Source organism: Tauraco erythrolophus, chromosome 10 (assembly GCF_009769465.1).
Source record: "Tauraco erythrolophus isolate bTauEry1 chromosome 10, bTauEry1.pri, whole genome shotgun sequence".
Lineage (NCBI taxonomy): Eukaryota > Metazoa > Chordata > Aves > Musophagiformes > Musophagidae > Tauraco > Tauraco erythrolophus.
Genome location: NC_141474.1, coordinates 16,321,078 through 16,376,263, shown reverse-complemented (window position 1 = coordinate 16,376,263; position 55,186 = coordinate 16,321,078). Strand labels below are relative to the sequence as shown.

Sequence of the window (55,186 nt, the reverse complement as noted above, 5' to 3'; positions counted from 1 at the left end):
TAACCAAGTAGATCTGCACACCGAATGTATTAAAATCCCTGTTCTGTTCTACTAGGGTCCTTTCTACATTACCAATGTTAAAAACAAATTACACTTTGTTTAAAGAACACATCATCATAATACATACTTGTGGCCATAGCTCCTAAAAACCAAAGATGGGTCTGATTAAGTTGTTATAGTTTAAACCTAATGTCTGATACCTCTTGACCAAATGATTCCTTTTGAGCAGGTGTAACAATTCAAGCTTCATTACCAGGAATAAGAAGGAACCATAGCATAAACAGTGATGATGCCGCAGTTTTTCAAAAGTTATGTATCTCTCGTACAAGCTAGTCTCTGCCAAATTTGAGTTTGCACTGCAAAGCATGATGATAAAACACAATGACCAAAAACTTGTTACATTTCCTTAATATACTGAAAGTAATTTATTTTTCCATTGCTTCATTCTCAGAAATAATTGGACCACATCTTTTATTAAAGAAATTAATATCCAAGCTGAGTCAGAAAATTTCTGCCAACTTTGTTTGCATCATTATAAACCAGCAAAGATATAAACAGCTGAAAAGCACTACTTGTAAGGGAATTGTGGAGCCATCTCAGTCAAAGAATTACAGCTCTACCTAGAAAACATTTTAAATGCCTTTGCTTAAATTACTGAATTCAGATACCAATCTTGACACCTTTACTTTTCCAAGATCCATTATACTGTGCATGAATGCCTTTTCAGTAAAACATTCCTTAAAAACTTCCTTCAGCACTTTTTGATGAAAAAGGGAATGTTTTTTTAACCAAGCATTATTCTAAGTATGATAGGAAGTTAACATTGATGACTTCTTGTCTTCTATTTTGTGTATCTAATAAAACATAAACCAATACAACATTTGAGATAAGCTAGAAATGAATGTTGGGCAGTGAAATACCTTGGCTTTCAGATGACCAAAAGGTGTCAAGATCAAACTGAGCTGTGATTCACTTCAGGAAAAAAGCGAAAAAGCTAAACAGGAATGTTTAGTTTCAGTTATCATTTTTCTACCCACTCACCTAGTCCAAACAAGGCAGGAAAGTGAATCACAAAATGGTAACTGACACTGACTGTTAAGAAATGCAGAGTACAGCGTTTTGGAGGAAAAATCTAACTCTGTACTTATTTCACACAGATTGGCCAATGCTATTGACTCAAGAAAGGAATATCAGCATTCTAAGCATCAATATGGACAGCTCAGTGAAGACATCTTTCTGTAAAACAGTCAAAAACAGAAACCAACTAACAGGAAAAGCAAATGAAAACAGTAAGTAAAGTAAAATGGAATTCTTACCACAAATCAGTGGTTTGCTCTCATCTGAAATACTAGGTGTGTTTTCTGGACCAACAGAATATAAGTAATTATAATACTTGATGACAACAAAAATTAGAATGGATGTCAAACACTGTATATAGAACTAAATCAGCATGTAAATGTTTGAGATCAGAGTAAGATCCACTACGAAAGCAGATGTGTGGAGTCTATATTGCCTTTTAGAGCATCTGATGCTACTCCTCTACAGACAGGAGACCGGATAATTTCTGAGTCTGCTCTAATAACGGTAATTCCTATGTATTTCCACATTTTCACCTGGACTTTTAAATTTGAGCTGTGCTTATAGAAAATGATCTGTCGTCTTGTATTTTGGTAAGGCTTATAGAGCAAAAAATATGGTCAGAAAGCAAGGAAATGCACAAAGTAGACTTGTGTGTAGCAGTTAAGCTTTTGTGGGTTATGGTGTCAATTAATAAAGCTTAGGACAAGTATTCCTATCCCCATACAGTGAGGAAGGCAGGCAGTAATGGCACAGAAAGTTTGCAAACATCAATATATTTAAAAGCCAATGCTCTGTACATCCTAAGCTCTCTAAGCATTTTTTTTCATACACCCCTTATCTTCTTCCCATATTATTCTCAAATTTTACTTTCTGCTCAGGAAGAGTACCTTCCCACATCTTAAATTCCTGTAACATTCCAGTCATCTGAGGGGCATGCAGGAGGTGGGTAAGAAAAGGGCAAGAACAAGAAGAGAAAATAGGACGTACAAAGAAATGGAAGCACATCTTCTCTCTCTGTTCTGCAGATCAAAGAAAGTTTATGCTCATTTCAATTTCAATCCGTAGGCCCCACTCTGAAGATCAAACCTGTGTTACAATCAGCATATGTTTCATGGAAGTGGAGGCTTATGGGTTTTGAGTGGCTGATACCATATTCACGTTACTTCACCCACACTGGAGTTTCAAGTTACATGAAGTGACCTAACATACAATAATTCTGTTTGGTTGATATTAGCTGTATTGATGACGCTGTCATTGAGAATAGTCCGTATCATTATTCGTATACGTACACACGCATATACGAACTGATACATAAGTAAATGTTGCCCAACTTCAGATGTATAATTTCCTTCTGTTAGAAACTAATACTCCAGTATAGCACTTCAGTAGAATGACAAAACCTTATCAGCTAACGCTGATGATTGCATTAATAGAGCAGTTCATTAATTTCACAGCAAACCATGCCAAATTCTACAACTAAGAGATATACCCAAGAGATAACACAGCTTTCACAAAAGAGACCACATCAATCCCTGGAACTGTCCTTCCTTCTCCACTAGTTACTACGTTTTCAAATTCATAGTACTTTACTTAACAGTAAACAAGTGAACGATCTTACTGAATTTATATGGACTTAAACATTAAGCAAGTGCAAGTCTACAGAAAGCAGACCAGCACTATACAAATTACCTTCAAACTTAACTAACATGGTACAGTTTGCATCTTACAGTTTACCTCAACGTACATAAATTAATCTCATTCTTCTGCCACCTTTCACAACATTTGTAAAATGCTCTCCCCGATATTAATACATGTTTCATTAGACCTACTATAAACAACACGATTTTTCATTTAATTATTAGATGATACGTTGTTCTCAGAATATAGCTGGCTGTTGCATGCCAAATGCCAACAGCAAATAATACAGGTTCTTCCTGTTCTGAGAGAAACCAAATCAGAGAATCTTCTTATTTGTTAACCTAGACTCCATTTAAAGAAAAGTATTCTCATAGCTATTAGTGGGACAAAATATTCACTCCATAGCAATTTCTTATATTCCTGATTTTTATTCACTCCTTAAAACTCAACTGGTTAAAATCAAGATTGACTGAGGACAGGATCCGAGAATCTGAATGGCTTAGTAATTGTATTACTGCTTTTTATTAAGCAGACTTCATTTATACTTCATTTATTTTTAATCATGAAATTGAAGAACAGCTTAGGCAGATACTGCTGCTTAACACTTCCGACACTGGACCATAGCCTAATGTTTGCTATTATGAGGTGTCCTGATGTCCGTTACAGGGTTTTAAGGCTTTAATAGTAAATATGCATTTTTCTTCCTACAGGTTTCAGTCTTCCAGAGTGCTCCTTCTAGCTTAATAGCCTGCTTTCTATGGATGTTCATACATAGGTAGTAAGAAGTTTGAACTGTACCATGGACCGTATTTAAAAGCACAGCTGTCAATTTGATCTTGCTTTGTCACAGAAACTACACACACTATTATTAATACAGGTGACAGGCGTGGTACTCTGCTTTGTTTTCTTCCAAGCTACCTTTCCACCTCTAGCTTTAACATTTGAATTAATGTTGCTGTTATTTGCTACCTTGGAAAACTCTCACAGTTGACTTGTACCAAGAACACCAAGAAAACAAAATGGCTGCAATGTATAAAGTACTGAAATGCAGCAGATCTCAAATTGCAGAACTAAGAAGGAACTTTTGTCACAAAAGCATTTGATCAGAGCAGGTGATTTTATCAAGGATATGCTTAGCCACAAGTGTTGTTGGAAACTGATGCAATAATGGATCACTAAAAACCTCATGTTTTGAACTAAGTGCCCATTTATTTAATCATGCTAACAAAGTTATTCTGAAAAAAAGCAACTCCATTCAGGAGTGGAGGCAGTAGAAGAAACAGCGGAGGACTGGATGCATGAGACAAATTTCTCAGATGATGATAGGTGTATGTGAAATTATTTAAGGACAAGTTAGAAGAGAAATCAAATATGCAATAGGACATGGTATTGGCTAGCTTCAAAAAGTGGCATGAGGACACTGCCGGAGACAAACACAGCAGAACACAAGTCATGCAGCCTCGCAAATAACAAAGGTCAGCACGACCCAAACAGATGGACATTGTATGTAAACAAAGTCAGGCTATATTAGATAGCTAGTTCTGTGGAAGGGTATAACCAACCTAAGCTTGTGAGAAAAGAGGACTTGTAAAGAAATGCATAGCAACATCATAGCACTCTTGATCTCTGCACAGATATTGAGATTAAAAGTAGTAGCAAAACTGCACTTTAAAGATTCAGTAAACCTGAAAACTTGTAGAAATTTTAATTTTTGTAATGATTTCAATATAAGAAATTTACTTTCATGAAGAAACTACCTCTTTTTAGGTTCTCACATTTACCTAATGCCAAAGTATCTAAACTTTAAAAAAACAACCTATTTTTACAAACATTCATCTTATAAATCAAGATGAATTTATTAATGCTGTGCGATTCTGCTGTACATTTCCCTGAGGATCAGAAACACTTTAAATAGTTTAGAATTTTTTTTCCCCAAAACACCAATGCACAGCAGATATTTTAAAGCAGAGAGATTACTGATTTGTCCAAGGTCACAGAAGCGCCAGAGAACTAGATTCAGTAGTCCCGACTCTAGTGCTCTAGACAGTGTGAACAATTCGATGTTTTGAGACTCCAGCTTTTACATCAAAACATAAACTTGCTGCAAAATGCCTGATAGCGAGGATGGGAGAGAGAGGAAGAATGAAAAGTGTATGTGGTGATTCATAATGAAGAAACAGAGATTACTTCTCATCAAACTACAGCTTCAACCCTGCTACTCCAGACAGACGTATTTGAAAGAAATGGGAATACTCAATGAATGGACTGACCTATATGCACACTCTTATACTACAATAACAAAAGCACAACATTCAAAGGTATTAAAATGTTTCTAAAAGCCTGTATGGAAACCTTTTTTAGACTAAAAATATATACATTGATTCTAACCGCACTTTGATCTGCATTTAAGTTTGACCAGAAATTGTTTTGTCATTTCAGTGTTAACCATTGCACCAATATAGGCTTCAAATATACAACTGATCAGCTCCTGTAGAAAGTACAGCCACTTCATATACAGTACCAGGTCTCTTTCTGAGGGATATGACCACAGGGGAAGATACAGTGTAAATACAGTTATGCTGGCATGGGTGTTTTTGCTGGTATAGCTCCAACTGGCAAACTATTATTAACTCTGCTGGAAAAAGCACCTGTGCGAGTACAACTGGTTTTGTAGGAGCAGGCTGGCTGGTATCTCCCGCTGTACCTGGTGTGGCTCTGCCCATGATGGGGATTGTTTTCCTGGACTTACACAGCCGACAACTCATTCCACCCTCGGTCTCAAAGTTCATCATGGCAGCTCCTCTCACGACCCTAAAAAAAAAGAAGACAATGAGGCAAAACTTACATCAAAGTCTCTCTTAAAAGTTTATTTCGTATCGCCTCCATATTTATAAGACGTTCATAATTCACACGTGGAAATCACGCTGTACACCCGCACAAAGACCCGGACGAAAGCGAACGGCTGGAGCCCGCACGCCGGGAGGTGCCGAGCGGAGGGTAACAGCAATTAAAAGCCAGGCTGGGGCCGAGGCGCCGCGGGCCTCCTCAGCCCGACCTCCAGGCGAGGACAGCCGGCGGCAGACCCGGCCCCTTTCCCTTCACCCGCTCCCCACCGCCCGGCGCGGGGGGGCGCGCCCGCTGGAGTGGGAGACGGGACGGAGCGGTAATTACCGCCGCCCCCGCTGCACAGCCGGCCCGCGCCGCCGCGCTTCGCCACCCCCTGCGGGCCGCCCCGCCCCCTTCCCGGCATCCCCCGCGCCTGCTCGGCTGGCCTCGGCTGCGCTCGGCTCGGCTGGGCACCGCGGCTGCACTCGCGCTATGGCCGCCTACAGCAAGTACCTCACCGTGCGCCACTCCGCCATCGCCGGGGCCACCGCCGCCGCCTGCGCGCTCCTCTGCCTGCTCAACAAGCGGCGGGCGGCGGCCCAGCACGGGTGAGCGGGGGAGGCGAGCGGCGGGGCTGGGGGCCAGGCCTGGGGTGCGCGGGGCGGGAGGGGCGCCGGGGCCGAGCCGCGGGGCGAGCGCTGGAAGGCCGGGGCAAGCGAGAGCTGTGGTCGCCCTCATCGGCTCTCGGCCTGGCGAGGGGCAGCCCGCGTCCCTGCAGGTGCGGGGCGCTGCTGCCGGCACTCCTCCCGGGGAGGCGGCTCCGGTGGAGAGGGGTCCGGGCGGTTTCCCTCTCCGCCGCCCCTGAGGGGCAGTCGATGCCGCTCTTGCGTGTATGCAGCCACCGCCGCCTTGTTACTCAGATTATGTTAGTTTCCTGCGTTTTCCTGGCGGTGAATGTATTAACGTTAAGAACATATTAACCAGCAGTCGGCTTCTAGGCATGTCGGAGGACGCCCTGTCTGTACAGGCAAATAATGGACCCCAGCTGTTGTTTTAATGCTGCCGTGGGGCAGTAAGGTACACGGGTAACAATTTCAAAGCGGTAGTGTCTGGTTGTGTTGTGTTGTCTGTGAGGATGCCTTACTGGTGTACGTGTGCTAGGGTGTGTATTTGTTAATCTCCTATGAAGTGCTTGGGTACCATAAAGCGTGGCAGGTGAAGAATACACCTCAGACTCAATCCTTTCATGATATTAGTGTATTTGTGGCTGTAGATTATTGACGGTATGCTAAAGACTCAGTATGTTACAGTAGTACAGTTAGATATTGTGTATTTGCTACAGACTTATCCTGGTGCTAGATCTTGATGGTGAAATGGACTTACTCAACAGACTTAAGTAAGAACATACCTGTGATTAAGCAATAGCCCAGTTTTATTTTACCTAATTCCTTTTTGTTGTGGTTTAACCTGGCAAGCAGCTAAACATCACACAGCTGTTCGCTCACTCTCCACCCTCCAGTGGGATGGGGGAGAGAATTGGGGGTGGGAGGGAAGTAAAATTCGTGGGTCAAGATAAAGGCAGTTTAACAGGACAGAAAAGGAAGGGAAAATGATGATGATGATAATAAAAGAATATACAAACCAAGTGATACACAATGCAGTTGCTCACCACCCACTGACGGATACCTAGCCAGTTCCTGAGCAGTGGCCCCCTGGCTAACTTTTTCCCTGTTTATATACTGAGCATGATGTCATATGGTATGGAATACCTTTCTGGCCAGTTTGGGTCAGTTGTCCAGGCCATGCTCCCTCCCAGCTTCTTGTGCACTTCCTGACTAGTAGAGCATGGGAGGTTGGAAAGTCCTTGATTTAGTATAAGTGCTACTTATCAACTGCTAAAACATCAGTGTGTTATCCACGTTATTCTCATACTAAATCCAAAACACAACGCTATACCAACTACTAGGAAGAAAATAAACTTTGTCCCAGCCGAAACCAGGACACAGTTATACACATGATACCTTGAAGAGCTTTATGAAGTTTGGTAACTTTGTTGTATAACATGTCAGAAATTGATATGCTGCTGACAGTTCATGCGTTTGCCACCTTACGTTGTTTGCGTGAGAGTAGAAGCAACAAGATCCCAAACTATTGCTGAGAGTTACTCTTTTATCAAACTCCTAGGGAGGGATGATGTTTTTCAGGTATCTCTGCTTAATTTAGTGAAATACTGTTGTAAAAAAGGAGAAAAGCTGTATAAAAAGGCATAAAAATGGTGAGCTGAGAGAGTTACTGACACTGTAGTACAAGATTTTCACACTTGATGTATTATAATGGTGTTTGTAAGAAAGATGAGGTCATACAGATATTCTAGGAGCATCTGTGTTTTAATTCAGGTCGAGTATTCTTGAATCTCCAGGTTTTTTCCATTCCAGTAAGTGAATCTCCAGTTGTCCATGTTCACCTTGCTCTGGCTTTATTGTGGAGTGATCTTGGAGCACACAAACTAGGTTACATTCAGATCAGAGCACGTCTTCAAATGTAGATGCAAGTCTGGTATAGTTTTGAGGTGCGTTTAGTGTATTCCCACTACTAGTAGCATTCAGTTGACAGGAGCAGGCTAGAACTTGTCCAGAGTAATCTCCCTATGCCTGAAATAAATATAATGTGGGTCCTGGGTTGTCCCCAGAAACTGTTGTGCTTGCAAACCTTCTGATGTTGCTCTTCAGGCCTTGACAATGGTAATGCATCTGTTAGCTTGAGAATCGGTATACGGAAAGCGAGTGTTAGCCTTAATGCTGAAAACCGTATTTGGAATGTGTCCTTCCCATATGAATCTTTGATTTTGCTAGGTAAAACATAAAAAACCTGAGGCATTCATATGTATTAGGTGGACCAAACGCTATTACAAGATTAGTGAGAGTTGGAAAGTGGAGTTAATTTATGAATTACATTCCAGCTAATTCAACAGTTTAATGAAGTCAAGGTAGTCTGGCCTGATCTGTTCCTTTTCCTCTGTCAGTTCTGTGGTCTTTCTGATACCTCCTCCTTTGCTGCTTTAATCATCCTCTCTCAAGCCATGTTACATTCTCAAATTTTTTAGAAATGCAGTTGCCGTGCAATAAGTACCATGCTTGCAGACTTGATTGTTCCACTTGTGCATGTGTGTTTCTTTAGGCTTTTGAGTCCCTCCACAGCTTAGGTCTTAATTACTACTATGGCCATTAAGTATTGTGGCCGTAGATTCTAAACTCTTAACATCCAACATTCATTTGTTTCAGTAATAGCTGTGCTGCTGCTTGAACGCTATTTTTGAAGGTGGTTTTTGCCCACTGGTCTTCGTTCTTGTCCCACTGTTTCCTAGTGAGGCAAACCTTGCCAGGAGCCTTACAGAATGCTACCTATCAAGACTAGGCAGTAGGTAAGCTACATTGCCTATACCACTAGCCTAGGCAAAAGCATCCAGTTATTACCATTGCTTCATCCTCCTTTAGTCTCATTAGTTCATGTATCATTCATTTCTTAATGCTTTGCTGCTAACGTAAATTATAGCATGCTTTTGGAAAGGATTGTCATTGTGCCAAATCTTTCCATATTCCACCATAGTTGCAGTGGTGTATGATGCTGACATATAATAACAAGGGATAAACCTTTGTGCAGTAATGATAAAAATCTCCAGGGCCTAGTGTACCCTCTAATTCCTGTGGTGTTATTTCTCTCTGCCTCTTTGGAAAGAGAAAGAAGTTGGGAGAGTATGACTCTCCTAAATTTATTTACTTATTCCTATGGAGAAGAATTTCTCTTGCAATCTGTAGTCTGGAAGAGGACTGGTAGTGTGTCTGCTGCTTGAGGTTAACTGAGTTGAGTAAAGTGTGTGAGAAACAGTGGTGATTTAGTTTCATGTGTGTGAATTCCTTTGTTCACCTTGGTATATAATGCCTGAAAATATTGTCTCATGTTAGAGTGAGATGACTTTCAGCATCTTGGATTCTGGAAGGTGAAATTCTGGTTCTTATACATACTTAATGTTCAAAATAAGTTATGCTATTGTAAAATGTTTTCCTGCAATAACTGTTTTCTCTTTTATTTTATGTGCTTTTTTTACATTTTGCTGGAATGTCAGCAATAGTTCAGTGTCACTGCTGGCCAAAGTTGAAAAGTAAAATAAGGACAAATAAAAAAAAAAAGAAAACAAACCAAAACCTCTTCTTCTAGTGAATCAAATGTGTTTGAATATGTAACAAAAAAGTTTTCTTTCATAGACTTTTCATATTGTATATGTTAATTCTGATGTAGAATAATCAGAGAAGTGATAGGAAGGAAAGGAGACAACTTTCACCTACTTTTCTGCTGTCAGACAATAAGAGCAAGGTTCAGTACAACTCATATCAAGTAGTGATGTATGAATAATCAAGCTATGTTATGCTAATCTACTTTAGTAGGTCAAAGATCACTTAATTAATGCTAGCCGGATTAGTCACAGATGTGCTTCTGTAGAGTTATTACATTGCTCATCAGTTTTGCAGAACTGAGAGGTGATGTCACTTGCAGTTTGCAATATATTTTAACTACAACTTTCTAAAATCCTCAGAAGTAGGACAACATGGAACTCTTCGCTTATAGTAACTTGTTAGTATTCCACATTACTTCCTTGGAGTAAAGTGCGAAAAGAAAAATGCACTCTTTCTCTGAGTTGCTTTCCTGAAAAAGTCTGTTTCCTTGAAAAAAATTCATCCCTTCTTGGGAGGAGGGAAGCTGTTGTATGTAAATGCAATTATGACTTCAGTTGTAGTAGTTGGGTTTTTTAGAATCGTGAGAAGTTGTCTTGTTTGAGAGACTACATCGTCCTGGGCATATGATATATGAAAAAGCAATCATGACTTTAATCCGTCATGAGCTGTTTCTGCCACTCCAGGACTGATGATCAGTGTCTTGACCGTTGAAAACGTTGCTTCCATTTAGGGAAATGATTCGTGAAATCAGTTTTAAAGACCAGTGGTTCTATTTTTTTCCAATATTGAGTATTGGAAAAAGATTTATAGAGTCGAAGAATGAAGTAAACCAGCAGAAGTCAGATCAGTAATCTTCGTACTTTGTCCCGTCAGTTAAAATAAAATAAAAAAAAAGTTTAGTGCCCAAGACTGTCACTGAGCAAGGTCTGAAAAGACTGATTTTTTTAAATGGATTTTTTTTTTGCAAGTAATAAAAAGTTTTGAAATAAAAGTTTGAACTCATCTTTACTATTTTCCTAAATGATGTTTTGTGCTGTAATACGAGTACTGTGTGGTTGTGTGCACAACCACAAATTGTTTCCCTTTTAACGGCTGCTGTTACTAGGGCATAGCAGTTTGTTGCTATGAATTACTATTTTAATTGAACACAAATGCTCTCAACCTTACTGACAATGCATCAGCAGTGATTGTAGTTCATATTTGTGCCACATTAAACAAAAAAATGGCCCAAACTGTTGAAATGCTGAGCCCCTCTTCACCCCTCTGCTCCCCAACCTTTACATTTCTGCTTCTTCAGTTTGGTTCATCTAAACATTGTAGTTCTTTCAACAAAGAAGCTAAGCCCATGTAAAATATAAACACTCAAAAGGATGGTAAATGCTGGAATAGGATTATACAGTATAGGATTGTCAAAGGAGAAAAAAAACCCATAATTTTATTTTTCATATGTTGTACATTAAGTTATACGTTACCTTTCATCTACAAAAATCTAATCCCATGTCTGTTTTATGAGCTTTGTCTTGAATATTAGACATTACTGCCTCAAACAAGAAGCAGCAGAACATTTGCTTAAGATTTTATATCTTTGGAAATAAAACCTTGAGGGGTTATATAAGGGACCTGGATATTGTCTGTTATTGCTCTGGTGAGAAGAAGGAAGAAGGGACTGAAAGGAGTGATAAAAGGTAATTAGAGTCAAGAGTTTGGAACTATAAGATTAGGGAAAGGGAAGAAACAGAATGTAGTTGATAGGAAGGAATTTGTAATATATAGAATGGTGACAAAATAAAAGGTTTTAGAATCTGCTCCTAGACATGCTGGCCTTTCCTATCATATAGCCATGTTCATTAGCATCCAAGAGGATGCTAGGGTATGGACATTTAATTTTGTATCAATTGAACTTCTGAAGTCCACGTGTTTGGCATCCCTCCTGTGGAGAAAAAAAAAACCCATAAGGGAAGAACAATGTATGCTTGGGGCTTTAGAGGTTAGACATGGCTAAAGCAAGGGGAAAGGCTCATTTGAGTTGAGAGTGGTCAACAGTGTTGTTGACACAGTGTATATCAAATAGAGTTTTACACGGTTCATCTTAGGTGACACATGACCTGTGCACTTGTCTGCCATTGGACTTCTCAGCTTTTGTCTTCTGACAGAGTAGAAGTAGATATTCTACTTATGACATCGTCTGGTCTGCGTCTGAAGATGTTTGGGTCAGCCTTGCTAGTGTACTTTGCATGAAGGGAACCTGTTCTAGTTTATCCCTCCTGACTGTTTGACAAAAAGGTGAAATTACATTGCTGCAGATTAATAGACTGCTTCCATGTATGTAGAAGCTTTAAAAGGGAACCAGTGCTGCTTTGTGAGAAGGTGTCAAAAAACCCCTACCAAAATCTATACAATTATGTTAAAGTAAATTTATCCAGAATGTGAACATGACTCTTCAGTCCACTACTTGCTATATGTGCACTAGCATTTAAATTAAAAAAAAAAAAAAAAGACAAAGCATACAGACAGGATTACTAGAAAATGCATCTTAAATCCAGTCTTGTGGAAAAACCTGCCTGGGGCTCAGAAAATGTGTCTTCAGCTGGAGGGTATGGAGGCAGGAGAAACCAGATGACTCAGTCCTACTCCTAGTATTCAGACTGCCTTTGTTTTGGGCCTGGATAGTTAATTAGTGGTTTCTTTGTTATTAAGTTGCATAAAATGATTGTTGTCTAAGCCAAGATCTAGCATAAGTGTGTGTAACATTGTGAAACTATTTTCTTTTTCGCCTTGCAGGGAACTAGCTGGAAGTCTTTTTCCACTGTTATCCATGAGGGTGAGCTATAGCCACAGCTCAGGCCAGACAGAGCACAAGTTTACAGAAAAACTAATAGTTCTGAGGTTTCTCCTTACATGTTACTTTGTTATCAAGATGCAAACTTCTGCTGAAACTTAGAATTTCCTCTATGACAGTTCTGCTTTGTTGTCACCTTCCTGAATGGGCGTAGAAGCTTTTTGAGCTTTAGCAATGCAGAGGAGTCCAGAGCCCCCAGTTGCAGTGACGTAGCTGTCTGTGACCACCTTGGTTGCCTGAATGCATTTCCCTCGCATTATTTTTGGTTATGCTGCAGCTGGCCACCAACCTGGAGCCAAGAAATCTGTGCTCTTGATTTCTGTGTGTGCTCAGGGTGTACTGTGTAAATGGGCATGCTTTTGGGCTGTGCCCAGGTTTCTGAGTAAGATTGCTGCCCTTGACCTGAAATAACTGTAGTGTTGCTCTCTGTTCCTCTCTGTGAGGTATGCAGTATGAAGCCGTGTCTACCAGTAAGTGTGCTATGAGTGACACTGTACTTTTCTCGTTGTAGCTGTTACTTCTTCACACTGCAACAAGGTACGCTGCTGCATTCTATCTTTAGTCATTTGAATTGTATTCCGTCTTTACAATGTCACAGTAGTATCTTGACTGCAAAACTAAGCTGAAAACTGCACAAATAATTGTGAACTATTATGAAGTCATTTATTACGTGTGGGTTTTTTTAAGCTATGAAAATTTCTCTGTGCCGTTCTAGAAAGTAAGGACTGCAAAGTACAAATACAAAGGTTGCTTAGAGGTAACAACCCTTTGAAAAGCTGCACTTATCCCAACAACAGATATTCTTCCTTTGCAGTGTGTTGGGCAGAAGCTAGTCATCCTACTTTACAGAAGGAAGGTAGCATGACCTGAAATTTGTAGCTTTTTTTTTTTTTTTCAATTAAGCACAATGTAACATTTTCAAACCCTCATTTCCTCGTCACCTGTCATTAAACTGGAAGTCTTGCTTATCTCTCTCTTCATCTGCAGTTGCCTGTTATGCTTAGCTTGGTGTAGATTGCTTCCACTGAACTTTGTTCTGGAATGAGATAAGTATTTCTAGAGACAGTAATCCTTTAACTCTTTCCTGTTTGCTAATGAGTACCACAGAACTAGTATTCCTTAGATCTTTCACTAACTAGACTCCTTATCCAAATAAATGGATTTGGCACAGTGTTAGAAATATTTTAGTACCATAGTTTTTTCTTATCTTTTATCTATATATTGTCTGGGTAACCCTTTTCAAAAACCTCACCATCACCACCCTTCCTTGTCTGTGAGGGCGTGAAGGAAGCTCAAAAGTCTGCCCGTTATCTACTTGCTACTTCATGAAGTCTATTATTTCATTACTGTATTGGCAAGTCTTTTTTCATAACTCGCTGGCAGTAAACTTAGCTTTGGTCAAGCATCTTCCATGTGGAAAAACTGAAAAGCAAGCAGATGTTGGAGATGAGTTATAGCAAGTTAAGTAATTCTGCTAGTAAGAGCTTGGAAGAAAGCTAGCTTTTATATTTCTACTGACTTTATTATTTCAGAGAAATAAATTAGAGCAGTTCAATATACAAGTTTTTGTGTAATTTTGAGTAAATGTTACTGTATTAATTTATGCTTGACTCATGCTTTCAGAATATTCTCTCCATATGTAAACTGTCATGCTTCAGTTTAAAATCACATTATTATTTTTAAGCTGTGAAGTTAGGCATTCATAAGTTGAAAAATGTAATAATTGACTTTCCTGGATGAGATTGTTTTATGGTATATGCCATGCTTGCTTTTTCTTGCCATAAAGTAGTCTTTTGAATATTTGTTCTTGTAGTCTTATTTTGTCACCATACTTTTTTTTTTGTCACCTAAAGCAAGGTCCTCTATTCTCTTAGTGTCTGTAATGTAATTATTGAATTCCTTCTGATAAAATCTAATGATGCAGGGGAACTGAGGACTGCAAGTAAAAAAGCAATCGAAATCCAGGGAAGGGCAGGAGAAAAATCTCAGGACTTTTTGATCTAGAAAGAAAAAGGGAGAAATGAATGGTGAACAGTCACTGCACAGTTCTGACTTTGAGGTAGTGAGGAACAGAAATGTGTTCCCTATGGGTTGTGTTTCATATCGCTGGTGAATCCAGTGCTGCTCCCATTCAGACTGTCTGGAAGTTGTTTTTACTTTGGGATCTTTCATTGTCCCATCCAGTCCAGCTTCAGCCTCAATTCATACACTCAGGGAAGGGTTTCATTGTGAGTACCTTGTGATGAAGCGAGATTCTACACTAAAGATTAAAAGTAGAGCTCTTTTGCAATTTGATAGTAGCTTCCTGAATGGTAGTAATATTGATTGAAGAAGCATGTGACGAATTGTACTAACCCAGCCAGTATCCTAGCTGTTACCCTACTGCATCACCAAGTCAAGCATCAGTAGCACTTGACTTCAAGGAACTTATGGTAATAAAAAGCAAGATTTAACTCAAGCTGGGGGGTGATATGCGTGGCTGGGGTAATCGCTAAAGTTAACGCTGCAGTAGAAGGCAGCTTTATGTTCGTATTCTGAGCAGTCGTTACACTGTGCTGCTCAACAGTGGTCCCTATACCAGAGGAGTTATTTGCAGTAGAGAATTTGGACAGCGTATAGCACTTACCTTCCTTCACCAATAAGGCTTGTGATGCTCCAGCATTAAGTAAATGAGAGGTCTGGAATAATAGAGAGCTTGAATCTATTCCAAATGTTAGAGATCTCTGCTGTAACCAGATCGTCTTGTTGTGTTCTTGCTGACTAATTGAGGCTGTTATTTTGTCTTAAAATTCAATGAGAATGCAACCGCAATTCTCACAAAAGTTCTACAATAGTATAATGGAGTCTGGAGTGGTGCCAGTAGGTATCGGACTGAAAAATTGAGACTCTCGAGAAGGAGAAGTTCTGCACTAATCGGCCTGTGGAAGTTTTATTCTAGGCAGAGCTATTGGGCAGTCTTTTGTTGCAAGTAAAATGGTTTTACTCGTTAAAATAACAATGGATTATTTTTTTAAATAGCAAGAGCAATGTTTTTGGAGCTATGTAGCCACATTTATTTTTCAGTTTCTAGATAATCCATACTTCATAAATAAGATTGTTTCCTTTCTTATTGAAGTATTAGTCTTGTTTTGAACTTGCATGATTTTTTTTAGAAAAAGAGAACAAAACACTGTTAAAGGTCTTTTTTCATTAGGTTTGAATTTATAAATACTGAATTTTGTCTTAAACTTTATAAATATAAATTCTAATTAAATGTGAGTTCACAATTAAGTGTAAGATCACTGTTTCTGAACAGTCATCTCTTTAAGGGATGATCAGTTTCAGCTCAGTTCAGTAGTTTCATCTACTGAATTTATCTCAACAGCTACTGTAGGAAAAAATGTATGAACAAATATATTAAAGGTATTGAAATGCCAGAATAGTTCTGGGCCCTATATCCTTAATATGTTACTATTTTAATTTATTCACTTCTGATCCTTTCAAAGCTGAACTAGTTGGGTATTCTGAGACATTGTGACTTCAAACATTGGCAGGCCTTGAAGCAACAAAGCTAGAAATTATTGTAGCGTATCTGAAAGAGCAGCAGACTTTCATTTTGCATTACTGCAAGTCATGAATCATCTAGGGAAATACCCACATAGTTTGATCAGGACTTATCCATACTTATTTATTCTCCTAGTCCCAAACCAGATGTAATTGGAGTGATCCATACTCAAGGACGCTTTTTTTAAAAAAATAGGTCATTCTTTGGTACTTTGAAAAATGACAAGAGGCATCAAGAAATTTCTTGTACCAGCAATACATTGCTCTTACGTCACCAGGATGTAGTTTTTAACTAGATTGTTTCTTAGACTTTGCACATTGTTAGCATATCTGCAGACATACTTCCATCATGACCTGATTAAGTGTTATATGCCTTCTGAACTTAATTAAGTTATTTGTCCTCCAGTCTGCCCACTGCTGCCATTCGTGTTCTTTGTTCTCTTTTGCACAAGTAGTCTTACAAGATTATCTTCTCCTCTCAGGCTTCCATCTTAACCATTACCTTTAATTAAGTTCTTGTTAAACTGGCATCTCTCCTTTCTCACTTGCATGTTCTCCTTCCCTTCTTTTCTCGTATTCTTCTGCTACCTTGCCTCTTCCTTGCCTAATAGTTTAGTTATTTCTCTTCATTGGTCAGTGACACTTAGAGATCTCTTTAATCATCATAAAATAGACATGGTTTCGTCCTAGATATTTTATTTGCAGAGCTTTCAAGCACAACAGTGAAATGATGCTGTTGATAAAATTGCAGGATAACTGGTTGTGTGGCAGTCTGCATTTGTTTTGATGTTGCAGGTGGAAGGAGCAGTGCCTTTCATAGTTTCTGCTTCCCTGTGATTACCTAGGTGCTGTCTTGAAAGTGTATGAATGTTCTTGTTTTAAGGCAGCCTGTTCTCAGTGTTTTAGTATGGTGGTTGAGAAATGGTAGGTTACGATTTAATATAGATTAGCTGTCACTTTTAAACTAAATAAATGCATAAGCTTTCCTAACAGCTTCATGTGCTTATCTGATGCTTGAATGTTGAGCAAGGCAGACAAACTATCACTGTCTTATATGTCAGCTTGCCTATCTTGAGAGAAAGAATAGCATTGTACTTCTGAATATTTGTTTAGCACTAGTTGATAAATATTTTTCTTCTAACTGTTCTGTAAAATGCAGAGGAAGGAAAAAGGACAGAGTGAAAACTAGCTCCCTTTCTAATGCACATCTTTGCAGTAACTTGGATCTGACTTTTTCTCCCCTGCAGTGCATGTTTATGAACAAATAATCTTGTTTATGAACAAATAATCTTTACGTATAGTAAAATGTGTTATTTGAAAGTCAAATATAATGCAAAACAAATCTGTTTGGCTTATGTAGATAGTGTAATACATCAAAGTTGGGTTGCTTGACTTGCTGAATCTGTGTTTTCATTTGTGGTCAGTGGAAACATGTAGCCATGCTTGTGAAGTGTATGTTAGAAACAAAAACTTTAGGAGTTCATGGTACAGAAGCCAAGTTAAAGCAAAATTCAGAGATGAAAAAAAGAGGCTTAGTTTACCTACATGAAAATGAATGCTGGAAGGAATAAGGTTTAATTGAAATAGTATAAAAACAGCGTGTAAGTTTGGCATAAAAGATAGCCCTCTTCTGAAGGCACTATACTGCTTTGAAAGAAATAGGGATGTAATTCCAAGCTTTCGTTTTTGTCTCTTCTGTGTAGACATCAAGACAAAGAAACATGTTAATAACAAGTAAAATACTTTTTTTTCTCTACAGTAAAAGAAGTGGAAAACAAGCATTGCAGAACAATGAGGTAATTTTTTCTTCTTGTAATAGATTTTTAATAATTCTAAATAATACTGATAGGTTTTTTTGAGTCCTGTAATTGCAGTTTTCTTTGGGACAGAATGATGGCTATGGTGCAAATGTGGTTTCAATGATACTTTCAGACTTGTGCTGGTGAAACAAATGGAAGAATCAGGTTAATCACATACGGCTGAAGTTGGACTGCATAATATGTGCTTGATGTGTACTGTGTGTTTTTTCATCTCTTTGTGCCTTATGAATGTTTAAGGACTAGTGTTGTAAGTTTGGCTGAGTGTACAGCAACAAACACCTGCCTGTAGGTTTGATATGACTTGTATTTGCTTTTTATTTAAAATAAAAACTATGGATCAAGGTGTAGAGTCTGACCATTTCTAAAAAGTATTTCAAACTTCTGGTAGATTTGGCATTTTGCTGGTCTTTGATGTGTCTGTTAATTCATTTTTTTGAAAAGGATGTATTATATCCCTTTAAGTCAGGTTTTGTGTTTCATGTTCAAATAAAATACAACAGTTAGCCTGACGGGCAGAGCCCATGATTAGAAGTATTGGGTCGTATGATGTTATTAATAGATAAATATTCTACATACTTTCATCTTTGCTGGCAACTTAAGAAAAGGCTTGCAATGGATAGATATAAAGGTGTATGCAAGCATTGTGTTAACTTCTAGCTAGACCTTGACTATGCTGTCTGCCATAAACACTTTTGCTTTGCGTAGGTATACCTGTTTGTAAAAGTCTTCTCTTATTCCTGCCCATTATTTTGCTCAATGAGGAATTAAAAGTCTAAGGAAAAAAACGTCTGAGAAGATACTGGAATTAATGTAATTGCAGCACAGAAGTGGGAATGGGGAAGAGATGAATAGAAAAGAAGAATAGGTTCAGCTCAGACATCAAATATTTTTAGTCAGGTACTCCTAAAAATTTCACATCAGACATTGTGTTTCTCATTTCTATTACAGAAAAGCAATAACATGTAGAATCGTGCTTCATTGGGCCTGGACAGTAGTCTTTAGTTGTTGGGCTTGCGTGAATTTTTGTGTAAATAATTTTTAATTGATATAATTTACAATATAAGATCCTACCTAGCTAGAATTTCTATCTGTCACTTGTGTTCACATCGTTTTTTGAAAAGGACAGGACTATAGTTGATTCATACGGTGAAAAACAGGTGTAGGCTTATTCGCAGTGCATTCAGAGTAAATTCGTGTTTGCTGGGGCTCAGAGCTTGCACTTGTTGCCCATCGCGTTGCATATGTAAACAGTAAGTGAAAAGATTAAGTTGGGCTCTTTGTGCAAGTTTCTGTGGTTTAATCACCCTTGGAAATAAAAAAACTAGAGTGCTTGATAGGATTCATGCTTGATAGGATTCAACCCCCCCATGGCAGGGGGGTTGGAACTAGATGATCTTTGAGGTCCCTTCCAACTCCAATGATTCTATGATTGTCTGAGTTGATTAATGGTGAATCACAGGCTACTTTGTTTGTCTTCCCTATCCTGTCTCCCAATTTTTTTTCTTTCAGATTTCCCGTCTGAGTGTGTTGTAGTATTACAATAGACATTGATAACTTATGCTTCACATGAGTCTTGGGAAGCAAAGATAGCAGGATTAGGTTGATTAGACAGGACTTGTTTTAAGTACATATGTATGCCCTTTTAGTCTGTTTTCAGGACTGAATCCTATGTCTCAACTGTGAAAGGAAAAAAAATGAAACAAAGGAAAGAAAGAAAAGATACTGGGACCATTAGCGTGTTGAAAAGTATTCAGGTTAGTCAAGACAGAAGATAGGGTTATATGGAGTAAACAAATGCAACTGAACCAAATAAAGGGTGTATCAGTGTGGAAGGGCTCTAGTAGATTTAGCTCACTAGAAGTGCATTGCACTTTTTTTTTAGAAGTAAAAGAATAACAAATTCTGGTTTCACTTGAAGCAAGTTTGAGCTGTACAGTCAAGGAGTTTAAACCATTGATGGTCTAGACAAATGATAGAAGGCATCTTTAAAAATAGTGACTGATCTTGTCTTCTAGAGACAAGCAGTGTTAAGAGATGGCAGATTGCATTGTAACTTGTAATTGGATGTTTTAATGCTATGGTCTGCATCGTTGTGTATTGCTTTTAACATAGATTTGAAATAAATATTATTTTGTATCATGAGAGCTACTTCCTATTTCAATTTGTTTTGATAGCTTAGTTCTCTTACTCAGGACTTCTGTTATTGGGAGAGTATGCCGTCACAGCTTCTTAAATTTCCTTTAACTTCTGTGAGCAAATCTTAAATTGGAAGGAAACACTGCAAACGCTGCAGAAGAAGGCAGCTGTAAATAACTTGAATAGGGAAAATACCACATCAACTTTTAGATAATACATTACCAAAAAAATCTCACTTTTCTTGTTTTGCTTGTGCCATGTGAAGCAGAAAGAGGGAAAGAAGGAGCGAGCAATGGTGGACAGAGTGTTTATCGCAAGAATATGTCGGATCCTGAAAATAATGGTCCCTAGAACACTTTGTAAAGAGGTAAGCATTGCCCACAGTGACAAATAAAAATGAGCGTTTTTGGAGTCAAGTTTTCGTTCATTATTAAATCAGAATTTAAACAAAAGCATATACGGTACTTGAATAGGACTAAATTGTACTGTATGTTTTTAAATAGCAACATATTAATATAAAACTCTATGTGTAAGTTCAGTTGTTAGATCACTAAAAAATTGCATTCTGCTTTCAAATACAAGACAAGCAGTTTCCTGTCAGCTAGTAACTACTATCTGTAGCATATCTTTTAAAAGGGCATCCAGGTTTTGTTTGATTTGATGCAAGCTAGTACATTTCTCTGTGCCAATGCTTCCTATCTTTAAGTAGCATGCTGTTCATCCATAATTTTACTTTTGTAACTTATGTCTAGGCCAACCCTTATTAGAAAGTGAATTTGTCAAAAAGTCTGTTAGCATCACTTCAGGAAAGCTATGCAGATTAGAATTTAGCAAGATAAAATTGATTGCCTCAGCATCTTTCTCATGCTTTCCAGAATACTTAAGTTTTTTTTAAGTGTTAGTGAGCTCAGAACTTAAGTGATGAACTGTAATATATTAGAACTTCAAAAATGAGTATACTGGAAGCTAAAGGTTGGTCAGCCTCACCATATTCCTAGTAAGTCTGTGAGCAAGTCCTCCTGGAAGCAAACTCTGGCCACAGGACAAAAAGGTGATTGCAATGGCCAGTCTGGATTTGTGAATGGCAGATCATGCCTCGCTAACCTGATTGCTTTCAGAGATGAGATGGCTGGCTGTGTGGATAAGGGAAGAACAGAGGATGCTGAATACTTTGATTTTAGCAAGGCCTTGATACTAAGGCCTCCCCTGGTACCCTGATAGCCAAACTGGGTTGGCTGGATGACTGGACAGTGAGGTGGATGGAAAACTGGCTGGACTGTTAGGCTTAAAGGTTTTTGATCAATGGTACAAGGTCTGGCTGGTGACTGGTTACTAGCGGCCCTGTTTTGGGTGGAGAGTTAGAGTAGGTGACCTTCAGAGGTCCCTTGCAACCTTTATGACCCTATGCTTATGGTGTCTAGAATAGCAGTGACTTCTTTATCCCTGCAGTCGTCCATCTTGTGAGATGTGTCCGGTATATGTATCAAGCAAATACACCTTTTAGAAAGACAAACTTTCTCCATAAAAACGTAAGCCTTACTATGTTAAAAATGATGTATGCTAATGTGCTTCCTGCAAAATAAGTAAATACTGCATTAGCTGGGGGCAGCAGGGTAATACTTTTTTGCTAGATATAGTTCGACCACTTACTAGAAAAAAGTGGTGAATTTTATCCATTGTTTAACTGTTACACTTCTGTTTTTGTACTAGACAGGTTACTTGCTGCTTATTGCAGTGATGCTGGTAGTCCGTACATATTGTGATATTTGGATGATTCAAAATGGAACAGTCATTGAAAGGTATCTATAAACTTGTTATTTTTAAGCATTGTTTCTTGTGTTTAACAGGGAAAATAATCTGTCAGAACATACGTTCAGATGTTTTATAGCTTGCTTGTTTATATAAAACTGTTGGAAAAATGATATAGTTGCAACTTTTTTGGGAGGGAGATCGCTATATTCTTTTGGAAGAGAAAAAAAGATTTTTAATCAACTGTTTTTCTGCTGTTGGACACAATTTCATTTTTTAACCAAAGTTTACTTATTAAATGATTTCCAGTTCTTTTAGTCACATTTTGTACACTGACATCTCTAAATCTTACATTGATATGAATGTCCAAGAGGACACTTCAGAATAGTGGCATAGTAGTTCTATGGCATAGACTCAGATGTGTTGTTTGCATATTAGGACTGTTACTTCTTCCTGCTGAGCTGTTTGCTCTTTAGAGTGATAAACACAATGCTTTCAGTCTTAATGGTTTAGAAAGTGTTTTCTAGACCTTTGATTATTCTTGTTGCTCTTGTTACTAATTGAAGAGAGTCAGAATTTGCCTTGAAGTGTAATTCAAAATGATATTGTATTTCAGGAGAGACTTTCAGTACTTTGCAGAATGGAAGGACTGCTTTGTTTCTCTCTTGTGAGAATCTATGAAAGCAAAGGAGGAAAGGAACTAGTATTCTGTGACCATGAATTCCTCAGCCCTTAATGTAGGCAGTAACTGCAGGAGCAGAAGGGAGATAATTGCTTAGTCTGTCGCTTACCACTTAACTTAGAGAAGTCTGTCATATTTGATCCTATAGCTGCACCTGCAGGTTTTCATCATTTTGTTTTTTCCTCTATGTGATCCACTGAGAATTTGTCCACTTGAGACATGCTAGTTTATACTTCCTTATTTCTCTTGTAACTAATTCTTAGCTGATGGTCGTTTACAGTGCTATCATTGGCCGCAGCAGAAAAGATTTCAAGAAATATTTGTTCAACTTCATCGCTGCAATGCCTGCTGTAAGTGCTTTTCTTCTGCCAGCCTTTTAGTAGAACATATTTTAAATGTAAATTAAGAATTTGAGGAAAAGATCTCAAAGGAGTGTCTTGAACCCATGAAAATTAGTTGTTTTACATGCAGGTCTGTATTAAGACATGTTTTATTTTCTGGCTCCAGTGTGTGGGAGAATTTAGTCAGCATGTTTCCCTGTTGATTGCAACTATTTTTCTGACAGATATGTTTAGGTTTTCAGGTTGGTTTTGTTGATGGCAATTTTGACTACGTGCCATCTGTAGTACTGTATAATAACATCTTATGGATTGGATGTTTCAGCATTGTAGGTGTGGGATTCTTTTGGCACCACTGAAGACAAAGATTTCTTCTTAGTCTTTAATTTTTATATTTCTTACAGCTTCTTCTGAGATTTATGTTTTTTTCCACCCTTTAACTTTCCTTCAGCTTGTCAACATCTCTGACCTGTGCCAGATAGAAATAATTGTTACTGCCTACTAGATCATGTACGTGGTTTGCTATAGATTTAAAAGCTCATTGATCAATTTAGGGTAGTGATTGTCAAATAATGCTCTTTTCTAGAGCTTATCAGAAGAGCTGAAGATAAAACTAGATGAACATAGTTTTATATTAAATCTTTTAATGTGATGAGATCCACTGGGAACTGAAGTTTTCAAAAATGTAGACCGAAATCTAATCAGTGGTCCTGCAGATGCTCTATGATTGGTATTAGGTGTGTTAATAGTAATATTGACTTCAAGGGGAGAATTCACCTGGTCTAAAGCGTTTGCAGAGTCTGTGCTGCAAACTGATCTAAGTATATTAAATCTTGTTAGCTGAATATGGAAATGCTGTCTCTTATTTTAGATCTCTTTAGTGAATAACTTCCTGAAGTATGGTCTGAATGAATTGAAACTTTGCTTCCGAGTAAGGCTTACCAGATACCTTTACGAGGAATATCTTAAGTAAGTAACACCTTGTTAATGTCCAAGGGTTTTAAAAACTAAATTGATTAAAATTAAACCAGATCAAAGTGCAAGGTGCTTAATAGATTAGATGTACTGTTTAGAAAAGGCTTTTGGTTGCATTTAGTGTGCAGTTAAGGATGAGTGGCTCATCCAGGTTGTGTATGGCACAGATACAAAGACAGCAAAGTTGGCTCAATTAGGAAAAACAATAATGCACTGTGCTGCTTCCATTACCAGGTGAGCTCCTAAAGTACTTCAGTTGCTTTCATATAGGGCTAATAATCCTGCAGACTGAATTGGATGCATGAACTTGAGTAGCTGCTTGTGTCCTTCTGCACTGAATTTTAGTTGTCAAGTGTGCTTATGCAGAGTTTGTGAGAGTTTCCTAACTCCAAGTGCAGCAGCAGTATATAGAGCAGCATGGGCCTGAGCTTCAACTATGACATTCAGAAGCCTAAACAGTTCTGCAGCATTTAATGTGGATCTGATCCGGCAGAAGCACAAGCTATGTTAACTCCATACAGTCATTTAATGTTTGCACTACTTTCCATCTCAGTTGTATGAAGTGGAGGGGTCCAGTTATTTGAGATCCCAGGTAATGAATTTTTTTCTGCCACTTAGCTATTGTTTTGTTTCAGAGCTTATACATACTACAAAATGGGAAATCTGGACAACAGAATAGCTAATCCAGATCAGCTCCTTACACAGGATGTGGAAAAATTCTGCAACAGTGTAGTGGACCTGTACTCAAACCTTAGCAAGGTAAGTCTTTTCAGAGGGAACTTTGAGTAATAGCTGTGGACTTTTAGGAAGTGATGTCAGAGCTCAAAACAGTTGCTTCTGTTTACGTGTGTATTGCTTGGAGTATGGTGCTAATAAAATTATGATACTGTTTCACACTCTCTGTGGTTGCCATGACCTCTGCTAAAGCCTTGTTGTGGATTGCTACAATTTGTATTACATTTTCTTTTAAATAACTTAAGGAATTCTTTTGCAGATGAGCAGTGATGAGTGTGCTTTCTCAGCTAGTTAGGTTTCAGAAGAAAACCAATGGTTAGCTTTGAGTTACATACAAATATTATTTTGAGTAGGGAAGTGTGGTTGAATAAGCATTTCCCTATGTTTTCTAGTGTAAATTTTAGAATGTTTAGGTAATAAAGTAGAATACTGTTGAAATTTTTGGACTGAATTTTTTTTATGCTATATTGTTCATACAAGTGAAGGTATAAAGCAAAATATAAGTTGATTTGTTCAAAAACTTCTGGCTACAAAACCTGTAGTTCAGCTGCTCTAGCTTTGAGAGTGTGTATGGAACAGGATGCTTGCAAATTGTAATATTGCTTCTATCAGGTACGTAGCCCACTATATGGCATTATTCTACTCAGTATTTCTCACGATTGCTTCAGTTTAAGAAGTAATCATGGGGTCTAGTCCAACTTTGCTTAGTGAAGTACTTTTTTTGTACAGTATGTACTTTATCTGAAGATCACAATGCTTTTACGTTCAGTTCTTGAGTGAATGTTTTCAAGATAATGTTATGTGGCTGAGATAACTTTTGGTTTAGTGTTTAGCTTGTATAATAGGTTAACTGGACTTGTGCTTTTAATGCAGAGCTGTAACTGTGCTTTGAGTTGTTGGTGGTTTCTGAACCATTTTATATGCGTGTTATATTGGTGTTCTGACGCTTTTTTCTGTTTCTCTTACAGCCTTTCTTGGATATAGTTTTGTATATCTTCAAGCTAACAAGTGCAATAGGAGCTCAGGTAAATTGAGTGGTGTTTTTAGCATTATAAGCAAATTTTCCATTCTGTGGTTATAGCCTTGTACCTATTTGGAGTCTGAGGAAAACTCTAGATGTTAATTATAGACTTATCCATTATTTGAAGTGGTATACTGATAATAAGATTTTACACTTAATGTTTTATGTGCTTTCAGTGCTCTGTGTCTTGAGGCAAGGAAAATAAAACCAGAATTTTCAGGCATTTGGTCAACTATTTTAAGAAACAAGAAAGTTCTTTGTTTTCTTCTAGCAGTTATTTGGGAATCCTGTTTAGTACAGTACCCTTCTGGCTGCTTTTATCTGGAGTGACTTCTGTTCAAGGGAGAAAAGTTTTCTGTTTCTTCACAGCCTCTACAAAGAGGAGCCATTCCTTGCATTGTGCTGTATGACTGTTATATTCTCCACCCAACCCCTTCTCAAGATGAAACATTACAGAAATAGTTCTTCAACTTAGTAAAATGATACATTATCAGAAATGTTCAGGGTTTGACAAGAAGTAGCTCTGGCACATGTGATGTAGGTTTTGTAGAAGCAGACTGCAGTAAGGCCTAGCTGAACTGAGGTAATTTTTCCAGTCTCAGATGTCTTTGCATTGCTCTCTGTAATAGTTATTACAGGCAGTTTATGCCAAATTCAGTTTATGCCTTGGTTTTATGCCATGCCACACTTCAGTAATATTTAAGCATTAAAATTAGTAAAGCGGTATCCTACAGCACAAAAGAAAGGAACATGATGGGAGGTGAGACTCAATGGGTTCATGCTTTCTGGGTATTTTGGATACAGATGTTGCAACTGGAGGCTATCTGGATGGTAAGCTTTTATTCTTTTTTGATATTCTCAGGGTCCAGCTAGCATGATGGCGTACTTGATTATTTCGGGGTTTTTCCTTACACGTTTAAGGAGACCAATTGGCAAGATGACTATTATAGAACAAAAATATGAAGGGGAGTACAGATACGTCAACTCACGGCTTATTACAAACAGGTATAGATTTACTTCGATGGCAAGATATAAGTGACAAAGTAATACTGTGGTGTAAATGCAAGACATGATAAAAAAATCTGATGCTATCGGTTCTGAGCAAAGTGTTTGCATCTTTATGCAGATTAATATTAAATAATTCATATGTGCATTATATTCCTAATTCAAAAGATAAACTGTAGCTGAGGTATAATAAGCTTATGTTCTCCAGTTGTAAAAAAGTACAAACTCTTAGTTACCTTGTGAAATAAAAGAACTATATTCCTGTGTTTCGTGGCAGACTATTCCAAAGACTGTTTAACAAAATGAAGTTGCATTCTTTATGGATTTGTTGTTTTGTTGTTTTTTTTAGTGAAGAAATTGCTTTTTATAATGGAAACTTGAGAGAAAAACAGACTATTCACAAAACCTTCCGTAAACTGGTAAGACTTCTTTTGTCTTTTAAAACACTTCAAGCAGAACTTTAATTAGTATTATCATGGTGATTCTTGATATAATTCAATATAAATTGAATTATAGTGGCTTGGTGTTTATGCTGCTACAGTCATTAGGTTTAAAAATAAATTAGTAGGCCATGAGCAGAACGCAAGTCTCTGGTAGAATAGTCTTTCTCTTACCACTTACCTCCTTTTCACCCACCACAATTACTGTTCTCTCACTGCCTAGTTTCATGGGTAGGTTGTTTTGATCTAGAGTGCAAGGCTTTGCTGGCAGGGACACTTGTGCAGTGCTTGTCACAGTTAGATGACAGACGTTGTTGACGTGTCTGTGACTTACTGAAAAAGAAATATATTTGGAATCAAACTTCTGTAAAATAATAAAAGATAGTAAAACAAATACTGATATAGTTTGACGTTTTTTCTTCTGTAACTTACCAGGTGGAACATTTGCATAATTTCATCCTGTTCCGGTTCTCTATGGGTTTCATTGATACGATCATTGCCAAATGTAAGTGTTTGTCCAGTACTAATGGACTGCTATAAATAATAAAGTGCTACACGTTTTACATGAGAATTCCCTTTTTTCTTACTCCTTCAGTTAATGTGTAGCTTAATATTTACTCTTAAACTGCAGACCTTGCCACTGTGGTTGGTTACCTGGTTGTTAGTCGTCCATTTTTGAACCTGGCGGATCCTCGTTATCAGAATAGTACTCATGCAGAACTTTTGGAGGTAAATATAACAGAATTAAAACAATTTCCTGAACTTAAATTTTGTTAGTCTACATAAAGAAACTTTCTTCTATTCTAGGATTACTACCAAAGTGGAAGAATGTTACTGAGAATGTCTCAAGCTTTGGGCAGAATAGTCCTAGCAGGCCGTGAAATGACAAGATTGGCTGGGTAAGCATAATATTGGTTGCATAAAGTATTTTGTTAAAAGTTATGTTGTTAGTTTCTCATCTCGTTTTAGGAAACTGACTGTAGAATTAAAATAAATGAGCTTATGTGCCTTGTTCATTGCAGCACCCATAACATATAGAAATTAAAAACATATTATGCTGAAGACATATTTGAAGATGTCCTAATTACGTCCACTAGTAATTTCATATCTGAGTAGTAGCAGCATACAGTTAGAATGTTTAATTGAAATGATGTTGTCAAATGACTATAAATCAATTATGTATTGATTATTTACCAAACTTTTTTTAACATCTTAAGATGAAAAATTATCAAATGTTTGGCTATTACAAGAAAAAGTTCTTGTAAATGTTGTGAATATTGGACAACTTCAGGGCAACTCTAAAATGTGAACATTCTGTTTCTATGCTGGGTTGAGTAACTTTGTCATTTTGACAGTTTAACAGAGTACTCATTAGATCTTCTATGGATTTCTAAAACTTATAAAGATTAATTACTTGTAGTTCATTTATTAGTTTTTTTTTTAGTTTCACAGCTCGGATTACAGAATTAATGCAGGTTCTGAAGGACTTGAATAGTGGCAAATATCAACGTACTATGATATCACAAGAAAAAGGTAAATGTGACATAATATGAAATAAGTGCATCTTTGTGTAGTGCTCCAGTCTCTAATACTTTTTTCTTAATTTAAGATGCAGATAAAAAGCAAGCTTTGCCTTTGATACCTGGATCTGGAGAAATTATCAACACTGATAACCTTATCAAGTATGTATACAAAGTTTCCACAACTTCAATATTTTTAACGTAGTCTAACTTTTAAGTCTTTCCCTCTACCACTGTTAATAGAGGGTTTAATATTCATTATTACAATATGCAATTCCTGTTGTACTATAGTTTATTTACAAATAATTCCACTTGACTCCTACTCAGCATTTCTATTCTGTCAGTCAATCCTTGTCCTCTCATGTTAGCAGAAGACATAATATGCTATCTGGACTTAGTCTTTTCTGGTAACATTTCCTCCTGTCCTTTGGAATATGACTTCCCAGACCATTTTGTTAACACTTTATCAAATTTCTTCTTAGAAGTATGTTGGTTACAGATTTTATTCCATGATATAATTCAGCTGTAAAAATCAGGGACAAATCTGTATTAAGCTTCAAAATATTCGCTTGTATTTCTGTATGCTTGGACAGTTTGTTGATGTACTCAAGTAGCAGTCAATTCCTCAGTTGTTTGCAGTCTGAGGAAAGTAGTTCTGATGTAGTACTACTACTACTTAAAGGCATAAAGTAAAGACAGTTAAGAGATTAGATGGCCTCAGTCTGGTCAATGTGGAAATCAGATAGCGGAGCAGAGAGGAAAGGTGGGAGGGAAGAGGGAAAGGAGAAAGTACATAATAAAGCTATTTTTATTTAAAAAAAACCCCAAACACATAAACAAGGTGAAGGTGAGCAAAGAAGTCATTCATTGTGTATCCTAGAACCAATGGAATACGCTTCCACTAATAGGTCTAAAATGAAGTGCGTCCTTAGATGTAGGTTTATATCCACAAGATGTTTTGAGACCAAAGGCTTAAAAGGATTCAGAAAACAAATATTTGGGAGGGGAAAAAAAAAAATCTGTAGATGTGCATTAAACATTGAGGTACCAGTTTTGGGTTCAAGAACTTCATTAGCTGTTAACAGTAGGAAACTGGGACAGTGTACTGAATGAAGTAGTACTGAAGTCTTGCCCTGTTCCTTAAATCTCTGAGTAAGCATGCAGTATTAGCTCCTTTTAGGCAACTGATTTGTGTTTGGTTTTGTTTTGTTTTTTTTAATGTTGCAATACAAATAGGTTTGATCATGTTCCATTGGTGACACCTAATGGAGATGTTTTGATTCAAGACCTTAACTTTGAGGTAAGTTTTTGAATGTCACAAAAAGCTGTATGCATACCAAATTTTGAAAGTGTAGATTATAACTTCAGAGGTAATCTGATTTATAAAAAAATGTGCAAACCAAAGTGGGGAGATGCTTATATGATATGCTTAAATTGGAATAAAATTAATCATCACGTTAGTTTAAAAAAAAAAAAGGCAATAAACTGTTTTCCCAAAAAATGTTTTTATTGTTACAAGTGTGTTTTCTTCCAGCTGCAGTTGGTGCTAAACTAGTTGGGGAAAAAAGATATTTTTTGGTGGAAATTACCCCTTGTAATGTCAGAAAGTACTATGTACAAGTCTATGAGGATACCACCATGTCTTATTGTTTGTATAAGCTTCCACCATACTTTCTCACTACCCTTTTAATGTGTTGGCTTTGCATTTTTAGGTTCGATCTGGTGCAAATGTTCTGATTTGTGGGCCAAATGGGTGTGGGAAGAGCTCGCTTTTTCGTGTCCTTGGTGAGGTAAGGGAATTTTTTAAAATAAATGGGGAGAATCCAAAGCACTATTGTAATTGGACTTTTTTGGTCAAGTTTAAATGTTTTTCTTGTTGCAGTTGTGGCCTTTGTTTGGTGGGCGTTTAACGAAACCTGTAAGAGGAAAGTTGTTCTATGTTCCCCAGGTGAGGCAAAGTACTCTAGATGACAATAGTGTTCTCTTTCTTCATACTTTGACTATATTTAGAAATATTTGACATACTTTTTTGTTTCTAACTGTATCTCAGAGACCATATATGACTCTTGGAACACTCAGAGATCAAGTTATATATCCAGATACTTTAGAAGATCAGAGAAAGAAAGGGATTTCTGACCAGGTAATGATAACTAGTTCCTTAACCTTTCATCTTAAGATGAGTAATGATCCAGATTTAAAAATTCTGGAATTGCTATTAAAAACACTGCATTTAGTTTGTTTTTAATATTTACCAGGGTTGATAGTACACCAGTATAATAGTATAACTTTAAAACCTTTTTCAATAATTTATTAAGTTCATTTAAACTCTATTTGTCATTCCTGTTTCAATAAAAGGTGCTGAAGGAGTACTTGGATAATGTCCAGTTGGGACAAATCTTGGAACGTGAAGGAGGCTGGGATAGTGTTCAGGATTGGATGGATGTACTCAGCGGGGGAGAAAAACAGAGAATGGCAGTACGTCTCTAAAGCATAAATACTTCACAAATACAGGACATAGGTTGAAAATGTAATCTGAATTGTAAGCATTGGGATTTTTTTACTAAATATTATTATCTTACTTAAAGAAGAAACCCTCAAAATGTGTCATACCTGAATACTGAGAAAAGAACCTAAAATTGTACTGAAAATTTAATAGGAAATGTTGCCCTTTTAACACAACTTATGCTTTGATTATATAAACAGAAGTTCTAAAATACTGATTTTCAAAAAAGAAAGAGGAAAGATAATATACAGCTCTCAGATTTTCAGGCTTCAGTGGGTGCCAACTTAAAAGAAATTCCCTTGCCATGGCACATTTTTGGACACGTAATTCTTAGTTTAACTTCGAGCACTGCGTTATTGGTTGTAGTTATGTATCCACAGTAGCTTTTTGGTTTGCATTCCAGATGGCAAGGTTATTTTATCATAAGCCTCAATTTGCAATTCTGGATGAATGCACCAGTGCTGTTAGCGTTGACGTAGAAGGCTACATTTACAGCCACTGCCGAAAGGTAAGCTATTTGTTCCTAGATTTATACCTCTCTATCATGGTTAAAATGACACAATGTGCACCATTCCTTATGCCTAGTGTAAATTACACACACCAAACCCAAAAACACTTAGAAGGGCATACAAGGACCCTTTATGCACACTAGAATTCAATAATTGTACTGTAGTCTTAAGGTAGTTTAAACGTACATGTGGCCTCAGAGAACTCCTACTAACAGGTAAGTAACCTTACTTTTCCAGATGAACTCTTAGAATGTCAAATGAATAACAAATAATATAAAATTTTATACTTTTTCATTTTGTGAGAGGTTTCTTTGTTGCCAGGCAACAGAAGTGAAAGGCTGGAAATTAACATTTCCATCTATTTTGGGATATGAAAAGCCAAGCACTCTACATGGTGATACTAAGCACAGTTTTCTTTTTCCTTTCCCTCGTATACTCACTTTTCCAGCTTCGATGTAGTGCCATGTGAAATCAATAAGATTCAGTTTCACACCTCTAGCCTGGGAAAAGGGGCTTGAAATAACATTAATTATTGAGTAGCAGTGTGCTCAGACTGGTAATGGAGCAAAGCTGTGCATCCACTGAAATATGTGCTTGAAACTTGAAGTGAGAACTTTAAGGAGCCTTCTATGGTAGTAAATTGATACTAGATGAGGACTCTGCAGATGAATGGGTGTTATTTCTTGAACTAATTTTACAACATTAATATCAATACCCTGACAATTTTCTAAGTTGGTTTTGCATGTACTTGTTATTCTGTTAACTTGAACGTTCATTTGTACTTTTGTCTTAGTTACTGTTGCCAAATGGCTACTGCGGGTTACCGAAAAATAGAATTCCTGGTTAAGCTGTCCTTGAGGAAAGAAAAAATGTTACACTGTTTTATCCTCAGAGCCATTTTGTCCTTTAATTGGTGCTTTTGTTGTTTTGACTTTTTTTGCTGTTTAAATAGACTTCTTTTAATCACCAGGTTTGTTGTTTTACTTTTACCTTACCTCCTTTGCCCCGTTCGTTCTATGTTTTGCCAAATCATTAGGACCAAAAGAATGGTTAAATCAATTAAAAAATATAAATCCCTCCTGCTTTTTTTAATGCAAAATCTTGTATTAAGGCTACACATACATACTGTTAATAATAGACTCTGGAAGTTTTTGTTTATGACGTTAAGCTCTTCAGCTGATATCATGCTGAAAAATAAGTAACAGCCAAGCCATGAGGAAAATTAACTGCTTTATTGTGTGTATGTTCTTCATATAGGTTGGCATCACTCTCTTCACTGTCTCGCACAGAAAGTCACTCTGGAAACATCATGATGTATGTAGCCTTTGCTTTTGCTAAGGATATCTGTAGGTAGTAAGAGTTTTCTTGTTTGAGTTGCTATTAAACTGACTTTACAATTCAAGGTGTTCTCGGTTTACATCCTCATAGTTCATGTTCTGCTACTTTAAAAAAGGTTTTACTTTCATAATGCAGTTGCACTCTTTGAAATATTTCTGTGCTTCTAGTTATGAAGGGAAAAGTAACCAAAAAATCCTTAAACGCATCTGTAAAAGTAGCCTCAAAAATGTGAAAGGCTCACTAGATACTTAAGTCTTCTTTCTTAGCCTCAAAAAAACCCTTGAACCAGAATCCAATAAGCAGCATGGAGTTTTTGTTTTCAAGATGCCTAATATATCTACACACAAAAAAAAGTTCATCTCTAGTACATGGACGACTTTTCTTCTAAACTAAGATTTTACTATTGTTATTACTTTTTATGCAGATAGACTGTATGTCTGGGGAAAAATACTGAATTAATACACAGAGATGAATGTGTACCTTAAGTATATTGTCACAAAACTCAATATAGCAGTGTTAAGTCTAGGTGTGACCATTAACAGACTGATGGATGATATGAACAAAACCAATTTTAACTCTTTTTTTCCAGAGGCCATTGGATTTATTGAAACATGAGGTGGGAGAAGCTTACCCTCTGTCTAGCTGAGTTTAAGATTTTCCATTAGAACTACTTGAAAATATAGTTTATTTAAGCATTTGTAGACCTGGCAATTTTTAGGTGGTTAATAACATATGCTCTTTTATTTCAGTTTTACTTGCATATGGATGGCAGAGGAAACTACGAGTTCAAGAAAATAACTGAAGACACAATTGAATTTGGATCTTGAAGTTATGAACTGAACTGCTGCAGAGACTGATGATTACAGGAATTGTGTAGAATGGCAAACACTGTACGATACAACTACTCAGCTTGGTTTTTTAAACGAAATAACTAGGATAACCCAAAACAAGCTGTTAAACATTTACTTTTATGTAGGATATTGCTAATTGTGTATATGTTGGTTTAATTATTGATATGTACTAAGAATGTCCTTATTCTTGTGGTTTAAAAACCTGCCTAAATTAAATTGGGCTTAAATCAGTGTAATCTGATTCATCCTGGGATGCAAACCATTTGAAATCAGCTGATTTGACTTTTGTAGACCTTCTTTCCCTTCAGTGAAAAGCCCTGTTAAAATTAGGGTTGCTACCTCCTCGTTCCTGCAAAGCAGTCTTGGATTTTTGCTCTGTTCTATGCATATTTCTGAGTTCTCACACGGTGCAGGACATTCTCCCATCTTAAGATCTGTGCCCTGTTAAATGGAAGAGCCTTTTCCTTGACCAAGCCTTGTGATGTAGGCAGTATGCTCTTGCTGATAAAGGATGGACTGAACTTAAAAGACAAAACTAATTCCTTCTGTAAAAAAAATTAAGCTTGTTCTTTGCTGGGTTTTGGATTCTCTTTAACATCTGTCTGTCCATGAAGTTCTCTGCTGCTCAGCAATCCCATTCTCTCAGTTTAGCAAGAGCTTCATCCATCCCCCACCCCAGCTGCCCTTTTTCTGTCAGAGAAATACTATGGTAATCAGTTGAGAGGAGGTTGAGGGAGGAAAGGACTGACACAAAAATAAAAAAGAGGAAGAGGGGGGAATAAAGGTGATATTCCTTGTATTAAAGAATCTTGTGCATGTTTTCAGCTCTGAAGAAATGAATGGCCACAAGTAAAAACAGAGAAGAGAATGTGGGTCCAATCATTCTTCTCTTAAAATCAGTAGGGATTAGAATGGACTCAAAAATGTTAATCTGTGAAATAGCGAACTGTGTGTCTGTATGTCCGTCTTGTGTGTGTTCAGTCCTGTAATGCAGCAGTTGCTTTTTCCAAGTTCCTCCTTTTCTTCTGCTTCAAAAAAAAAATCAGATATCCTCATGATTTTAGCTGCCCTTCAGATCTGAGTTTGAAAATAAGTGATAATGGTCCTTCCTGTTTGGTCTTCTGGACTGTGAAACCTAAAATGATGCTTTCGTCCTTCACGTTTATCTCTTATTTGTCATGAGGTTTCTTCATTTCTGATACAAATTATTCACCGTTGATTCTCACTGTTGTCTAAGGATCTCTAGTCCCTGTTGGTTTTCTTGTTCTAGCTGCCAAATCCTGTTGAAGCAACCAAACTCTATAAATGCTGGAACTGTTTTTTCCATACAAATGATTACGGTGGTTGCCATACGACTTTGATAAACGTAAATGCAGCAAGGTGATTTTTTTGTGATCGGGGAATAGGAAGGTATAACTCAAACTGAATTGCTGTTTAGGCTTTAAAACGAAAACTTACAATACCTGTTGTACAGTGAAGGTCTAGCAGTTTTTTAGTGTTCCATATAAGATATAATATAGGAATGCACTACATGAAGGCATGCATAAAATATGCAATACATCTGTTTTCTATGCATCTGTTGTCAAAGGTTTAGATTAAAAACAAACCCCAACTTTTTATAAAATGGATATATACTTGGATGTACTGCTGTCTAATTTTTACCCAATTTGATTAGTCATCATCTTTCACATTGAAATTGCTACCTGTTAATATTTTTCCTTTTATCTGAGTTCTTGCCCAAACCTGTCAGTATGACTGTTCTTTCATAGTACTCAAATGCAAACAGCTATCCTGGGGTAAGAATCTAGTGACCACAGTAGATTCATAGTATACTGCATCAATGAAAATCAGAAAAGCCTCTCTGAAATATGGTGTATTCAAGAGAAGGGAGTACCAGAATAAATTTTTGTGCTTGGTCCACAAGAAGGCAAATAGATATCTCGTTTTACTAATTTTTTCTGTTCATTCAGATTCTCATATCAGCCATAACATAGCAGGTAGCAGCACGCTGTATGTGAGGTGGTAGTCTTTTTTAATTGTAACCATGAAAACAGGGATGCCAGATAGCTGCTTTTTTTTTTTTTTGTGAAAGTTCTCAGCACAAATGCAACTTCTTCTCTTGGGAGGGATGTTTTACTAGCCTTTTAGAGGGAGAACGAAAAAAAAACCACTCTAAAATGAGAAAGTTGCTATTATCCTTGTGACTAGGGCAGACTTTGCAGTGGAGTAGTGAACTTGGGATACTTTAATGTATTTCTAGTACTGACAAGCAAAACCATGCACTTACACAGCCCCAGCAGCAAATCCCAAGGTACTTTACAAGTCAGTTGGTTAATAACAGATTTTTGTGTAATCTCAGATTTATTTTAAAAACTAAAAATACAAAAAACAATTAAAAATCCAATTCCTTAACCAAGGAGGAATAGTTTGCCTTTAGATGCCATGAAGTTAATTGAAACTGAGTATACTAGTATCTCCTTAGGGCCAGGACAGTGTTTCTAAATATACTGGAAGAAAAGAATATTCTTCTGCACTTGATTGTAAGAGAGGCTAATAAAGAAAGTATAAAAACGAATGATGTTTTAGAATGATGTTCTTAAAAGGCCTTACATTAAAGTATTTTGAGATAGACTTTGTCTAATGAAAGATTGTAAAAAGTCTAATGAAAATGATCCAAGTCTCAGTTATGTTGCAGAATTGCACTGTGATACTGTATTTTAGCTGTTAGGTCTTTTTAATAGCACAAGTTGGAAGTTTGTAAATTGGAATTCTGAACTATCTTAGTAAGACAAAGTACTGATGAATGTTTTCAGTCTCAAACTGTTGGTGCTTTGATGATGGTACTGGTAGTAGTCAGATGGCTGCATTTCAACAGTGGTGGGAAACATTCCTGTATGTAAATATGTAAAGTGCTTTGGAGGGGGAAATGGCGCTATATAAATGTAAGACATTAAGTGCCTCTGAAATAATAATAAATCTAAAAATGAAATATATCTAGGCTTTTTGTGTTTCTTGATGATGAGATGAGGAGTTTTGTAAGGATACAGTGAATGTGTACTCAACAAATCTCAAGGTACTTAATGGGCCGGTTGACTTGTGTTCAGATTACAAAGTACATAGTACTGTCTGAAATTCACCCTGAAATCAGTCAGATGATGCCACCTAGTTGTAGCTTAACAAAAACCATAAGCTCAGTACTTAAAGGTCTGTACTTAGAGCAATTTGATTATAGGCGCATTAGTCTATTCTAAATCTGCACTGATTCTGACCTCTCCTGTCTCTCCTTTGTCTACTGGCCACTTCTTTTCCCTTCAAGTTTATTGATTTTTTAGAAGGGTGTGGGCCTGAATAAGGCTAACATGATATCAGTACTTAATATGGTAATTCTTTTGAGTGTGCCTTAATCTTTGTACTTTGAGGAAAATATGATAATCACTGTCCACCTTTATTGTATTTGTGATTTTTAATGTTAGTTGTGGTAGACAAACCAACTATCAGCTACTGGAAACTCAGTAGTGTAAGAGTGAAACCAAGATATGCTTGAATGAAGTCATTTTAAGGGTCTTCTCTTGTGATCAGTGTTTTCTAATGCTAATTAGTACTAATTTTTTCTTCTCTTAGCTGAGATTAGTTGTGTAACAAGTGTATCATGTACCGTTCTTAAACGGTAGAGCTCCATTTGAAAAGAAAAATTCCTCAACTAAGGATGAAGTCAAAAAAATCTGTCATTCAACTTAGCTGATGAGCTGGAGAGGAAAAAAAAAAAAGAACTTCTGTGTTGTGGATGTCATGTTTAATACTTAACATTTAGAGTAGTGTGAAGTCTGGTACTTGTTCAACTCTGGGCTCTCAGCTACTCAGTTCATTTCCAAACGCTTGTTCGTGTGCCTTGTTTGATTCGTCCTTATGAGGAGGAAAACCATCAGTTCCAGCAGAACTAAAACCATGGAGCAACAAATTCAAACTTCTTTTCAAGGATCAATCCACTGTCTTGAGGATGTTCAGTAGCCCTGGTCTGGTATTTTTGAATGTTTATTAAAGCTCCAGACAGCTGTCCCCTCTCAGCAGGGAGTGATGGGAGGTGATGATGCTTTCTACATGAGAAGCATGAGACTGGAATAAGCTGCAAGGTGAACAGAACATCACTGTGAACCTTGTCATCTTCCATCCCAAGTCCAAAGCATGCTTCACTGCAAAATGGATCTATTTTTCTTACCAAAAATAATCCCAGCAGGAAATGCACACAAAAATCCAACCTACCTCTGACCCTTATAATTTTTCAGGGAGAAGTTGACAGTGTAAGCTGTATCTTAGCCAGTATTTGTGTTGCAGGGGTGTTTCTTGCCCAAATGTGGCACAGATAAAGTGGAGTAGACACACCTGACTGGACATCCCATATGTAAGATTACTTTAGCACCATTTGAAAGAGACTTGTGCTATAAGAAAATTCTGGATGTATTGCTGTAGTGCTACCATGACACTTAACTTGACAGGCTTTTTAATTAAATCACATCTAGTATTGACAATGTAAATTACTTGTTACGCTTCTGCAGAATAGGAAATTCAATCTTGACATTTCTGTGGATTAGGACTGGAGAGAAAGAAGTAATTTAGTGATTCTTACATAGAATTTAGCTCTCTGCAGACTCAGCGGATACCACCTAATCTTTCTGAAGTGGTCTAGAAATGTGACAAAATATTAAGATGTCCTGTTACGAAGATAGGAGTTGAAAGTCCATTATTAAAATGTATAGAATTATTAAAATGTATATATAATTGTCATACATATTATGAGATGTCATAGAAATGTCCTTGATAATGATCACCTGAAATCCAACTGCGGAAAAATAGTAGAGAGGGGAAGCTACCTTGGTTTTATAGAAAAAATAAACCACAGCTTCTATCTGTCAAGAAGCAAATCAACAGTGTGCAAGTTCAAATTTATGCTTACAAAGCTGCTGTTCAAAACACTTACTTCTGTGTGCAATGTATTTGCTTCTTGATTAGGTGTAGATACCAGTTGGTTTGTGCCAGTCCTTTTCATGAGCGTGGAAAGACATTTCTTGGGTTTACAAATCAGTGATGTGCAGCTGTTTTGGGAGGAGGTTGGTTGGTTTTCCCTTCACACGTTTTGGTTCCAGGCTCTTGCTATTGTTCTGGGTACAGTCAGATTTTTCACCAATGATGCTTTAAACTTCGCCTGGAAGTTTAAATGGGTGTGCACATTACAGGTTCCTATAATGTGTTTGTTTGTATGTTCTGATGAAAGTCATCCTGTTGTGTGTATTCAAACATAAGATGAAACTGGTTTCAGCTGGCAATGGAAATATAGCTAAGCTAGGTTACTATGAAAGCAATTTGCCTTTTCTGTTAAAACCTTAGAAACATGTTATCTTCTAAGTTGCTCAGCCATTTTTGAACTGCTGCATCATTTTCTTTACTTGTATGCAGAAGCAGAGCCGGATGACAAGCAGCCTGGAACTTTCCAGACAGAAGCTGTCTTAAGGGAATAATCTGAAAACGTCTGACAGATTCAGGGTTTCAATAGAAATAATATGCCTAAACATCTGGTGAAATTCTGTGGAGATTGACTTTGGAAACTAAAGATGTTTTGCCAATAATCCTGCAAGGAATGCAACAGTACAAGAATAATCATCCAACTGGCATATAAAATAGGAGAGAAGGGGAACTCGGACACTCCACTTCTGTGGAATATATCTTTCAAAAACCCAGGCTTAACAATCACTCTCTCGCACTGGTTAGAAACCTCACTCTTAGCGACCTTTGACAAGACCGAACTATAAGGACTCAATACAACTATTACTGGCAAAAGGAGCTCTTGTGCTGTAGTGCCCAGCCTGTTCCCCGCTCTGCTTGTCCGCAAACAAGTTCTGGGAAACAAGTGGCACCCACACATGATGCTGAACCAAAATAGAACAGAACTGGAAAAATTAGGTCAATGCTGTCTGGAGAAAACTAAAACTGCTGAGATTGGTTTACTTGGGTAGAAATAGGGTACTCCACCTACATGACTGAGCAAGTTGTCTGCATTAAAATAACTGGAGTTTGGCACAAATCACAGCTAATTTTTTTAAGCTTGATTATAGAAAATATGGGCAATACTGCTCTGGAACACACTCCATGTATACAATTGAAGAGACATTCTTCTTTGTAACCAAATATACCCTTCATTTCCTTAAACAATGGTTTAGTGCAAGCAGGTACTGAAAACCATTTGACTAATTTTTTGTTCTGAATCATGACAAAGTAGTGTGAAGATGCTCCCCAAATAAGCTAGCCTTTATTTACTTTATTGTGATATTCCAGTATGGGAATGTATTGGCACAAAAGCAACAGAGCTAAAAGCAGCTGTGTCAGAGCTGCTAATGTGACAGACTTAGTAAAACACTGAAAAATAACATTTCTGTAGAGGGCCTGATAAGCTAAAGTATTTAGGAAAATAATGGTTAAAAAGAAAAGTGTGTGTGCTGGAGGCTTCCTAAACTCAGATGCAATCTTACATATAGCAACAGGACTTACCTGGAAAATCAGGAACTATTAGCAAATTCTTTGGAGCTTAGTAGGGAATTAAGGGCCAAGGTCAAATCTGCATGTTGACATTCTTTTTTAACCTACAAATACTAACTAGATAATAAAAAAAAAGAAAGTTTTTTTTTTTTAAGTAGTTGTATTTTTAATAGTTTTAAGTAGAGAATTTTGAAAAGGCTGCATGAGGTCAGTGCTTCAATACTGACAAAAATCTCTTCATGCTTAGCATGTTACCTCTGTGAACTTCCTCTGAGGCACTGGGGTGTGCATCATGCCGGTGGGATAAAAGGTACTTGGATAGGTGGGTCTGACAGACAGTAGTGGTTCCTGTGTATGCCATGTATTTTATTGTCCCTGAGGTTGTTACATAGCATAGTGACCTGCCTGAGAGACGCACTACCCTCACCTGAGACCTGTTTCAATGTCTTGTGCCTGTGCCTCTAGAGTGGAAGGTCATTTCCTCAAAAGCCTTTATTTGGGTTGCTTTTTTGAGACAAGCTCAGAACTCAAAGCATGTGAAGCCCAAAATAGATCCCGTTAAACACAGCTGCATTCCAGCTATTCCTACCTGTGCCTGCCTTTTCCTTGCCACTGGACAGATAGCATGTTATCACAGTTCCAAACATAGCTGGTATTTCAACATGCAGCTTTCACAGCTCTTTTATGCCACGTGCAGTAGTAACACGTTTTCTTATGCTCCTAGAAGACTTCTGTCCCTTCTCTGATATTCTCAGTCTGTTCCTGTAAGAGTTAAAAGGGCAGCAAGAGGAATCTGTTTTCTGTTTGAAGCACACCGAGGAAAGAAAGTCTGATAAGAAGCTTAACATTCAACGTGAAAATCTCCTAATTCTGAGCTACTCCTGAGTTTTCTGAGACTAAAGGAGACCTTTGTCAGGAGAAAGCAGGATGGATTTGTGCAGGCTTTAACACCATCATGCAAACAATGGGTACATAAGTACTTGTTGCTACCTGTCGGATTGGTAACTGGGGCCTTGTTTCCAGCAGTGCCTGAAAACTGGACAAGACAAGGTACCTTATAACCCAAGATCCCCAGAGAACTTAGCAGAGGGAAACGCAGACCAAATGGAAGACAGAAAGGGTGTTCAGAGGGAGAGCGTGGCTCCAGCCCTGCCTATCGGATCTCATTGAGCTGTTCAAACTATCTGTTGCTCTTCAAGAGAAGAAAGAGAAGATCTATCAAATTTCACACGCCCCTTTCTTTCAATTTTTGGTGAAATCTGGATTCAACCCGGCTATCAGTCAGTGGACTAGCATTTCAGGAAAATGCGGATTAACGTACTGGTTATGCCTTTTTCTGCCACGTGGGGTCACCTTTTCCAGTCACACGAAACATAGTACCAGAGGCGCAGTTCAGAATTAGTACGGCAGAGATGGCTCAGAGCATTAATTCCTTATGCAGTGCTACGGTTCTGATACAGCAGTGAGAAGAGCAAAGGAGGAAAAGATCTGCGGTGCTTGTGGTTCCACTACTACAGCAATAGCTGCAGTGGTGACATATGATGGTATGGTTGCATCCTTGATGCTTTATGGGAACAAAGGAGCGTGTTATGAATAAAGTTGAGTATCGTCTCTGAGGAGACGCATGTATTTGGTGCAAATGGATGGTGAAGCATGAAGGCAGCAGGGTGAAAACCTTCTGTGTGAATCAAGGATGCACTCCTAAAAAAAAACCCAAAACAAACCAAACAAAAACCACGCCAACATTTTCCCTGGAATAACAAGTACTTTTTATCGGCGTAGGTTTTAGAATCTTGCTTGTCATTCTAGCTCTTTCATTACATTAGCTTTTTAATTTAGTTATATGATTACTGAAGGACTAATTAAAAAATGATTGTGTGATCTCATTGAGAAAATATTTTTCTATTCAAAGGAAAGAGGTTTTTAATTAAACCTTTTTTGATGAAATGGTTTTGTGAATATAACAATGTCTGAGTACTTTGCTAGTTAAATATTTCTTGAAGTAACAGGGCAGAAAATTTGAAAATAAAAATAGAAAAAAATGCATCAGCAGAGATAACAGAGATCTGGAACTGTGAATATTCTTTGAGTTCAGATTAATCACTTCATTGCTAGTTAAACAAGCCACTAAAAACTATATATATTTAAAGATAATTAGGTGCACTGAGAAGGGCACTCAGAGCAGTGCTACTGAATGTTCTGGAAGTTATTGATCCAGTTATGGTGACCAGGAGAAGCTACAGAGAGTAAAAAAAATGCTGCCATGCTATTAATATATTCTTGGTAGTTGATTAAGAAATATATATTTATTCAGGTGCTATATTTTAATTTGAATGAGATCCTAGCCATCTGCTTGCAGAAATGAGACAGTGGGTTCATCTCTGGGGAAGAACAGGTAATGGAAATGAGTAGGCAGGGAGGAAGGGAAACATCAACAAACGAGCCAGGGGAAGTAAGGAGCAGAAACATCATCAGCTTCTTGCAGGAGCAAATCTCTGAGGTATGTCACTAATAGGGCACAAATTTTGACAAGATGAGAAATAGGCATAATCCCTGCAATTGACCATATGAGATTGGACCTGGCTGTAAAAGTGCTCAAGGTTGTCAGCATGGCTATGTCTTTATTCTCAGGTACTGGCAGGTTTTACTGGAAGAAATCACCGCTGAGGCACATCTGCGTATGAACGTGCCTAATTCAGCTACAGTTAGAGGTTGAGGAATTACAGGGAACCATGTTCCTTCTGGGTCCTTTTGGGGGATACTGAAATGGCCTGTGTGGGCTGAATGAGAGCCTGTGCCAGAAGAAGCAGAAGGATCTCACTAGTGGGAAGGTTTCTCATCATAAGGTGGAAGGGAGACCTGCAGCATGTCTGTCCTGGTCATTATGCCCTGAGGTTTTGTAAGTGTCCTGCTGTAGAGAACTGGAGGACACACACCAGCAAATAAGGGAAGGACAGCTTTCTGTGACAGTTCCTCTGTGTGAAAGAGCGTATGCTGTGGTGAATAACACCACACCTAATGGTTGTGGAAGGATTTTCAGCTGGCTTGTTCCTGCTTCTGTCCTGTCTAGCAGGTTGTTCTTTTCTGTTTTTCCTGTCTTCCTTGAACATGAATACCAAGTCTTCTCTCTCCCTCAGTGACAAACATAGACTATAGAAAGCATGGTGATTTGTACGTGGATAAATATCGCATAATTAGAAGACTATTCAATTTACTCTTGGATTTGGTACTGTCAAAAACCCACTCATTCCTGTGTATTACAAGCTTCTGAAACTATAGTAATCACTGCTAACCTGCAAAATAACCAGCATTACAAAACTGAGCTGAGAAGGTAACCTATCACAGCTGTTTATTCTCGCTTAGTGTAGAAACTCCTTGTCCTGAGTTGCCACATAACTAGTCATCCAAGTTAAGCTTATAATCACATTCTTATCATTACATGCCTCTCAGCAGCAGCCTTCTCACAGTGAAAAGCTGAATCTGCTAGAAATAGATTAGCTAAGCTGTTTGCTGACATATCCATCATATATACATTTATGAAGTCCTGTACAGCTGTTCATTTTAAGTAATGGCAGCAATTTTATTGTCTGTAATGCTGTTAGGGCTAGCAGAAAAGTAGAAGAACATTATCCGCCTTTATTCACTACATGAGGAAGAATGTGGTTTTAAAGCAGTACTACGAAATGAAAGTGGCTTATTAGAGTATGCGATGTTACATATTCATTTGTATAAGGAGAGAACACAAGTATTATGCAGGGAACTGTGCAAATGTTCTATCCACTTGAAACAGCTGGATACCTTTTTCTGCAACAGATGACAAGGAGCAAAGCCGAACAAGGGAATCAGAAGCATCAGTAGAAACATGCTTGCTTACAGAAACCTGCTTAGAAGATAAGCCGGGGAACTTAGGTGTGTAGGAAAAGCCTTTCCTTTCTCACATCGATTCCCGGGGTGGCTGGCTCCATCTTAAATCTGTACAGTCCTGAAGTGGTCACATGTTCATTGTAGATAGGATCTAGTCTTTCTTGCTAGTGACAATACCTTTATTCAACTCTTTTTGCCCACCCTGATACTCTGAGACAGTTAAATCTCTGCTTAACAGGTTTTGCATGGGCTTAGTACACTGACCCAAGGGATAATACTTTTGGAAGTTTGCAAAAGCCCCTTTCTCAACTGTCTCCATAAATAGCAAAAAAACCCTTTGAAATAGGATCTGTGAGCCCCGTGACTTCGGTTACTCAACATTGTCGGATGATAACATACCGCAGCTAGAGAACAGGAGCGCTTCAGGTTTCCAGAACTTGTGCAGTAGTGGGTCACTCATGTCATTTAAGGCATTCATTTGCATTTCTATGGGTGTTCTTTCTTTGTTTCCTTTAATAAAAACAATCTTCATATTCAGAACAAACCGAAAATCTCTGAAGTAATGAAGCATGATTTATAACATCATTCTATGTGGCTTATGACAATCATCAACTGCATGGTCTAGTTTAAAAAATGCTATGCTGTAACCTACAGGCTTTCCTTTTCCAATGAGCTCTTCCCTTTTCTGAGCTTGGCACTGAATGAACCCGAGGAAGCAGAATAGCACAGGGACAGGAAGTAATGATGACAACCTTGGAATGTTTTTAAATTTCCTCCCACAAGCTCTCATATTTTTGATTGCTGTTGTAAGATTCCTCCTCCGTAAAAGGCTTATGCATCACAAGAAAATGCATGAAGCACTTATTGCACAATATTAAGTTAATGGGGTTTTTTTGGGGGGGCATGGTGTTGTTTGTCTTCTTCCCTCTGTAAAAAAAGGAATTAACGAACAAAGAAAACCCCCATAAGCCACACTCACACATTCACAGGAGTCTTAATCTGTACAAAGAAGGTATCTATAATACAGTAGGGATGAAAAACGTAAAATAGAATTCTGTAAAGATTGGCATTTTGAGATATTAATTTTATATTACATTATTCCTTCCAATAAATGCAATGGATAACTTCTTTTAAGATATGTATAAAGGTTTGAGATATACAGCCAATTAGTGCCAAATACATGATGCATTTTTTCTTGCACTCTCTTGATTTTTTTTAAATTATTTTTTTGTGTGTGCCTATCACCATCGTTAGCAGCAGCAGTAGATACCAACATTAGTTGCAGCAGTTCTCATCTCTGGGCCAGGCCCCATAATGCCATGAATGAACATTAGTACCACAAGCAGCACAGGCATGACTGTGGGAAGCCCTATGGGATACATCCCAAGAGACATCCAGTATACTTTCCATTAGAATGAGAAGCTGTGAAGGCAAACACTGAATAATCACTCACATAAGCAGACAGCTAAAAAGCAACTTGGGACTCCCCAAAACCTTTCATCAGTTTGTGAACTGTGGCTTCTCTTATTTTATCCTTACAGGTAGTAGGGGCCCTGGTAGTCTATTTTGGAAGGTCCTGGTTAGACTTCTGGCAGCTTGCCTACAATGCTGTCACAAGGTAAGTTTTTACTTTAGTACTGGAATCAATTCTGTACTTTGTTTAAAAGAAGAAAATGAAGTTGTATTTTCCCAGTCACCTTTATTTCACTAGAAAATTATAAATTACCATCATAAATACATATACCACCAGTATAAAAATTAGATTCTCATTTATAAAATAAATATTAAAATAGTAAAAGCAATAGGTACCTCCAAATCCCATCACCAAGATGAATTTAGTCTATACCATGTAAACTATTCATTCACCCAACTGTTTATTTAAAAATAATGTTCAAAATGCAGTAAATACTGCTACCTACTCAGTGTTTGCATGAAGTGAGTTACTACTGACTCAAAAACTGCAAAGTATTTCTTCTAACCGTTACTTGGAACCACCAGACTACCTGTCTGTGTAACTCCAGGTGTAGTGTAATCTGGATATGCTTTCCAGATGGATAGCAGCTACCTACTTCAAAAGTGTTCCTTACAAGTCACCAGCACAGTAGTTTCAGTTTGTTTACCTTTGATTGTCTATATTCAAAGATAAATAGACCAAGTTAATTTTATCCAAGAAGTACATAAATAATAGTAGCATCTTTGTCACATCTGAACTAACAGATCCTTTCACCAGTTAATAATGTTAAAAGAAAGTTAGATAAGTACAGGTTTTGTTTCATAGAAACAGAAACATGTTCCTTTTAGTTAGGTAAAGGACACATATTTTTTGAAAGTAGTGTTTTTTTCCCCCTCACAAGTACCATAAATCTTCTGGCTTAGTAAAGCCATACTTTCAGAACAACTGTACCTGGTCAAGTCAAACATCCATCTAGTTCAGAATCCTGTTTCAGACGGGATAACAGAAGGAACTTGAGAAGAGTATATGAGCAGGGTTAGGATACTACAACAGACCACCAGAATACTCTTCCAGCCTCTGGCCGCTAGTGACACAGGGGCCTCCTGATATCTGATTTTTCATCTGTGTCTGTCTAACAGATTTTTGAATCCACATAAAGTTTGGGCTTCAAAATTCCTGTGTCAGAGAGGCTGAAAGGCTCCACTCAATTACCCAATTTATGTTTTTTGTTGTAGTTTTTGTTTGTTTGTTTTTGGTTTTGTTTTTTTTTACTTTGGAACTGCCACTAGTGTCCACAATATTTTTCCTCAGACACCATTAAGAGGTTCCTTTTCTCTAGCAGCTTTTGCTTTCTTGCGTTTACACAGGATCACTGACAGGACAACAGCAAGAGTGATGACCGCGATTGCTATCACTGCTATGATGATAAAGACTTCTGCTCCGTATTCTGTAGGGGAAGAAAAAAATTCCAAGATTCAGCTATCAGAAGCCATAATGTCACAGTGATACAAACTCTTAGAACCCACTCCATTGAACTAAAAAATACTTTCTATATTTTACAGTATCACAGAAGTGGAGTGACCACCTCACTGTGAACTGAATTCATTCTAACTTGAATTTGTTGAATTGAGGTAAAACCTTATTTCACCTGGTTCACATTAGGTTTTAATCTAGTTCAGTTAGTGCATTAAAATACTATGCTACCACCTCAAGAATAAGTCAAAATAATTCCTCCTACTCATGCATTATTTCTGTGAAACTAAGTCCAAGTGGAAATTTATTCTAGGTTAGAAGCAAGAAAACACCAACAGAAGAGATTTCTATTCAAGTTGTAATTTACTAGAATTCAACTACTGTGATAAACAAAAATATATATCTAGATAAGGAAGTTAATTTGAGAGAGTTAATTGGCCAATTTTAGAAGAGCTTTTCTATTTAGAGTGCAAATATTCTTATCTGGTGGAGAAGAAAGACACAGTACAGCAATGTGATATTATTTAATAAACATTGATGACTTTATATTGAAGAAAGTGTTATCTAGATTGTTTGTCTGGAATTAGACTGGCTGATTCACCAACCACTCACTAACGTATTTACCAGTAAAGAAGTCAATCTGCCAACCTCTGACCTTGTAAAGTAACAGTAAAGAAAGTCCTAGTCTCATCATCTGCTTTTGAGATAATAACTAAAGTTCAGTTCAAACTACAAGTCAATGGATATGTAGTTTTCCAGCACTCCTATGTTTTAAAGCTAATCCTTCAAGCATTTACTATGGGACCTGTTATTGGAAGGATCTGAGGAAAACAATCAAAACAAAAAAAACGAAGCTGAAGGCTAGTGATGAGATCTGAAACCTCAGCGACCAGTCATCAACTCAGACAATTTAAAACTAATCAAAACAGTTTAACAAAACCCTAAAACCAACTCCAACTAGCTAAAGATGGTGAGCTCTTACTTAATGTGAGTTCTTCCCATGAGTTTCCATGTTCAGTCTATGTTGTCTCGCTTACACAGTAAACAGTTTATTCTATAGGAGGCATCATAATTTAAAGAGGTATAAAAATGTACTCAGAATTGAAGTGTCTTTTTGTTAGAATGCTGAAGACTGTATGACAAACTTCACCAGATACCTACCATCTAAAGTACCTCTTTCTATACTGGTACAAACCACCATGCTTTCTTGACCATTACGGTTTTCTCTGCGGGAGGGAATGATTCCCTGTATGTAGAAGCAATAGTTCTTTGTGTTGTCAACACCTACTTCAAATTTATGGCTTTTTGTTGTTGTATCTTTCTGTAAAGGAAAAGAATAATAATTCAAGAAAGTGTTCTCTTCAAAAGTGCTAGCTCTTGAGTTAGCACAGAAATTGTGTAGCTATAATACAGCTATTTACAGAATATGTAAAAAGTAGAGTTAGACCTTACCTTTCCAGAACTTTGATCTTTCCAGTAATAGAGCTTGTATTCCAGGTCATGTTGGAAAATATCTCGAATACTTTGAAAGCTCCCATTAGGAAATGTATATGGTGTAAGTGGATCTTGGAACACAACATTCAGTTCGGAACCCTTTTGTGTGTAATTCTGTATCTCCGGTTTTCCAAGAACAGCTAAACAACCAATTTTAGAATTAAAAATCTGACATCATCTTTTCTACACAACATGCTCTTTTTGATTTCTCCCTCGACTCCCTTCCCTCCTCAAATCTGTTAGAAGTTTAGAGAGCCAAAGTAACACAGTGAAATCTTGGATTATTAACAAATATCTTAATCTAGTACACAATGTTAATAAAATGGTCTACTCACTACTGTGAGAAACAAATGATAACTAATATCTTACATACTCCCCTACAACAGGGAAAGCTTAATGCCTGAATGTCGTCTTCTCAGATACCAGTATGGTTACTGTAAGAATCTACAGGAAAAACCTTTAGGCCCAATCTAAGCCTTGTTTAAGTCAATGGAAGTAATCTTGAAAGGAAGTTTGTGATAAGATTTAATTGGCAATCCTACTTACTCTGATTGTAAGGTGTAAATTTTTCAGAGACTGCAAAAGGTGGTTCTTCAAAGTTATCCATCCCTGAGGATGTTACAGACAGTATGTGTGCTGTATAGGTCTCTCTTACATCCCTGAGCACATCAGTAACATCACACTCTGTATCTGCTGTCAGTATGCATTTTTTTTTGGTGTTGGATGTCTGTCTGAAAAGAGCAAGAAAGAAGCGTCAACACTTTCCAACCAGATATTAGGTAGGTCAAAAACCATTTTTTTCCCCTCAAACTGTACAGATTTCCCTCATCCAGTGGAACAGTCTTGCAGGTGTACTAGGCCGAAAAGGAGAAGAAAAAACTTCAAAAACACTACACTGTACAGCTATATTTCACAATTCAAAGTAGGATCAAGTAAATCAAATATGATTTATATTAATTATAGAAATATGTTGTTGGATGCATATATGAATTAAAAATTCGATCTTTTATATGAATTGAATAGAAACCGTAAGTAGTTCTGATTTTGGATTTTTCTGCAATCAACTTATTTAAAAAGACATAAGACGTGTAAATCACTTTGAAAGTGTTATCCCTGATGCATTTGAAAACTAATGCCTTCAGAAACATCCGTTGTCCTAGGAAACTGTTGACCCCAATATGAATTGTTCAGTGTGACAACATCTCATATACATCACTTGGTTTTGCATCTATGCAGGTGCAAATCTCAATAAGAACCAGTCAGTAGCAGCAATTTTTGTTGCAGAATTACAATAAAAAATATTGACAATGAAGACAACCTATGCACTTCTCTCGATTTTTAAATGATAGAAGGCAGGTCCATGTACTTGAGAAATAATAATGAAAACAGAAAAAAGTGTTGATTCCCCATTTTACTTCCTAATAAGCAGGAATGGAAAAACAGATTAGGTATTACTGCTTCAATTCATTTTCCTGTTTTTGCTGGTGAACTAAGGAAAAGAAAAATTGTGTGATCTCAGCTGAAAGAGCAAGAATGCTGACTGGAAATTAACAAATGAGTCTTCCTCCAAGTAGGTCAAGTTTTATTTAAGAGTTGCCTGAACTCCCTTCTCACTTCACTAGATTTCTTATGATGTCACAGATCAGTTAGTGATAGCGTCCTAGAGATGCCTTGAAAATGGACAGAAGAGATTTGATCTTTGTGATCAAACAAACACACTCTGAAATGTACATAGATGAGAACGCAAACATTTAAGCACAATTCATCCATAAGAGCATCTTGTCTAAAGAAGTGTCTCCGCATCAGATCTATACCTGATTCTATACTGCATCTTGGGCCAACAGACTTCAATTTTTTGCAAGCACAAATGGCTGGAAAGAAACTCCAGATTCATAAATTTAATAAAATTCATTCTGTTGGTGTGTGCTTTTAAGCCTATTTATTTAGTAACTCCCTTGAAGAATAAAGGAGCACATTAGGCCATTGCACTGGTCTTTCACCCATTAGTCATGAGAGAGTTCTCATTTCTATGCCGCTTTTACAGACAGAAGAGACTACTATACCATATTTTCCTTAGTATGTAGGAGAGTTGATGATGCAGTTTCCCTTTGGGGCGTGTTTAATAATGGTCTATGAATTAACACAGGAGCTACGAAGAGCACAGGTTTATTACTGAACTTTACGGAATTTTTTGTGCAGTATTGAAAGAGATCTTAGACACTTAAGGCGTCTGCTTTTTACATCCACATTATATCATAGCTTACATAAAGCATGACAACAGCGGAAGTCTTTACAGAGGTAGACAAACAAAGGTAAACTTTAGTACTACCCAGCAAGACAAATTATTCATTTACTGTGATTCACCAATTAGAATAAAATGCAGACTCATATTTACCACACACCTCTCAAGACTAAAGACAAAGACTCAGTCCAGACACCATGAAAGACATAAAAAGGTGAAGTTCTAACTCATACACGGTATGTCAGATTGTCAACTTCTTCAAAGTATATTAGCCTAGATCTCCAGTGCAGCTGGCCTGCATCAAACCCCAGAACTGAAATACTGATCTAAAGCTCAACTCTCTGTTTCTGAAGTGGACAAAACCAGAAGCCTGAGTCAGATATTCTTATAGCTGGATACAAAGAAGCACTAACAGCTGTGTTTGCAATTTTTGTAAATCCACATGTTCGGGCTCCATTCCTGTTACATTCAGTCTCAGAAATATTAAAACACACTCTAAATGCATCTTCTTCAATTGCCATTAATGGGCACACCTTGGTGTTATCTACTTACCCGTGTATTTCTACTGTATAGAAGTAACCTGATGGTTTTGGTTGCCACTGAAGTATAGTTTTAAAATTGATTGAAGACCAAGTTATATTAACTGCTGTTGGTAGTTCTGGATTGCCTTTAAATACAGAAAAGAGTGCCATCAGTCATGTTATGTTTAATTCCTGCTCTCCTGCAGCCACTGTTTAGTTAAATGAAGCAGTCGCTGTTAATTGCTGCTTGGAAAAGTTCTTTTGGGGTAAAAGGCTCAGTCCTGCCCTCTGGGCTCACGCTCCTCTTACTAAAGGAATGTGTTCTGGCAGAAGCGAGAAACACAAGAAGAAACTTATTTTCCCACTTATAACTCCTAGCTTGCTGTGGTAACTTATTTGGAATTCTGTTTAACGCTTCGGTTTTGACCCAAGACTCCGAAGAAGCTACAAAAGCTTGAAGATACTCGTCCAAGTACCAAATAAACGCGGTGCAGTTCCAAACCACCCCCGGCCGTACCTGCTGCAGAAGGCATTAGGTCTTAGTTTCCCTATTTATTTATTTTTTGGAGACGAAGTCGTTACAAATCAGCGGTGGCAGCGGACGAAGCGGCGCGGAAGCGGCAGGCAGGCTCCAGGCCGGCGCGACCCAACGGCTGCTTCGGGGAACTGCCCGGGGGGAAGCCGGAGCGGAAAACCCCGCACATCCTCTGTAACCTCTGGAAATCAAGCTTTTCACTGAGCGATATCCTAATTATTTTCTAACTACCACCTTCTCTGCCTCTCCGACACGCTCGGAACTGGGGACGAGCGAGACAGATCTCTCCGACCGCTCCTCGTTAACAGGCGACTGCCGACGGCCGAGAGTCCCCCCCGCGCCCCAGCACCGACGCGGCTGCGGTCATCAAGGATCCCCCCTCCGAAGAAACGAGCCCTTGGCCACCCGAGCGCTCCGCCGCGGCAGCCGCTGCTCCCGCTCCCCAACGGCCCCGCGCGAGACAGCCGCTGCCCCGCCACAGCCGCCGGCGCGAGGCGGCTCCCCGTCGGAGGGACCGAGCCCCGCCGTCCGTCCCGCCCGCCGGTACCCACCGGCGGCGGCCAGGCGCCACAGCAGGGCGCTCAGCAGCACAGCCCGTCCTCCGGCGGCGGCGCGCAGCATCCTCGGGGGAGCCATCCGGCGGGGTCCTGGCGAAGCGCCGGCGAGGCTGAGCGCGGTGAGGTGCCGGTGGCGCGGGAGCTGCTGACTTATATCAGTGGGGAGGCGGAGACCGCGAGCGCCTCGCCCGCGGGGCAGCCCGGCGACGAAGGCAGTGGGAGCGGCGGAGACGGGGTGACCGGCTCGGACGGGGTCATGGGGAAGGGGAAGGGGGCTGGCGGAAGCACTCAGCCGTCGCTGGGTTGAGCATTCGGAGGAGGGGATCTTCGCGGAAACTGGCATTACTGTAAGGAGAGGGAGCTAAGGGAAAGGGCAGCATGTCCCCCGGGCGGCCCCAGCCCCGGGCACCGCGTCCCCAGGCGCAGGCCCATCTGAATGGGCAAGCACACCTGGACATGCCCGCGGTCCGTGTCTCCCCACCTCCTCGGTGTCCCCGTGCACTTGTACCACCCCTCGCTTCTCCTTTGTAGCCATAGGATGGAATAATGGTGAAACTGGGCAACACTTGACAGCCAGCTTCATCCACTGCAAACCTTCCGCTGTGCTCGCACCACCCCGGCTCGGAAAGGACTGCTCTGGAGGGCTGCTGATCCCGCAGAAGTGATATTCGGTTAGTTAGCTTAGATCCTGTAAATTCTGAAAGGTTAAGTATGTCGGCTCTTGCCTCACCACATGAAATGTTTGACGCAACTGTTCAGCTAGTTCACAGCCTCTGTTCTCTCGCTCCATGCACACACGCGTGTGAACCCTGTCAAGGCTCACCTGTCACACTAGACAACAAATAAGGTTCCAGTGTTCGGGGATTTGTACCTCGCCTCCCTCATAAACCAGGGACCTGTTAAGCCTTTTCCTACAAGCTTACATTGGAAAGGTATGCCATTTTCACAGGTAACGGAGAATTTGACAGAAAGTTTTCTGAATCTCAGCCTACAGCCTTTGCAACAAGCTTCCTCGCCTCTCTGGTGTATGTTACTCTTTCCTACCGTGCTGCCTTTCCAAGCACTTAAACCAAGCTGTTGGGTTTCCGTGCTGTGTCTTCAACTAATACTCAAGCTCTAGAGGGAGCTGTGTTCGCACTTGGCTCCTGGTTCTTCTGCGGGAAAGGCGAGAAACAGATGGTATAGTAGAACCTATTGTGTAATTAAGGGGAATAGATCCATTTTACAGTGTTAAGCTGACTCTTCTTTTTATTTTGACGCTGATTTGTGCGAAATTTTATACCTGCAGAATATAGGTAGGAGGAGATGACTAATGGGGAAGTTTATATTTAATTGCCTTTAATTTTCATTATTGACACGTACTTGGATGTAAGCAATCAGTTCTGTCTCATAATGCAGAATAAATGCATATGGACCAAGCTACAATATCCATTTCAACCAGAGCCTGCATCAGAATGTATATAGTGTGTTCCAAGGTGCACCTAAACCCTGGATTTTTAAATTATCAGCATACCTGCATTAAAATCCAACCATACACCTTCTAATTTTATTGCCTGTTTTTTGATCAAATTTCAGCACTGTCTCTATGCAGCTGTATGTCAGCATTACATCAGCCAAAAAAACTTGCATGCTTTTAACTTTGCGTAGAATACAGATCTTGTATGACTAGATTTTCAGGATTGTGACCTTGTAAGATCACAGTTCATTTCCAGAGGACTTTACAAAGAGGAACAATACTCATTTATTTAAAGAAAAGAAGTGCCTATATCACACTTTAAATCACCTTAAGACTCTAATTCCAGTTAGTTTCCTTGTAGTTCAGACACAAAAGATGGAAAGTGGGTCAGCAGTGGTTTCTAGTTTTTATAGAGATGATCTTGATATCCCCTTCTCCTGCCCATCCTTCTCACTCCCACCTCTTCTGGCATGACCTCCCATACTTGAGATAGGTGGGGAACCCTCCAGACCCTGTCTAGACTAACCAGCTTGACCAGTGTTACCTTATTGCAATTTCCAGCAATATATTCCAGTGTCCACCAACACTAGGCTTTTAGATGTCCTGCTGTGTGCTGTGGAATGAGGGAAGGAGGCCACCAGTTTACCATAGTGGTGAGAAGCAGAGCCCAATCAAAAGAGTGTGCATGAATCAAGGAATCAAGCAGGGCTTGGTGCGCTGGGTAACTTTATCAAGCTAGTCATTCTGAGGGAAGGAAGTTGAAGGGAAGATCTGAAAGCTGGGGAGAAAGACAGGTTGCCAAGGGGACAGTGTAGCTAGATCAAGTTGGCAGGGGAAGGGCATGACAGACAAAGGAGAAGCACTGAAATGCTCCTGCTGCTGCTACTTCTGCTCTTCGGTTTCCTCTTTCACCAAGTCTTGGTGCAGGTTTGAGTGAAGAATGAGAACTGCTCAGCACTGCCTGACTCCATGCACCAACAGTGTGGGACAGGAGAGGAACTCTGTGCTGCTTGATGTGCGCTGATGCCTCTGACCTGGAAATCCAGCTAGTGACTTAACTGTGACATTTTGGTCACATTGCCCGCCCACTTAAGTGGTGTTTCAACAGCTCATTTAAGACATAAAATTTTCCCCTTATTTCAAACATATGTTGCTACATGCAGGCAAGCATTATGCTGACATAGATCTCTGGCAATTTCTCTAGAAATTTAGAATTTGTCTCCCATAGTGGAACATCAAAATGTAAACAACGACTCTGTACGTGTCTCTAACCGATTTAGTCA

At 38.3% G+C, this 55,186-nt stretch overlaps 2 protein-coding genes across 6 annotated transcripts; one reads left to right on the top strand and one right to left on the bottom strand.

Moving 5' to 3' along the window:
* Window positions 1-6,036: 6,036 nt before the first annotated feature.
* ABCD3 (ATP binding cassette subfamily D member 3) lies at window positions 6,037-36,735 on the top strand. 5 transcript variants are annotated; one of them, XM_086617529.1, is made up of 23 exons: window positions 6,037-6,152; window positions 17,918-17,954; window positions 20,383-20,481; window positions 21,825-21,913; window positions 22,826-22,895; window positions 23,755-23,852; window positions 24,494-24,617; window positions 25,562-25,618; window positions 26,477-26,619; window positions 26,969-27,038; window positions 27,495-27,564; window positions 27,691-27,788; window positions 27,867-27,958; window positions 28,504-28,592; window positions 28,669-28,741; window positions 29,816-29,879; window positions 30,292-30,369; window positions 30,462-30,527; window positions 30,630-30,719; window positions 30,935-31,054; window positions 31,486-31,590; window positions 32,849-32,905; window positions 33,679-36,735. In XM_086617529.1, the coding sequence occupies exons 1-23, from the start codon at window positions 6,037-6,039 to the stop codon at window positions 33,754-33,756; spliced, it is 1,983 nt and encodes a 660-aa protein (XP_086473655.1). In that variant the 3' UTR covers window positions 33,757-36,735. The 5 variants fall into 5 exon arrangements, with proteins under 5 accessions (XP_086473655.1, XP_086473656.1, XP_086473654.1 ...); XM_086617530.1 differs by having other exon boundaries at window positions 28,504-28,598; window positions 28,675-28,741; XM_086617528.1 differs by having other exon boundaries at window positions 20,380-20,481.
* A 10,197-nt stretch (window positions 36,736-46,932) lies between these two features.
* Window positions 46,933-52,511, bottom strand: F3 (coagulation factor III, tissue factor). The gene is made up of 6 exons (XM_086617702.1): window positions 52,442-52,511; window positions 51,387-51,501; window positions 49,139-49,323; window positions 48,551-48,732; window positions 48,260-48,419; window positions 46,933-47,072 (listed from the first exon to the last, which is right to left on the bottom strand). The coding sequence occupies exons 1-6, from the start codon at window positions 52,509-52,511 to the stop codon at window positions 46,933-46,935; spliced, it is 852 nt and encodes a 283-aa protein (XP_086473828.1).
* Window positions 52,512-55,186: the final 2,675 nt, after the last annotated feature.

Coding starts and splice junctions, on each gene's coding strand:
- ABCD3 (XM_086617528.1), top strand. CDS start 6,037: ATGGCCGCCTACAGCAAGTACCTCACCGTGCGCCACTCCGCCATCGCC. Junction 27,039..27,494: donor ACAAAACCTTCCGTAAACTG/GTAAGACTTCTT, acceptor GTAACTTACCAG/GTGGAACATTTGCATAATTT. Junction 27,565..27,690: donor TGATACGATCATTGCCAAAT/GTAAGTGTTTGT, acceptor CTTAAACTGCAG/ACCTTGCCACTGTGGTTGGT.
- F3 (XM_086617702.1), bottom strand. CDS start 52,511: ATGCTGCGCGCCGCCGCCGGAGGACGGGCTGTGCTGCTGAGCGCCCTG. Junction 49,324..51,386: donor TATACAGTAGAAATACACGG/GTAAGTAGATAA, acceptor TGCTCTTTTCAG/ACAGACATCCAACACCAAAA. Junction 48,420..48,550: donor AAGATCAAAGTTCTGGAAAG/GTAAGGTCTAAC, acceptor TTTCCTTTACAG/AAAGATACAACAACAAAAAG.